This window comes from Nicotiana tomentosiformis, chromosome 8 (genome assembly GCF_000390325.3).
Source record: "Nicotiana tomentosiformis chromosome 8, ASM39032v3, whole genome shotgun sequence".
Lineage (NCBI taxonomy): Eukaryota > Viridiplantae > Streptophyta > Magnoliopsida > Solanales > Solanaceae > Nicotiana > Nicotiana tomentosiformis.
The window spans coordinates 7,667,327-7,731,917 of NC_090819.1; the positions used below are offsets into that span (position 1 = coordinate 7,667,327).

The following is a 64,591-nucleotide window of genomic DNA, read 5'->3' on the forward strand; positions in this document are numbered from 1 at the left end:
GAGGGCCTCGGGTGAGTTTCGGATGGTTAACGGATCAAAAGTTGGACTTAAAAAGCTGCTGCAATTTTTCCTCTTCTGTTGGGCATTCTAGATTGTCATCGAGCCCAGGCATCGAACCCAGGCATCAAGCCAGAGTTGACGAGGCTCAGGCTCGAGCTTAGGTATCGAAGCCATGATCGAAGGCCCATCTCGAGGGCCATGATCGAAGGCAAAGTTCGAGGGATAGGATCTAGACCCAAGATCGATGGTCGCAACCTTGGACTCAACTCGATGCCATGATCGATGCCATGACCGAGGTCCAAGCTCGAGCTGGTTGATCGAAGTCCAGTACGAGGGCCAGGATCGAAGGTCCAATTCGATTTCATGATCGAGAGCAAGGCTCGAGGGTCACTATCGAAGGACCATGCTCGAGCCTGAGATCGAAAACAACCCTCGATGCCCTGATCGAAGGCACAAGTTCGATGCTGCGATCGAGGCCCTGTTCGAGGCCCAGTTCCGAACTGCTGGGAAGTTATAAAAATAGAGGACTTTCGTCCTATTTGCCATTTTTGGCGAACTTGAGCTTGAGCAGAGGCGATTTTTGGCAAATCTTCAAGGGAAAAACATTAGGGTAAGTGATTCTAACTTGGATTTGGCTTATGAACATAAATATATCATTGTTTTCACAATCTAATTAGTGTTTTGAGATTTAAATTTGGAAAAATTTAGAAATCTCATTGAAACGAAATTTTTAGATTCGGTATCGATTCGGAGTCGGATTTGAGTGAAATTGGTATGGTTGGACTCGTAATTGAATGGGTTGTCGGATTTCATAACTTTCGCCAGATTTCGAGATTTGGGCCCCGCGGGCGAATTTTTAATTAATTTCGGGATTTTTATTCAAAATGTAGTATTTCCTTATAGAAGTTATTTCCTACAATTTTTAGTGATTGTACTGAATTATTTTGGCTAGATTCGAGCCAGACAGAGTTGGATAATCGTGGAAAAGGCAAAATCTTGGATTAAATTGGAGCAAGACGAGGTAAGTCTCTTGTCTAATCTTGTGAGGGGGAAATTACCTCATAGGTGATTAAGATTAAATAATTATTGCAAATTATGGGGGCTACGTACGCACGAGGTGACGAGAGTCCGTGCGTAGCTACTGTTAATGCTAAAGTTCGGGTAGTTTAGGACTCAAAGCATGTATTACTTGTGTAAATTGTATTCTTTGATTAATTGATATCTATATGAATATATATTGTGAACTGTTAGATAAAGATATTAAAGGATGAAAATCTCACAGGCTTGATTGTCTGTTTTAATCAATTAATTGTCAAAAGAAATTGTTCTCCTCTCAAATTTATCTTATAACAAATATACTGTCCTTCCGGAGGCACATAAGAAAATGTCCTCCTTTCTTGTGGAGCGAGCCGAATGCCTCGGCAGGATAGATGCATCTATGGATCGCGTCGCACGTCCCTCGGTAGTGTACACGACACTCTGGATCGGTTCGTACGTCCTCGGCAGAAATCGTGCTTAATAATAAAAAAAATAATTACACGATACTTTAATAATTTATTTCAGCTTGTAAAGCTAATTAGTAAATTGAAAAATCTTTGGAATCTAATGAATTATTATTCTTGCTTGTTAAGGAATTAATTGTTACTCCTGTAAATGAGATTTAATTGATAAATTGGAATTTATCTGAATTAAAGGAATATAATTAATATATTAAAAATTGATACATTTGAAGGAATTTGATTATTTCCGCTGATTAAATAAATTCTGTAAATCACATTGATTTAAATATCCTAGTTTTATTTCAATTGTTATTGACCTATAGTGAGTGTCAAAGTCGGTCATCTCGTCTCTACCACTTTGAGATTAGGCTTGATACTTACTGTGTACACGTTGTTTACGTACTCATACTACACTTGCTGCACTTTTTGTGCAGGATCTGAGACAGTTACTAGTGGAGGACCTATCATCACATACCCACGTCATCCAGAGGCATAGTGGTGAGCTGCCTTTCTGAGCCGTTCTGCAGCTACCAGTGTCTCTTCTGATATTTATATTCTGTCTATTTTATTTCAGATAGTATTTGGAGTTTTGCATAATCTACTAGATGCTCATTCACTTGTGACACCAGGTCTTGGCACACACATTGGTAGAGTTAGGGTTTATATTTTCATGGTTTCAAATTTTATCAATGTATGCTTAATTTATAAGTTGGCTTGCCTAGCTGTAGTGTTAGGCGCCATCACAACCAACAGGTGAAATTGGGTCGTGACAATATGGTATCAGAGCACTAGGTTCACGTAGGTCTCACAAGTTATGAGCAGACCTAATAGTCTTGCGGATCGGTACGGAGACGTCTGTACTTATCTTCGAGAGGCTATATGGTGTTAGGAAGCTACCTTTCTTCATATTCTATCGTGCAATTAATGTAGTACTAAATATCCTTCTCTTATTCTCTCACAGATGGTGAGAACACGCTCTAATGATATTCCAGACCAGGGAAGAGCTACTCCCCTAGTTGCTAGAGGCCGAGGGAGGGCTCCAGCCCGTGGTAGAGGGCGAGGACGTCCCAGGACTATTCCGGTTATGCCGCCAGTGGATCCAGTAGAGAATCCCATTATTGAGGAGCAGGGTGAGGTGCCTGTGGCAGAGCCAGCTCCGGTGGACTTCACATCTGCACCGGGATTTCAGGATGTTATGGGTCGTATACTGCGATTCATGGATAATATGACTCAGGCCGGTTCATTTCCAGCAGACCCAGCCACATCTCAGGCGAGCGGGGGAGCACAGACCCCTACTGCGCAGGCTCATGGACAGGCAGCTGCTGTATATCAGACCCAGGGTGCATTACCCGTGGGTGGAGTCCAGTCAGTGGCAGCAGCTACACCTGAGCCCAGGCCGGCTGTAGCCGCCGATCCTCAGAAACTATTGGATAGATGGACTAGACTACATCCTCCTGTCTTCGGAGGTGAGCGACATGAGGATCCACAGGATTTCATTGATCGTTGCAAGGATAGACTGTACAACATGAGGATATTGGAATCCCATGGGGTTGATTTCGCTACTTTTCAGCTAGAGGGTAGAGCCCGTAGATGGTGGCAGTCTTATGCTCTTGGCAGACCAGCAGATTCTCCTCCCATGACTTGGGACAGGTTCACCCGCATCTTCTTGGACAGGTATATTCCACCCTCCCAGAGGGAAGAGTTGCGGTTTCAGTTTGAGCAGCTCCAGCAGGGTCAGATGTCAGTGACCGATTATGAGGCGAGGTTTTCTGAATTATCTCGTCATGCACTAATGATACTCCCTACTGAGGCGGAGAGAGTGCGAAGGTTTGTAGCCGGTTTACATACTGGTATTCAGGCTACTATGGCTCGAGAGGTTGAGATGGGTACTTCCTTATGAGCGAGTTGTGGAGATAGCCCGGAGGATTGAGGGTGTACGTAAGCGGAGCCGAGAGCAGATTATGAGAGATAAGCGGTTCAGGTACTCTGGAGAGTTCAGAGGTGCTCCGTCCGGGGGCAGAGGTCAGTTCGTGAGATGACAGTCCAGTAGACCCCCATATCCAGCACCACCACCTCATCGAGGTGCTCCAGTGCGACCTTATCTAAGTGCTATCCCAGAGAGTTCTTACCGCCCACCAGCTATTCAGGGTCCTCCCAGTGGGTATTTAGGTCCCCAGGGCCAGACACTTAGTCAGCATCCCATCGCACCGAAGAGTTGTTACGAGTGCGGGGATCCCAGTCACATGCGAAGGTTTTTCCCCAGGCTTCGGGGTAGACCAGTACAGCAGGGTCAGCAACCTATGCTTACCGGACCAGTTGCTCCACCAGTAGTCCGACCACCCAGAGGTGGAGGACAGGTGGGTAGGGGCCGTCCTAGAGGTGGAGGTCAGCCAGGCGGAGGCCAGCCAGTTAGTGCTCCAGCTCGGTTCTATGCTTTTCCGGCTAGACCAGATGTAGAGGCCTCAGATGCCGTGATTACAGGTATTATTTCTGTTTGTGGCAAAGATGCCTCAGTATTATTTGATCCAGGATCTACGTATTCATATGTGTCATCTCTATTTGCTCCATTCCTGGGTGTTTCTCGTGAGTCCTTGAGTACTCTTGTTTATGTGTCCACTCCTGTGGGCGATTCTATTGTGGTGAACCGGATCTACCGGTCCTGTATTATTACATTATGTGGTTATGAAACTAGAGCAGATCTCTTATTTCTTGAGATGACCGATTTTGAAATTATTCTGGGTATGGACTGGTTATCCCCATATCATGTTATTCTAGATTGTCATGCCAAGACTGTTACCTTGGCTATTCCAGCATTGCCTAAGCTGGAGTGGAAGGGTTCGCCTGTTAGTTCATTTAATCGAGTTATTTCTTTTATAAAGGCTCAACACATGGTTGAGAAGGGTTTTTTGGCTTATCTAGTCTATGTTCGGGATACTCCTGCAGAGACTCCTGCTATTGATTCAGTGCCTATAGTTCGGGAGTTTCACGATGTATTTCCGTCAAATCTTCCAGGTATGCCACCTGATCGTGATATTGATTTCTGTATTGATTTGGCTTCATGTACCCAGCCTCTATCTATCCCACCGTATCGTATGGCTCTGAAAGAATTGAAAGAACAGCTTGAAGAGTTACTAGCCAAAGGGTTTGTCAGACCGAGTGTATCGCCTTGGAGTGCACCAGTATTGTTTGTGAAAAAGAAGGATGGAACAATGCGGATGTGTATTGATTATCGCCAATTGGACAGAGTCACTATTAAGAACAAGTACCCATTGCCGCATATTGATGATTTATTTGACCAGTTGCAGGGTGCTAGGGTATTCTCTAAGATCGACTTGAGGTCGGGGTACCATCAGTTGAAGATTCGGGATTCGGATGTTCCGAAGACTGCTTTCCGTACTAGATATGGTCATTATGAGTTTCTGGTAATGTCTTTTGGTTTAACTAATGCACCGGCAGCATTTATGGATCTGATGAACAGGGTATTCATGCCATATATTGACTCATTTGTCATTGTCTTCATTGATGACATTTTGATCTACTCACGTAGTAAGGAGGAGCATGAGCAGCATATGAGAGTAGTGCATCACACATTGCGGGAACAAAAGTTATATGCCAAGTTCTCTAAATGTGAGTTTTGGTTAGAGTCTGTAGCATTATTGGGACATATCGTATCGGGCGAAGGTATTAAAGTTGATCCCAAAAAGATTGAGGCAGTTCAGAATTGGCATCGTCCCACTTCGGTGACGGAGATCAAGAGTTTTCTGGGTTTGGCAGGTTATTATCGTCGGTTCGTGGAAGGTTTTTCATCTATTGCAGCACCTTTAACTAAATTAACCTAGAAGGGTGCTCCATTCCGATGGTTCGATGATTGTGAGGTGAGCTTTCAGAAGCTCAAGGTATCATTGACTACAACACCAGTGTTAGTGTTGCCTTCTAGTTCGGGAATGTATACAGTGTATTGTGACGCTTCGCGTGTTGGCTTGGGTTGTGTATTGATGCAGGAAGGGCAAGTTATTGCATATGCTTCACGTCAGCTGAAGCCCCATGAAAAGAATTATCCGGTACATGATTTGGAGTTAGCTGCGATTGTTCATGCTCTTAAGATTTAGAGGCATTATCTTTATGGGGTGTCTTGCGAAGTTTACACTGATCATCGCAGTTTGCAGCATTTGTTCAAGCAGAGGGATCTAAATTTGAGGCAGCGCAGATGGTTGGAGTTACTAAAAGATTATGATATTACTATCTTGTATCATCCGGGCAAAGCAAATGTGGTTGCAGATGCCTTGAGCAGAAAGGCGGAGAGTATGGGTAGTTTGGCTTTCATTTCAGCAGAGGAAAGACCATTAGCCTCAAATATTCAGTCTTTGGCTAACAGACTTGTGAGGCTGGATATTTCAGAGCCTAGCCGAGTTCTTGCATGTGTTCCCGGTCTTCACTATTTAAACAGATCAAGGCTCGCCAGAATGATGACCCATACCTGGTGGTTCTTCGTGAAACGGTACTACAAGGTGATACCAAGGAAGTTACTATTAGAGCGGATGGTGTTCTGCGACTCCTGGAGGAGGCACACAGTTCTCGATATTCTATTCATCCAGGTGCTACTAAGATGTATCGTGACTTGAGGCAACATTATTGGTGGCGACGAATGAAAAAGGACATAGTTGAGTATGTAGCTCGGTGTCTAAATTGTCAGCAAGTTAAATATGAGCACCAAAGGCCAGGTGGCCTACTCCAGCAGATGACCATACCAGAGTGGAAATGGGAACGAATTACTATGGATTTTGTAGTTGGGTTGCCGCGGACCTTGAGGAAGTTTGATGCAGTTTGGGTGATTGTTGACAGGTTGACCAAGTCGGCACATTTTATTCCTGTTGTGACTACGTATACTTCAGAGAGGTTGGCCCAGATTTATATTCAGGAGATAGTTCGGTTGCACGGTGTGCCAATTTCCATCATATCAGATAGAGGCCCTCAATTTACTTCACATTTCTGGAGAGCAGTACAGAGTGAGTTAGGGACCCGTGTAGAGCTCAGCACAGCCTTTCATCCGCAGACCGATGGACAGTCAGAGAGGACAATTCAGATTTTGGAAGATATGCTCAGAGCATGTGTGATTGACTTTGGAGGTCAGTGGGATCATTTCCTGCCTTTGGCCAAGTTTGCTTATAATAACAGTTACCAATCCAGCATCGAGATGGCTCCATTTAAGGCTTTATATGGTCGGCGATATCGTTCACCTATCGGATGGTTTGAGCCAGGTGAGTCTAAGTTATATGGTACTGATTTGGTAAGGGATGCCTTAGAAAAGGTAAAGTTGATTCAGGAGCGACTTCGTACAGCACAGTCCAGACAAAAGAGTTACGCGGATCAGAAAGCGCGTGATATATCATTTATGGTAGGTGAAAATGTTCTCTTGAAGGTTTCGCCGATGAAGGGAATTATGAGATTCGGGAAGAAGGGCAAGTTGAGCCCAAGGTTTATAGGCCCATTTGAGGTGTTGAAACGAGTTGGGGAGGTTGCTTATGAGCTTGCCTTGCCTCCCAGCCTATCGGGAGTTCATCCGGTTTTTCACGTATCTATGCTCCGAAAGTATCATGCCGACCTATCACATGTGTTAGACTTCAGCACAGTTCAGCTAGATAATAGCTTGGGTTATGAAGAGGAGCCAATGGCCATTGTTGATAAACAGGTTCGCCAGTTGAGATCCAAGAGGATTTCTGCAGTAAAAGTCCAGTGGAGGGGCCAACCAGTCGAAGAAGCGACTTGGGAGACCGAGGAAGACATGCGGAGCAGATATCCACACTTATTCAGCACTCCAGGTACAATTCTAAACCTGTTCGAGGACGAACGTTTGTTTAAGAGGTGGAGAATATAATGACCCAACCGGTCATTTTAACTTTTAGAACCCCGTTCCCTAAAATAAAACTTTCTGTAGGTGCTTGTAATGATTTATGACTTGGGGGGATGGTTGGTTCGGGATTTGGAAGTGTTTGAGGTGAAACCGGAACACTTGGTTCCTTAAGTTGGCCTTAAATGGCTAAGTTTGACTTCGGTCAACATTTTGAGAAAACGACCCCGGAATAGAATTTTGATGATTCCAACAGCTTCGTATGGTGATTTTGGACTTAGGAGCGTGATCGGAATTTTATTTGGAAGTCCGTAGTGAAATTAGGCTTGAAATGGCTAAAATAGGAATTTAAAGTTTGAAAGTTTGATCGGGAGTTGACTTTTTGATACCGGAGTCGGAATCCAGTTCCGAAAATTTTCATAGCTCCGTTATGTAATTTATGACTTGTGTGTAAAATTTGAGGTCAATCGGAGTTGATTTGATAGGTTCCGACATTGAATGTAGAAGTTGAAAACTCTTAGTTTCATTAAGCTTGAATTGGGGTATGATTCATGGTTTTAGCGTTGTTTGATGTGATTTAGAGGTTCGACTAAGTTCGTATGATGTTTTAGGACTTGTTGGTATATTTGGTTGAGGTCCCGAGGGCCTCGGGTGAGTTTCGGATGGTTAACGGATTAAAAGTTAGACTTAAAAAGCTGCTGCAATTTTTCCTCTTCTGTTGGGCATTCTGGATAGACCTCGAGCCCAGACCTCGAACCCAGGCATCGAACCCAGGGTTGACGAGGCTCAGGCTCGAGCTTAGGTATCGAAGCCATGATCGAAGGCCCATCTCGAGGGCCATGATCGAAGGCAAAGCTCGAGGGATAGGATCGAGACCCAAGATCGAGGGTCGCAAGCTCGAGCCTTGCTTCGAGGGTTGTCTTCGATCTCAAGCTCGAGCATGGTCCTTCGATAGTGACCCTCGAGCCTTGCTCTCGATCATGGAATCGAACTGGACCTTCGATCCTGGCCCTCGTACTGGACTTCGATCAACCAGCTTGAGTCTAAGGTTGCGACCCTCAATCTTGGGTCTCGATCCTATCCCTCGAGCTTTGCCTTCGATCATGGCCCTCGAGATGGGCCTTCGATCATGGCTTCGATACCTAAGCTCGAGCCTGAGCCTCGTCAACCCTGGGTTCGATGCCTGAGTTCGAGGTCTGGGCTCGAGGTCTGGGTTCGATGACAGTCCAGAATGCCCAACAGAAGAGGAAAAATTGCAGCAGCTTTTTAAGTCCAACTTTTGATCCGTTAACCATCCGAAACTCACCCGAGGCCCTCGGGACCTCAACCAAATATACCAACAAGTCCTAAAATATCATACGAACTTAGTCGAACCTCTGAATCACATCAAACAACGCTAAAACCATGAATCATACCCCAATTCAAGCTTAATGAAACTAAGAGTTTTCAACTTCTACATTCAATGTCGGAACCTATCAAATCAACTCCGATTGACCTCAAATTTTACACACAAGTCATAAATTACATAACGGAGCTATGAAAATTTTCGGAACTGAATTCCGGCTCTGGTATCAAAAAGTCAACTCTCCGGTCAAACTTTCAAACTTTAAATTCCTATTTTAGCCATTTCAAGCCTAATTTCACTACGGACTTCCAAATAAAATTCCGATCACGCTCCTAAGTTCAAAATCACCATACGGAGCTGTTGGAATCATCAAAATTCTATTCCGGGGTCGTTTTCTCAAAATATTGACCGAAGTCAAACTTAGCACTTTAAGGCCAACTTAAGGAACCAAGTGTTCCGGTTTCACCTCAAACACTTCCAAATCCCGAACCAACCATCCCCAGAAGTCATAAATCATTACAAGCATCTACGAAAAATTTTATTTTAGGGAACGGGGTTCTAAAAGTTAAAATGACCGGTTGGGTCATTACACTATTAGTATAATTACTTTCAGGTTGTCTAATTCATATAAAATTGAACAAGTAAATACCTTTAGTCATGTAATCCTATTACTTTTTGGATATACTTCTTAAAAATTTCTATTACTAATTTAATTTGAAAATGTATTATAATGTCATATTACTAATTTAATTTGAGAATGTATTATATTGTCCAAATTCATTTAGAAAAAGGAGAGCCTATATTATTATAAAGGAATAAATACAATATTAATATACCAAAATAACCCTAAATTATTAAACGGAAGAACTCATAGGATGATGACATAATTGCAATAACCTATTTTTTAGACTACAATACCTTCTATGCTAATTTTTAATATTTAAGATTTTAAAATTAATAAAATTTTATCTATTAAATTATTAATAAAAATATGTAGGGAGGTTTAATAAAATCAATTTCATAAAAATCATCCGTATTGGCAATACATTACCACTCCATAATGTCCAATACCAAGAAAAAAATAAAATTAATATTAAATGGACTGCATAAAGTGTTGATTATTGAGAAAAAAATACCCTCATGATAATATATTTTTATATTATATTTGAACTATTTTTCTGCTCAAATAATATTTTTTAATTAATTTTTTGTGTAATATTTAAAAATACCCATTTATTAAACAACAAAAAAAATATTTAAGAATATAAATGTGTGATAAAGAGAAAAAAATGGTTAGTAAGAGTCAATACCACTAATGATTCTACAAATATAAAGATCTAAAAGTGAAATGTCATATCAATCTTTTACTCTTTGAAAGTAAAATTTATGGTGGATAAAATTATAATTAAGATTAAATATTCAAAACAAGAGATGAACTAATATTAAGATTTGAATCGATATAGAATAAATTATTTTTATGTTAAAACCAAATAATTAAATATTTTAATTAATTATTTAGCAAGAGAATCCAATTCAATTATTTTTTAAATTCATCATATGAGTAAAATTCTTATTCGAGCTAAAAATAAAAATCTTAGGGTACACAAATTTATTCTATAAAAAGAGTGTTAGAAAATAAAGTAAAAAGTTAGTATATTCTTAAAAATCAAAATGATATACAAATGTGTGAGGAAGCACAGTCAAAGCTAAATCCCAAACAAGAATAAGCTTTCAAGACTATATTATAAAGAGTTGACTCTGCTATAACGGAATTATTTTTTGTAGATGCCTCCGGCGAAATCGAAATAATATTTTCATGTCATGCATTACTTGTAAAAATCATATCATGATACCAAAATTGGTATCTACTTGACAATTGACAGAGAATTAAACAGAGAAAGAAGAAGAATGAAGGGAAAAGAAGATAGAATCGAGAAGAAGGCAAAAAAGGCTAGAACAATGAGAGGGGATTTTAAATTTTCATTAACATTCAAAAGTACCTAATGGGAGATTACAACTTGCTATTTATACTTCTCAATAATCTACTGAAATTACAAAAATAAAGCAATGGAAACGAGCTAAAACAAGCTAACCGAATTTCCCGCCAAAAGCTAACATTCAAATTTTAACTAACAACTAACATAACTAGCTTTCAAATTAGTCTACTCATCAGCTGATGTGGCATCATGGACTTCATCTGTATTTTGTGTATTAATATCCCCCTGTTGAAAAACACCCTTGTCCTCAATGGTGAAGGAAGGAAATCTGGTCCTAAGGAGGGAAGCAAATTCCCAAGTAGCAACAGCACCATCCAAACCTTGCCATTTGACTAAACACTGTGCGACTGCCTTGTTACCCTTTTTGACCAATCTGCTATCAAGTATAGCTTCAGGAATAAGACATAGAAGACTAGAGAGATCCAAGACTGGTGGGTGGACAATTTCAGAAGGAAGGACTGGACAAAACTTGAGTTGGGATATATGAAAAGTAGGGTGGATTTGGACCTCAGGTGGTAGCAACAATTTATAAGCAACTGCTCCAACCCTTTCAACAATAGGATAATGACCAAAATAGCGAGAGGTAAGCTTATGATAGGGAGAGATAGACATAGTGGATTGCCTATGTGATTGAAGTTTCACAAAGACCCAATCACAAACTGAAAAATGCTTGTCAATGCAATGAGCATTAGCTTGATCTCGCATACGCTGTTGAGCTCGTGTCAGATGGTATTTAGCTAGTTGCAATTTAAACTCTCGTAGCAGCATGGTGTTCTCAATGTCATCAGAAGGAGAGTCACCAGGAAGATAAGAAAGGTAAAAAGGAGGATGGTAGCCATAAAAGAGTTCAAAGGGTAAAGTCTGAATGGCAGAATAGTGTGATGAGTTATACCACCATTCAGCCAAAGGCAAGAATGCACACCAATCAGCTGGTGAATCAGAACAGAAACAATATAGATAAGTCTCCAAACATTTGTTAAGAACCTCAGTTTGGCCATCAGTTTGAGGATGATAAGCCGTGGAAGTGTGCAAATGGACTCCTTGAGCAGAAAGAAACTCCTTCCAAAATGTGCTGATGAAAATAGGATCACGATCATTGGTGATGGTAGAAGGGAACCCATGTAATTTGAAAATGTGGTCAAGAAAGATAGCCACAAGGGATTGGGCAGTGTAGGGGTGAGCCAAAGCAATGAAATGGCCATACTTAATCAATATATAAACTATGACCCAAACAATTGTCTTTCCTTTTGATTTGGGCAAACCTTCAATAAAATCCATGTTGATATCTGTCTAAGGAACTGTAGGGAGAGGCAAAGGTTGCAATAAACCAGCTGAGGCAGAAGTATCATACTTGTTCCTTTGACACACAGAACAATTGCGCACATAGCTGAGGATATCAGTTCTGATGCCCTTTCAATAAAAGTAAGCCATCAATTGTCTAGTGGTTATATCAATGCCAGAGTGGCCACCAGATGGGGATGAATGCCACGGCTGCAAAGGCTTAGTCCTTAGGCCCAAATCATTTCCTACCATCAATTTACCCTTCCTCCTAAGCTGATTGTTTACCCAAGTGAAGTGTTTCTGTGGTTTGGTTTGTAAGGAGTTGATGAGGCTGTGTAACTCAAGGTCAATAAACCAATGATGTTTGGCATATTTCGATATGTGTTGATGTTACTTTGCCCATGCTTTAACCACTTTTTGATGTTATTTAATCTTTAAAACACCCAACATGGTGTAATTATTGGTTTGATGACTAATTAAGTTATGTGTGACGATTTAAGGTGTTCGGAGTGCAAAATATGAAGAAAAGGTGGTTTAGCTAGAGGAAGAAGGGTTGGATGCGTCGCATCCAACCTAGGAAAACATCATCCTGCATGCAACCTTAGCAGTGAAGTTGTGCCATCGCGTCCGCCATCGCGTGCGAAACTGGGAAGTAGAAGTGAAGCTGGATGCGTCGCGTCCACCATCGCATGCGAAGCTGAGAAATAGAGGACAAGGTGGATGCGTCGCATCCGCCTTCGCAGGCAAAAATTGAAATGGAGGACAAGGTGGATGCGTCGCATCCACCTTAGCATCAATCCCTGAAGCCGAATTGGACTAGGAATAGGAGAGCTTTGGCCCACGACTTTTGTACGCAATATATAAGCTAAAAACGCCTCTTTTAGGTTATCTAACATATTGGGAAGAGGAAAAAAACCAGGAAAAAGCCGTGAAGGCCGGAATTCATCAAGTTTCATCTTTCTCCCACCAAACTTAGTAATTTTTATATTTCTTTGTATGATTTGTTGTTTGGCTACCATGTCTATGTGGAGCTAAACTTCACGTTCTAGGGTTGTGGTTCTTTCATGACTATTGTTATTCGGATATTGATTTTGACTTCTTGATTTATCATATTAGTTTATTTATTCAATCTTGCACTTAATTATTTAATTGCTTGATCACCAATTGAATATTATCTACGAATCTAGAATTGAACTCGAAAGTGGGAATTCTATATTGCATATAGGATTGAGTAGGGCAAGTTCTTGAACTCGGGCATCGGGGAACGGATTCGTGGTTAGGATAGACATATACCTAATTACCTTGCTTGGTTGATTTACAGGAATTATAAATGCGTTCTTGTTGATTCTAACTCCATAGACATATGGGCGTTAGGTTAGCTTGAATAGGCGAGTAAGAACTCGATAGATTCTTATGAGCAATATTAACCCTGTCAACCAATAAGCTAGATAAATTAGTCGGTCAATTCAATTGAAGAATACAATAGGATTGTTAGATAGACCATAACCCTAGATCGTTTTCATTACATTGATATCATTAAAATCTGCTCTTCCTCTGTTCAAAGTTTATTATTTATATTTTTCTTATTTAATTAGTTAGAATAAAATATTTTTAGATTTAATTCTTATTTAGATAATTAAGATAGGCTAATTTAGTTAATAGCTAATCATAAGTCCTCGTGGGTTCGACATCCGACTTTGAGTCACTTTATTACTTGACGACCGCGTATACTTGCGTGAGTGTGTTTGGTCGCAACAAGTTTTTGGCGCCGTTGCCGGGGACTTAGAAATTAGCTATTTTTCTAGATTAGACATTTGTTTTTCTATTCTTTCTTTAGTTTAGTTAGTATTTTGTTTTATTTTTATTTTAGCATGGCACCTTGGAATGAGAATTATTCGAATGATGGTTATTCTTATTTTGATGATCCCTGTCCATATTGTGGAGGACCCCACTGGTGGAAAAATTGTCAGAATGTTCCCGGGAACGAGTTGTGCGCACAATCTCAATCCTTCAAGTGGAATATTTGTAATATGTGTGGTGGTCAAGATAGCCATTGGGATGGTTGTCCTAATTCTTTTCATCCTTCTCAGAGCCCTTATTATGATCTTTCTAACAATGTTTGTGAGTTTGATAGGGGCAATGAAGTGCAGGATATGGAACATGATGCATATATTAGGTATATTATGAGGCAAGTAGCAGAGCAACATGATGAACTCAAAAAAGATATGAAAAGAATGACGGCAACAATCACAAGAATGAAGGCTAATATGGAAGAATTGAATGAAGAGAGCGAGTTTCAAGAAAAGGAAAATTTTGAAAAAGTGGAGATTTTGAGCCAAACATGGCTAGTGGAACAAGCTGAAAAGTTAGAAATATATGAGGCTCAACGTGAGGAAATTACTGATAGGACGAGACACTTTATAGAAGGAAGAGCTGAACTGGGACAGGAGATTGAAAATTTTGGCACTGATATTCACGACTTGGGAGCTAAATTAATTGCAAAGGTTGATGCGTCTAACGCCCAACAAAATAGTTCTGAGTTGTGTGAAGCTGAAAAGGAGCTTATACGCCAAATTGAGGAGCTAAAAGAGAGAGTAAATCATTCGTCCATACTTGTATTGATGATGTCCATGTCGAGGAAAGCACTCTAGAGTCATGTGAGGAAGTAAATAATATTATATGTGAAGACTCTAGTGTTTGTACATATGAGGATGTAAAGAGTAATACAATTCTAAAGTTAGGGTGTATTGGTCCCCATTCCATACATTTTTCAAAATTGTGTTTGGATGATGACGTGGAAATCGAGTCATCTGAGCCTTTGGAGGAGCCAATGGATGAGGAACGGGGTGCTTACATTCTTGAATTTGTCGTGCCAGAGAGACAAAATTACATACCTCATCCGAAGGCCAAGAAGTGTAAAACGCGATATTGGTTGCTTGGCCCAATTAAATTTGTCTCACCGCCTTGGGAGCATAATAGAAAGCTTGAAGCCAATTAGGGGCTCAATTCATAAGTTCGAGGTGGAGGCAAAAAGTGGTTCACGTCGTGCCGCTACGTTAAATCAGGCGCTTGTTGGGAGGCAACCCAGCGTTACTGCTTTCTTTTATTTTTGTTTACTTTTTATTTTATTTTATTTTTATTATTTTGTAGTATTTATTTTTGTTTTGTAGGATTATGAGCATAGGAAGCAAAGCCATTAGAAGAGTGCAAAAGCGAGCTAGATGGTGAGGACTAAGTGTGGGGTGCCCACACAAAGGACGATGCCTGGGGGAAGTCTGAGTACCTCGTGAGCCGCTATTGCTTCGGCCTTTGGCCTACCAGGGAGTCTCGTTTACCCTCTTATTATTTATAATGTGCATTGAGGACATTGCAAAATTTTAAGTGTGGGGTGAGGAGATCGTTTGGATGAGTTTCTGTGCTATTTTAGCTTAGTTGTAGTACTCATTCTTAAGTGTAGTAGCTTTTGTGAAGAAAAAAAAAAAGAACGAAAAAGTAGAAAAATTGGACTTTTCCCGACGATTGATCTCCTAGACAGTTTTCTTGAGGGATTAAAGTCTAAACAAAAAAATTCAAAATATATCTTTTAGCTTTCTTTAGGTAGTAATAATCCCCTGTGGTTTTTCTTTGTGCCTCGGTTCTTTTCCATGGGATGTAGTTTGAACCGGGTAATTTTGTTTTCTTTTTAGAGTAGAGTAGGAATGTAGGGAATAAAAGGAGGAAGAATGATGAACCTAGGTGACCTTGACTTGGTTGATACTGGCATATTTAAGCGTTTACATATGTAATATCTTCCCTTCTCACTCTGAAATTATTGATGATGCCTTGTTAAAACGGATAGCATGTTTTGTTGCAGCCTATTTCTCATTTTCTTGACTTGTGTTCACTTTGCGCTTAATGCTTAATATCTCGTTGCTCCGTGAATACTTGCATTGTTTGAGAGTCGGAATGTAACCGTCCTTAATGAGTCATGTGCCATGGTGTGGTGAGGTTTTTGTGTAGTCCATGTAGTGTACTTGTGTCTAGAACTTGCCCGGTATGTGAATTGAAGCGAAATTTTAGGTGATGCTCGGTTTGAAAAATGATTTTAGGCTTTCTTTGATCTTTTTGAGCTTATTGCTTATCACAAATAAAATCTATCCCTAGTTAACCCTTTTGAGCCTGTAGACCTTTTATTTGGTACCCACATTACAAGCCTATACCCTTTTTATTCTTAATTGACATTGTTTTGATCCTTTTACCTCTTAAAGCACTTTAAGTGTTAGATGAGCGCTAAAAGAAGTAAGAAGGGACTAAGTGTGGGGTGACTTTTGAGTGGAACCAATGAAAGAAAGAAGGGTGCACTTATTTTGTAAAATAATACACCACTAGCGGAAATTGAAAGAAAGAAAAATATAAATGAATAAATTGTTGTCTTGTTCTTGCTAGTGGGTATGAATTAAAGTAGTGCTTAAAGAAAGAGGAAATATTGTTGGGGTGATATTATTTGTGAAATTGAAGTGGTGTTGAAGAATTTGCGCTTAAGTTATTTGATGATGTGTTAAAGTGCTTAGGAAGTTGAGTCACTATTCCTAAAATATATCCTACCCGTCCCTTAGCCCACATTACAACCATGAAAAAAGTCCTAATTGATTTTAGATCGAGCGAGCTTACATTAGTAGAGATTTACATTAAGGGCAAGCCTATGGTACCAACTGCATGCATGCGACTTCTTTTGTGAGAGTGAGCGATTTTCTTTGTGAGCATGAGATTCGAATGTGTGGATTGATTCTACTCTCTTTGCTTTTGTTGTGAGGGCACATGGTTTCACGAGGGATAGGTAACGTTATTAGACTTCTCTATGATGTTGGTTGTTCAAGCCATGAGTGCATTGTGACATTGAGTCGGTTTTTGAGGTTAGGATTGTTGTGAGCATGTTGTCTTTGTTCGAATATGTTTAAAGAAGGGCATAAGAAAAGGGAAGTGTGTTGATGCATAGTCTAGAGCCTAATTGTAGCAAATAACCACGGTCATAGGTGCAGTGTGCTTTGAACGATAAGAGTTTAATTTTGTTTCGTCTACTATATGATGGTTTGTTCGAGGACGAACAAAGGTTTAAGTGTGGGGTAGTGATGTTTGGCATATTTCGATATGTGTTGATGTTACTTTGCCCATGCTTTAACCACTTTTTGATGTTATTTAATCTTTAAAACACCCAACATGGTGTAATTATTGGTTTGATGACTAATTAAGTTATGTGTGACGATTTAAGGTGTTCGGAGTGCAAAATATGAAGAAAAGGTGGTTTAGCTAGAGGAAGAAGGGTTGGATGCGTCGCATCCAACCTAGGAAAACATCATCCTGCATGCAACCTTAGCAGTGAAGTTGTGCCATCGCGTCCGCCATCGCGTGCGAAACTGGGAAGTAGAAGTGAAGCTGGATGCGTCGCGTCCACCATCGCATGCGAAGCTGAGAAATAGAGGACAAGGTGGATGCGTCGCATCCGCCTTCGCAGGCAAAAATTGAAATGGAGGACAAGGTGGATGCGTCGCATCCACCTTAGCATCAATCCCTGAAGCCGAATTGGACTAGGAATAGGAGAGCTTTGGCCCACGACTTTTGTACGCAATATATAAGCTAAAAACGCCTCTTTTAGGTTATCTAACATATTGGGAAGAGAAAAAAAACCAGGAAAAAGCCGTGAAGGCCGGAATTCATCAAGTTTCATCTTTCTCCCACCAAACTTAGTAATTTTTATGTTTCTTTGTATGATTTGTTGTTTGGCTACCATGTCTATGTGGAGCTAAACTTCACGTTCTAGGGTTGTGGTTCTTTCATGACTATTGTTATTCGGATATTGATTTTGACTTCTTGATTTATCATATTAGTTTATTTATTCAATCTTGCGCTTAATTATTTAATTGCTTGATCACCAATTGAATATTATCTACGAATCTAGAATTGAACTCGAAAGTGGGAATTCTATATTGCATATAGGATTGAGTAGGGCAAGTTCTTGAACTCGGGCATCGGGGAACGGATTCGTGGTTAGGATAGACATATACCTAATTACCTTGCTTGGTTGATTTACAGGAATTATAAATGCGTTCTTGTTGATTCTAACTCCATAGACATATAGGCGTTAGGTTAGCTTGAATAGGCGAGTAAGAACTCGATAGATTCTTATGAGCAATATTAACCCTGTCAACCAATAAGCTAGATAAATTAGTCGGTCAATTCAATTGAAGAATACAATAGGATTGTTAGATAGACCATAACCCTAGATCGTTTTCATTACATTGATATCATTAAAATCTGCTCTTCCTCTGTTCAAAGTTTATTATTTATATTTTTCTTATTTAATTAGTTAGAATAAAATATTTTTAGATTTAATTCTTATTTAGATAATTAAGATAGGCTAATTTAGTTAATAGCTAATCATAAGTCCTCGTGGGTTCGACATCCGACTTTGAGTCACTTTATTACTTGACGACCGCGTATACTTGCGTGAGTGTGTTTGGTCGCAACAAGTTTTTGGCGCCGTTGCCGGGGACTTAGAAATTAGCTACGTGACTAAGTTAAGCTTCTGACATTTTTGACAAAGAATCAGCATCCACATTCTTCTTGCCCTTCTTATACTAGATTCAAAGTCAAAGGGTAACAATTTAGCCAACCATCTAATCTGCAAGTCAGTATGTAACTTCTGCTCCAAGAGGTACTTAAGGGCTTTTTGATCGGTCTTCATAATAAAATGTTGGCCTAAAAGATAGTGAGACCATTTGGTAATTGCAAACACCAAAGCCAACACCTCCTTTTCATACACAGACAAAGCCATATGTCTAGGAGCTAACCCTTTGCTAATGAAAGCTATAGGGTGGTCATCTTGCATAAGAACAACACCAATGCCTGTTCCACTAGCATATGTTTCAACTACAAATGAAAGTGTATAGTTAGGTAATGCTAACACTGGAGTAGAAGTAAGAGCTAACTTCAATGCTGCAAATACATCTGCAGCCTTAGCATTCCATTAAAAACCATCCTTCTTGAGTAAGTCAGTGAGTGGTCTACTAATAAGGCCATATCCCCTAATGAACTTCCCGTAAATACTTTAATACTAAATGGCCTTCCACCATACATGTTTGTTGTCAAGTTTATTATTTTTTACGTATGTTAGTGTCACTGTTTATATAGTAGACCAAGTTAAAATTGATATTCCATTGTATATAACTTGATTTTGAAGAAAAATATGCCTGTCATGCTACTGAAAAACTTAGATACGCCGAATACCTTATGTAATAGCACATAGATAGTATATAGAAGTTTTGACAATAATGTCATACATGCAAAAATTATGATACTGATCAATGTACTTCTAAGTATATTCTTATCCCTAAATTCAACTTTCGTCTTCCGAAACTAAGGAATATCCTTTTAAATTTGTGTGAAAATAATTTTTAGTATGTTTATGTTTTGCAAATATAATAAATAAAGTACAAGAACAAACATCCTAAATATTGGACTATTTTATATTTTGCAATTATAATAAATAAAGCACGAGGACAAACATCCTAAATATTAGACTATATTTATCGCAATATGTTTTCTTGCACAAACAACTATATGTTGCATTTTCAAGAGGAATATCAATATCGACAACAAGTATGAAACCTAAGGCAGAGCAACCAAGCATTAGGAGGAAACATACACAAAAAAATATTGTCCACAAAGAAGTGTTCGTTAAGATACCATCACATTAAATATTTTTAAACTATAATACAAAATTATCCAACTAACATGACAAAATTGATCATAAAATTGATCATTGGTGTAAGTTTTGATGATGTCCTTTTATTTTAAATTCATGTATTATGCTAATATAATAATATTTTTGGCATTTAGACGATTGTTGTATTATTATACATAAAATTTCTCTCATTAATTAAATTTTATTATTGCTTCATTTAAATAAGTATTTAAATCACCACGTGCCATCATTAACGTGCAACGCACGTTCATAGATACTAGTTATAATATAAGTGTGTAAACATTATGTCAATATTAGTATAAATATATATATTTTAGAATTGGTATAAATATTAGAAGCTGATTGATTTTTACTGTCTATCCCTCTATCCAAATGGTTGAACTAAGTTAAATGAACATATTTTAAAATATGTTAAGTTAATAGATGTATCATGATTAGGGGTTTACAAAGAAAATCGATAAACCGCACCAACTCGATAATTTGAGTCAAACCGAGGAAAAAAAAATGATTGTGGTTTGGTTTGATTTGGTTTAGTGTTGGAAAAAAAAAACTCGACCATAATTGGTTTGGTTTGGTTTTAACTAAAAGAAGTCAAACCGAAATCAAACCAACCCGACATTACATTTATACAATTTTAAAAAATATTTTATGCATATAAATATTTATTGTAATATAATTTATAAATATTTCTTAAACTTGTTCACAATTCTATCTTTAAAAGATTGTTTAAAGTTTGGACTTAATATTTTTGAATGGTCCAATAAATTTTATAGCCCATAAAGGTAGTAAGTCAAATAAAGTTCAAATCAATACTAATACTAATAAAGAAAATTCAATTAAACACTATGAATAGCAATAGTGTTGGATATCTATTTTTTAGTTTTGCATTGATTTATAATGAAAATGTATAACCTAGTTTATCTTTTTTCGGAAAAGGGCCTAAAATGCCCCTTTACTATATGAAATGGGACAGCCTAGCCCTCCGTTAAAAGTTGGTCTCTATTCTGCCCTTACTGTCAACAAATGGGCTCATATATGCCCTCCATCACTAACGGGAGACTCATAAAGCCACGTGGAATATATGTGAGGGCAAGTTAGACCTAGTTTGAATTGTACAGGGACATATATGAGTCGGTTATAATAGTCATTTCTCAAACACTTCACAACTCCATATTAGTTTACTTATACACTTAATTGACAACACCAAACTAATTATCACAACAAATAAACTATGTCATAGACACAAACATTCAAATGAACAGCAATGACTTCATTAAATCCTAGTAGCTCAAAGGGGTGGAATCATAACAAAAGACCCGGAATGTTCTAGTAGCTCAAAGGGGTCGAATCATAACAAAAGACCCGGAATGTTGTAGTAGCTCAAAGGGGTCGAATAAGAGGTGTCGTTGTGGACTTGCTGTCAATTATTTCATGGCATGGACTCATTTAAATGCTGGAAGAAGGTTTTTCAAATGCCCGAAGCATGAGGTAAGTAATTTTTTTGATGGGTTCTTTTAATTATTCTGATTTGCTTGTAAATTTATTTTATTTATTTTTGATTTTTTGGATGAAAAATATTTGGAAATGGCAAGATGAAGAGCTTCCTCCTAGAGTTTCAAATCTCATATGCAGTTTAAAGAAGGAAAAAGAAGCTCTAATCCGTGAAATAAATGCTCTCCAAAGGAAAGTTTGATCTTGAGAATGTTATGATGCTCGTCGATCATGGAGAAATAAAAGCCTTGGAATTGGAAAGAAATGTTCTAATGAAGAAAGTGACCGATTTAGAGTACTCAGTTGTGTTTGATGCTAAATTTCGGAAGAAGATATAAATTTTCATGTGTGTGATATTAGGATGTTTTGTTATGTTCTCTGGATCCGTGGAAAATGATATGTAATGTTAGTGTTATTGTGGCTTAATTATTGTCTTTTATTATGAAATGAAGCATTATGTTTTTGTACAAGGATTTAATGAAGTCATTGCCGTTCATTTGTTGTGTCTATCACTGAGTTTATTTGCTATGATAATTAGTTTGGTGTTGTCAAATATGTGTCTAAGTAAACTGATGTGGAGTTGTGAAGTGTTTGAGAAATGACTATTATAACTAACTCATATATGCCCCTGTATAATTCGAACTAGGTCTAACTTGCCCTCGCATATATTCCACGAGGCTTTATGAGTCTCCCGTTAGTTATGGAGGGCATATACGAGCCCATTTGTTGACGGCAAGGGCAGAATAGAGACCAACTTTTAACAGAGGGCTAGCCTTTCCTATTTCATATAGTAAAGGGGCATTTTAGGCCCTTTTCCGATCTTTTTTTATGCTTAGTTGTGTAATTAATATTTATTAGTTGTACTTATTTTAGCACGACATATATAGTATTTTTAGATTATGTTAATTTTTATTATGGTGTATTAATTAGTAATATTTTCTTTGTGCGATTTTATTATCTATGTTATTGAATATTTTAGTACAATGTTATGACTCATCTCATATTATTATTTTATTTTCTTGGAAAATACATTATATAGTTGTATCCTACTAGGACTAAAATAAATATTTGGAGCATAAGTTACATATTTTGTGCTATTAAGACTTTACCCGAAAATAACCCTAAAAAACGAAATACCCGAGAAACCCGAGATTGAAAAACCCGACTTTATTGGTTTGGTTTAGTTTATAAATTTAAAACCCGACACCATTAGTTTGGTTTGGTAATTGAAAAATTCGAACCAACCTGATCCATGTAAACCCCTAAACATGATCTAGTTCAAGTAAAATTTTGGGTTTAATTGGAGCTAAACATACTCAAAACCATTTCTTTCATTTGTTTGTTCCTTGTCTTACAATTTTGTTTGACTACAAGACCAAAAACCAAATCAGAAAAAAAAATCCAATAAAGAAAAAGTGTGCCAAATTTGTGCAGAAAATAATATACATAAATATCAAACAAAGAAAATAGAGTTCTTGGGAGATTTTTCTTGTAATTCAATTTGCTAAAGCTATTGATGGATAAATTTGGATATTGTCCAAGATGACTCGTCATTTATTTTTGGTACATTAGAAATTTGGCTAAATAAAATTCTTAAATTTTTTCATAAGCCGAATTTATCATGAATCATAGTCCTTCTCTTTGATTAACTTAGACAATACGCGACCCTCTTAATGTGCGATTATATACTATTTTTGGTTAATTTGACACCATAGAGCAGGCCAACAAAAGATGAAAAAAATTCGATACACGTATCTGTCTAAATATATAGTAAGATTTTGGAAAAAAGAGCAGAATAATATCTTCAAGAAACTATGTTTTTACGAAAATAAACCAAAATATAATGTTCCTCATCTAAAACGGCATACATCATTCACAAAACAAACACATAAACAATTACAAAGACAAGGTTAATAGACATTTTCCCCTAAGATAGCTTTTATAAAGAGAGAAAATCCTCCTAGTCCTACTTAAAATTTCTTCCCATGCAAATTTACCTTCCCTTTTTCCACTTCATGAAAAAGAGTTGAGAAAACAAGAGCTCCAAATTCCCAAACTTAGATTAACTTGTCAAAATAAGTGCACACCTTGAGCACAGAACCTCAGATTAGGTGTTAGAATGTCAAATCGCCAATGAGGGTATCATCCCTTACTGTCACTTCCTCAGCAAACGACTAAGGTTTGTCACCGACTGCGGCTTAGCTTAGCTTCTATCCCGACCCCGAGGACTCATTTCTACGCGCCCCACCAAATATTGGCCTCATGTAAGTGTCATCGAACCTCCTCCAATAGGAATGTATTGTATATACAGGTCTCTCAAACAGCATCGACAAGCTATCTTTCGCACGTAAAAGGTTAGTTGTGGCAGATTCTTCAAATGAAAGCAAAGGAAGCCTATCTTTTGAGATAGTTGGTTCTCTGTCTATACTCCTCCTTGTATGGTCATGATGTGGAAGTAGATAGTTAATAAGTGGTTTTGTTAAGAAGCCAAAAACCTGCAATGGAAGCAATGAGTTCTTTTATATACTCAAAGCAAATAAAGGAAGTACTAGATTTCAATTTCCACAAGTACCACGAGAGGTGGCAAATTGCAAGTTAAAACGGTCAAATTAATAGAGAAAATTTTATTAGCCTATGTTTTCCCACATGCATCCGGAATAGCCTTTAGGCCCAATTTATTGATAAATTGTAACCACTTTTCTCATTGCATAGATTTTTCTCCTCTTGAACCCCCCTCCCCCGCCTGATTTTTCTCTACCCAAGGTATAGTTCCCTTCCCGATGTACTTTCTCTTTCTACGTCTTCCCCATAACTTTTCCTTTTCCCCCACACACTTTACTTTTCTCTCTTCCATTTGCATATATATATATATATATATATATATATATATATATATATATATATATATTGTTACTTAGTAGTTAACAAGTGACTTTTACAAAGATGCTTGTATAAATCTGGACATGAATTTTTCCACTAGCTCAATTCATTTAGCATCATCCCCCTTCCTTATATTCATTTCTTTTCTTATTGATTCATTTTCTAATTTTGAGTTTCTACTTAAAAAAAAATGGAGAAACGCAATAATTTTGCTTCTTCTTCTTAATATGTACAAATGCTTGCTTGTTCTTCTTATTTTTGTTTATGTGATTACTTCTTCTTCATCATCTTCTTTATCGGGTGATATTTTATAAATACAGATCCTTTGATTGGTGGTGAGTTAAAATTTTAATGGTGTTTGGAAGATACAATGTAATTTCATATAAAATTTTTATATACACAGTGTATAAAAGTTGTATATGCACTGTTATATGTATATAATTACATTATATATAATAATGTTATTATGAAAATTGTATACAGACTGTTTTACAATGTATAAAAATTCTATATACACTATTACATTGTATAAATTTTGTATATAAAGTGTATCCTGTATTTTTCAGTGTATATTATAAAAATTATATATAAACTGTTATAAAATGTATAAAATTTGTATATATATTATTACGTTGTATAAATTTTGTATATAAAGTGTATCCTCTATATTTTAGTGTATCCCTAATGTATCGTTAGTGTATATTCATGGCCCCGACTTCTTTGCAGCAACATCCCAAATGTATATATGTTATATAATAGGTGTATATGTACGGTTATACAATTTATATACATTATTTATACAATGTAAATGTTGTTGGCCGTTTAATGGTATTTTGGTAGCCATTTTGGAGGTTGGAACTCAGTGATTCTAGGTTGGAACTCCATGATTCTTTTGGGATGAATTTATGTGTTGTGAAGAAGTGAAGGGTGAAGTGCATTTGTGCAGGTGGTTATTGTTGCTATCTTCTATGGATTCTAAAGGTCTTTGTATATGATATGTATAATTAGTTTATCTCATGTACAATAAATTCATATTTAGTATTTCTTTTGTATAATTTATGTATCTATATACACTTTGAGTTTTTATAAAGTATACACTAACTATACAATATATATACATTGATTATACAATTTTAACCATGAGAATGTTTTATTCTTTGGGTCATTTTCAGTGAGCAAAAAAAAGAGAGAGAGATTTGTAGGTGTTGATAGTGATCAACATTCGCCCATGAGGAAGATTTCTAGGTCCTTTGATTTTTCTATGTTAGGTATTGATAGTGAAATGCTTTCCTTTGTTTGGAGATTTAAAAGAAAGAATATTTTCGGAACAAAAACATTTCAAAAGACGAATTAATCCCAATTTAAAACATAAAATTTATTTCATTTCCAGATTTAAAAAATATTTCCTTACCATCATTGTTCGTAACACCCAAGTTCAAGCACAACCAACAGACCAAACACAAACTTTCTTTTATTCAAAACCCACATGGCCAAGATAAGAAACCACCATATCATGAGCCAAACCCAAAGAATTAAGTACAAAATACGTAGATATGTCATTAATCCAGTAAAAAAAACGACAGGGACCCATGAAAAACAAAGAAAGACTACTTATTCAACTAGCGAAATTGAAAAAATACCTCAATAAAAAGAGGAGAAGAAAAAACCAACAACGAACTGAACAGAGAAAAGAGTTTCTCACAAACGTTGAAAGGAGCAAACTTTTACCCCTTCAGAGAAAAACCTATTTGGATTTTTAGTTCGCCAACTGCTTGCGAGTCTTAACATTTAGATTCCACATTTTAGGAGGCAGAGATTAGTTTTTGTTGAGTTTTACATGAAGGACTGGAGAGTGAAGAAGGGACAAAGGGCCGCTCAAAAACTAATTGTTGGTTAGCATATGTTATTTATTTTTGGTTACAAGATATAATGTAAAACAATGGGCTAGCGAGTGATTCATGACCCGACCAACCCAAAGTTTGCTTGAGGCAATATGAGTTGGCCCAAGATGGGTCAAATAACTGGTCATAACTTAACTCACCCAACATAACCGACCTCATTTCCCTTTTTCTTTTTCTTTTTGGAAAATGTGAAAACTAATGTATATTTCTTAAATGATTAGCTAAAGTACTTCCAAATTTACATATTTCGGGATCTCCAAATTCGATTTTGTATATTTGGGTTTGTGTTGCATTTTGACGTGCTTTTACCCAATAGTTCGATGAAGGGCTGTTTCGGGTTCAACCCGTCAGGTCACGTCAATAAACGAGTATTAACCCAAACCCATTTAAGCTTGGATGGGTTGCGTGGGATGTTGCGAGATGAGTTAATTTTGCCACCTCTAAGAACCACAAATATCAACAACAAAAAATAATAGATTTTTCCATATCTGAAGTCAATGTTCTTTATCTTATCCGATTGGCATAAACTTACTAGTGTACTGAAGAGCACAACGATTATTGTAGTGGTAACCATTACGGCATGTACTGGGTCAACTGCAACACCAGAGTAAGTGAACTGCATTAAAAGTTTATAGGTTCAAAATTAATCAGACATATTCGAAGATACTCGATCCACTTCATTAACAAAACTAAGATCCGTATGTACGCTAAAGTACCTGCTTGAATGCCAAGGCAATAGAGACAGCGCCTCTCATAAGGCCAGCCCACCAAATTACTATCTGATAATAAATAGCACACAACATAAGCGCGCATGTTAACAACATTATTATTTCGAGTAATAACTTGAATGAGACCTGATGCTCGAACGATATTGAGGGTGCTCTTGTAGCATTTCGGTTCATGAAATTGGAAAGAGCAGAGAGAGGGAACACAAAAGCAGCACGCCCGACAGCTATCAACATGAGCACGGTGCCATATATTCCCATTGAAGTCCAAACACTGCCAGCATGAATAAGTAGTAGTTAAACATTCAGAAGCGAACCCAAGTATACAACTGAAATGAACGTAGGCAAACGGAATGGTATCCAACATCTTTATTCAAGTCACCAATTTGATAATCCACTCACTTTCTAGAAACATTTTATGTCTTTATCAGCTATCCCAATAAATTGAAGGTCACAAGAAGTTATGCATTAGTGAAATAGCTATTGGATGCAAGCATCGTAAACGAGTTGAGAAACCTTCACAGTTTCAAAGATGCCGCAACCCAAGTTCAAAGATGAATTGATAACCCCTAATATAAACGCATAATAGCTGAATGACTTAAAAATTGAGGGGATATCTCACCTTTGTTTGCTCATTTTCCACTTCTCAATGTCCAGTGCGTCCATCCCCACGTATAAAAATATGAACGTTTCAGCAATGAAAGACATAGCTTCAAATGCATGCCTGCGCTCCAAAATTATGCAGCATCTCAGTACATAATCATACTTTTTTACAAGTGCATTACACGATAACCTCGACATGGTAGAAAATATATAAATGACACCTTCATTGCATACCTCGTAGTGATTCTTGAACTATCAGTCACATTATGCCATGCATAGTGAGACATCAAAATTCCGGAAAAGAAGACGGTCAAAATCCCACTGAGGCTGAAAAGCTTTAAACAACATAATCACGCTGTAAATACCATGAGAAAACTTATAAAATATGAATTTTACACGGGAACTGAAAATATGAAAATAAACATGCAAAGGAACAGATCAGCAACTCTTAGACGCTTGCTTTGCCCACAAAGATTGAATAACATACCATGACTTAGATCACACCTTACGTAGAAAACGTGCTAATTAAAATTGATTTATCACTAGATGATCGCAAAAAGAGGGGACTGAAAAAAAAATTGGGGGGGGGGGGTTGTGACGAAGTTGACAGACTACAGCAAAATTGAAAATTGAGTGCAAGAAATTGCTATACCTCAGCCAACATGTAGGACAGATATGCCATCAAAAGCATGAGAGATATTTCACGAACGGAAGAATGCCTGCAAAGATATAAACAGCTAACTCTTGATTTTGCATATCATTTACATTTAGAATTTATAGGATGACGTAGAATCCAAGCTTTTATATATGCCGACAGAAACACCAAACAAATATTTTACCTTCCAAAGTATAAGCCCTTCAGAATGTACGATGTTAGAAGTCCAGCCTGCAAAAAGAATTGGACATACTCAGTAAGGCTATTTGCTCGTGGCACGTGTTCCAACTTCCAAGGAGCGAAACACATTTTAGATAAAGAACTATGCATTTGGGTGGATAAACTTACTAAAGGATTCACTAATCAAGAGTAAAAATATCATGTGAAAGACATCAATCATCAACCAAAATAATATAGTATTTGATTTTCATTATCCTCAGAGAAACACAAAAAGTTTGTTAAACTTGAAACTGAGCTCAATCTTATGCTGGATGAAATAGGCATCTTAATAGTGAATTTGTAGTATATTTGCTTAGACGACAATAATTCATCAATTACACCATCCTATATTTTAAACGCAACTTAAACAGTATTTTCATTTTTTTCCAAGTTTTTGCCATGGAAAGGTATGGCTTTCCTCTCCTCAATAGATAGAAAGGACAAGAGTAAGTTTCGCATACTGAATCCTTAATTCAATAGGAAATAGTTAAACCCTATTTCTACCACTTAGTACGGGATCAAAAGAGTTTAAAACTGACAGCAACTCCAAGAGCAGTGCTTGTGGAGAAGAGGTACAGAAAATCTAGAAAGATATGGACAGCCGACCAGCCGTTGAATCTATCAACATCAAGCTTTTGCACTGCATTGAAGAGAACAACTGATGTAGCATCATTCACTACTCCTTCCCCAAAGACAAGGCTGTATAGTAACGGAGTCTCGTCTTGATGAAGAACCTACACATGAATTTTGCAGCAGCACAGATATAATTAGCTGACTTCAATGAAACAGGACAAATGGCCTCAAATGCCATTATTACTAACCTGCAACGTACAAACAGTATCCGTCGACGAAAATATTGCTCCAATACCTTTACCATAGCAGTTACACATATTAATATCTCAGTGAAATAGCTGCTATCAATAATGAAAAAGCAAGCGTGGAAATTCAACTAGAAAAAGGACCAAACCAAGGTAGTCGCGAACACTCAATCCATCGAAATTTAACTTGGGAAACAGCCACCAGCTACCTATACCGATAGAAGATGAATGTAAATTAAAGAACTAGATAAAAGACAAACAAGAAATTGTGTTATTATTTTTTAGCACCTAAGGGTATAGCCTAGTGGTCAATGAATTGATGGAGAACCATGCCGTCTCAGATTCAAATCCCAATGAACAAAAACACAGGAAACAAAAACACTAGATTATTTCTTAGTTACCCAGTACCTGTGCTGGTGAGAAGTTACAGGCACCGGTGGAAGTTGAGGTGCGGACAAGCTAAAAAGCGGAGTCAGAATTTGAATTTTATGGATACAAAAATGTATTCCGTTTAAGTTATTGGATAATAAATTAATAATTTGTACATTTATAATGGATTTTTTAGGACAACTACAAGGGTTGGATCAAAGCTATTGAATATGGCCGAACCCATATCTCGCATGCTAGCTCCGCCCCAGAACAAGGACAGGCTAGCCTAGCCTGGACACCACCTTTTTAAGAAAAAATTAGGGGACAAAATCAGAAGCCCAGGAATGACAGATTACCAGCTGTGATAATACTTGATGATATGAAAACTCCAATAACTCCAAACGACATAATCGTTAAGAAGTTGTGGAAGAACTGCTTCTTCTTCACCTGGAATCTGGATAAGATATGAACAGACAACATGTCATTTTAAAATGTAAAATGCTTGAGATTTATGGAAATATAATTTAACAAAAAGCTTCTTACCCTGCATTAAATATTATTGGTGGAAGTAAATAAATGAAGAACACCTCTTCATTAAATCTAAGTATGTGAGAACTTTTTCCTTTGCTTATGAAAAGTATTATTGTCCCTGATATGCAACCCTATGAACCAGAGGAGAAGATTGTTACACTCGAGAGCCAGTCAACAACTAAGCAAATAATTCCGTAAACTAATATTAAAAAAATCAGAGATAAAATAATTCTGAGAAACTATCAAAAGGAGCAATGCAGTTTTTTACTATGTTTGATTCTGTTTACCTCAAAATGATATGTGTAAATGAACCACCATTTGCTATTGACTCCTAGTTGAATATGACTAAGGAGTATTCCCTCCGTGCCAATAACACTAATTCACTAACATTATTATTAATTTTTAATATTCGTTTTAAAGATGGTGTCCAAGTTAGCTTCCGCGTAGCTCAAATATTCCACTGGCTACATACTATACTATCTCCCACCAGCACAGGAATCGCGTAATATTGTCAATTAGGCAAAGGGAAGAAATCACCTAAGACTCACTCCCCATTATCTCCATGGAGTATCATTCACTCCATTGAACTACTAGACTAAAGAAAGAAAGAAGACTTTTAAAACTTGCGATCTTAAACAACAACAACAACAACAACAACCCAGTGAGTTTCCAGACCCAGTGGATCCGGGGAGGGTAGAGTGTACTCAGACCATCCCTAACCTGGAGAGTATGGAGAGTACGAAGGTTATTTCTGAAAAACCCTCGGCTCAAGAAGACGAAAAGAGAGTAATATATTAGTACCATCAATATAAAAATTTGTGATCTTAAAACATGACCATAATATAAAGCTTGTCAATAAAAATGAAAACTTTAAGTTACATTGTATCCAAATTTAGAAACTTTTGGAACTGACTAAAAAGTAAAGAAATCACATCAATTGGAACGAAAAGAGTAATAGGACAGGGCAGCCCGATGCTTTGTGCATCGGGCATTCAGGCAGAGTTCGGAAAGGACCGCATCCCAGGTAGGTGTGATGTAGACAACTTATTGTGTTAGTGGCTATTTCCACGGCTCGAACTCGTGACTTATAGGTCACGAGAATACAACACCGCACCCAAGAGGCGTGACATACTTAGTAGCTAATTCCACGGCTCTCGAATCGTGACCTATAAATCATAAGGAGACAATTTCACCATTGCTCCACGACTCCCTTCACGACTCCCTTCAGCCAAAGTTATTTGACTATTCAACTCTTAAATGTAAAGTTTCATACCACCACTCGAATATAAATCAAATTAACGTCTTAAAGTATATCCAATTTTGTGTCCATACATAATATAGAATGAAAGAAGAGGAAGAAGAATGTACAATGATAATGGCGGTGATGGACTCGTTAACCCAACGATTTTCTTCAAGTAAATGACCAATCACTAAACATAGGCACAAAATTGCCACGAAAACTGTCATTGGAACAACTTGCTCACGACTGCTATTCCCAAAATCCATCACAAAATCGAACAGTGCCATTTTTCCCATCTCCTATTTGAGTTTTCCTCTGTCCCTTTAATTACACAGTATTTATTGCATGTTAAAAGAAGATATATATAATTGCTGCTGCTGAAGAAACTAAGAGGTAGAACAAATTTGCGGTGCTCGCCGGAACAGTTGACACGTTGCAATAGGACGAAATATCATGCACAACTACACAAGTGTCAAACTTTTTATTTTCCGTTGTTGTACCTTTGTTGTCTTTTACTCTAAATGCAAAATTACATTTGCTCTTTTCTCTTTTGCTAGTAAGATTATACATACCTTTAAAATTTGGTAGATAAATGGTCTGACCTTTTACCAAGATATGTATTCACACGTACATTTTTAGTACTAGATCTTAGTTAATTAATAGAGTATATACTTTACTTTGATAACCATAGTAAATCCATATCATTTTGTATTAAAATCGCTTTTTACTCGAAACGACTCTCTTCTAATTTAGGCTCTTCAATATATATAGCGGTAACTAAGGACCCGTTTGGCTTTTAAGTTAAGTGCTTAAAAGTATTTTATAAGTGCTGAAACTTGTTTTATAAATAAGCAGTTACGTGTTTTGATAAAAGTGCTGAAACTTAAAACAAGCTGATGAAGTGTTTGGTAAACAAGTGCTGGTAAACACTTTTTCTTGTTAAAATGACTGAAATATCCTTAAAGTTGTTAACATTATAAAGAAGATGATGACCATAATATTATATTTTCCGTTCATAACTTCAAATTCAGGGGTAACGCGTAAATTCATTGAATGATTTGATTTTAGAATATAGTTGCACCAATTAAAAAAAAGGAAGGATTCAACGACCAAAAAACTATTGTTTGCTTCACGTTAAGAACTTCAAGAAATTGACAAATATTGGAGAATGGGAATAAAATAGTATGTTGTAGAGTTTTTACTTAGGGGTAATTTCGGGATTAAGAAGAATTATAAGGGATAAGAATGTAATATCATTGGTCAAAGCAATATGGCTTTTAAGCCAATTTAGAAAAAGTTGGGTTTTCCAACTTATTGGTTTTGACTTTTTTTAAGCAGATTTTAACTTTTTTTAAGTCCATTTTTTTGTTGCCAAACACTTCCACAAGTTAAAAACTAACCAGCTTTTAAGCCCATCCAAACAGACTCTAAATCTTGCTTTAGTAGAATTCGAACTTATGACGCGCAATTACCAATCAATATGTATGCTGAATCAAAGTCTTGATCACATTGCTAATCTTTTGTATATTTAATAATCTAAATCAAAAATACTACTCTTATGTTTTTTCCCTTTTCCTCCAATTACGTAAGCAATAATAAAAGTGCTTATATATATGATTGGGACATAGATGAGCTCCAGGCTTTCGACTGAAGTCACAATACATTGTTTGGGTGATGGATTTCTGCATATATAGGCGACTTTATGTCCTGTCATGCACATTCTGATACTAAGTTCTTGGTCATCTTATCATCCAACTTTACTTAAAACTGCTATAAAAAACAATTACAAGATTTATTTAACAAAAAAGAAAAAAAAAAACAAGTGAACCATGCCACTCATTTTAATTGTCATATATTATAATTTACCGAATTTGCATTTCTCAAATTGGTGGTGTTATAATATGTTATGATGCAACAGCACTTCAACAATTCAAGCTCCATAGCACTTTGGATTGCCAAACTCATGAATGCATGTGCGCTGCACGGGGATTTAACTTTACCCACCTTATGAAGAGTGTAAAAACCTAATTTCTGAAGTCTCTCTGTCGCAAGCAACCATAATATGCAAAATTTCAAGCAATATAAAACCTGAAAGCTGAATGATAAGACTACCTTGACGACATCCTTAGACGAAAACAGTAAGATGAATTCTGTCCTCAAAATTATGTGACATCACATTGCAAAGAGATGGGCTGATCTAACTCTAGCAGCTAAATTGGTTCTTAATATCCATTCTATCAATAGTAAATAACACAGGCAATATAATTCGAAGCTTTGGATGATATAACAGAAATCAGTTATAACTCTTAAGCAGCGCCACTTGCACCCTTCCCTTTCTTTTTCTGTAGCTTCTTCATGTAAAACTCCAGTTCCTTACCCTCCAAGATGTAACTGTCAAAGTTAAATGAGAAATGTAAGAGAATGACAAATAGTTAAATACAGATCAAACAGGAAAAGAGCATCAATTCAGATCATACTCTGAATCAAGTTTAGCCATATGAAAAGCAAAAAAGATGCAACTTTCACTCTCATAACCAAAGAAAACTAAAGCAAAAACTAGAACTCAAATTCAAAGAGTTTGAACTGCTACAAGTTTTCATAGTTAACAAAAAAAGTCAACACATTCCAGAGAACTTAGCCACAATCTTGGACTGCTATGTCATTTAAATGTGAACAATCAAAAAAGAACTTCTGTCATTTAAATGTGCCTGTAACAACATTAAGTAAAAAAACCTTGCTTAGCAGTTTGGTAAAGTGAAATGAAGAGATTACAAAGTTGAGCTAGACAGTTTTCAACAAAAGATCAAAGCTAATAGAGAAGAAAACTCATACCCATCAGCACGGCCACATTGGCCAGGTCGTGACGAGATTGCAGCCAATAGACGGCCACTAGCAAATTGCTCTTCAACATGTGGGTCAATCTTACGATCCTGTTGACGCTTTTGCAGCTTCCTTTGGACATGGTTACTTTTCTTCTCCTCTGCAGCTGGAGCAGCCTCAGCCTCCTGTGAACCAATGAATAGAAACCATCATATGATGCACTCGTTTAGTGCAATTTTTAGGTGGCAACCAAATTAATAGACCACCTAAACACATATTAAGACAAAATCCACCAGAAAAGACATTTGGAAAAGACATTCTTTTCTTCGCAAAAGAAGGGGAAGAAGTTTAAGGAATTTTCTTTACCACAAACAATTATCTGTTTCCATTTGCATAAGAGGCACCACATACAGCACATACAACAGTTAAAAGATAACAGAGGCTCAAGCAGAACCTATTATGATTAAGTGTGTCAATATTGAACTTGAAGTTAGAAAATACTCCGTAGCATCATAAAATTGATTATCAAATCAGCAGAAGTGGTTCATCATGAATTAAAAGAGCCCATGTAAAACAAGAAAAGCTTAAGCAAATACCTCCCCTTCCTTCTTGGTAGCACTCTTCTTCTTGCGACCAATATCAACTCCATAGTGCTGGAGATACCACTGCTTAAATGGAGCTGCATCAACTTGAACAATTGCACTCTTCACTAGAGTCTGTGTCCTAACCAACTCATTATTTGAGGCGTTATACACCACATCCAATAAACGGGTCTTCCTAGTAACAGCCTCACTGCCCCAAGAGAAGTTTCCAGTGTCCAACCTCAAAGCACGCCACTTCACATTGCCTCCTCGGACCCTTATCCTCCTAACAGTCTTAGCATTAGTCACCAGCTTTGTATTTGCAGGCTGTCTTCCGAGCTCATACCTTCACAGAGACAGAAAATCAAAAGTCAATCTCATAATGTGACCAATAAACACCAAACTGAAATCATATCTATGGACAGCCCAAAATTACAAAAAGCTACCTCACAGAATAATTTAAATAAGAGTTTGAGAAGATCTAGCCAAAAGAAAGACTCTAGGACTAACTGATTGCAATTATGCAACAAAAGCAAGCAATGGACATTCCGGGATTGTAATCCCGGGATTACTAACGCACATCCTATATGGGATAGCTAATACCAAAATTTTGGTCTAAAGTTTATCCCTTCTCCAATTTTATACAGGGATTAGTATCCTTATCCTAGTACTCAAACAACCCCTAAGGAATCTACATTTCTTCCTTCATAAAAGGTCCAACTTCACATCTGCATACCCCCCCCCCCCCCCCAAAAAAAAAAAAATCAAGTCAACCACAACCTCAGACTGAATGGAGTCGGCTATATGTATTACCAATATCCATTCCATCAAATTCTTTAAACTTACAGGTTCTCAGGAAAGAGAAAAAAACACTATCCTGTGACATCCACAGGATTTCTAGTTTTGTCTAACTTCATTAGCGCAAAATCCATACAATACAACAACAACAACAACCCAGTATAATCCCACTAGTGGGGTCTGGGGAGGGTAGTATGTACGCAGACCTTATCCCTACTCTGGGGTAGAGAGGCTGTTTCCATTAGACCCTCGGCTCCCTCCCTCCAAGAACACCCCACCTTGCTCTTGGGGTGACTCGAACTCACAACCTCTTGGTTGGAAGTGGAGGGTGCTCACCACTAGAGCAACCCACTCTTGTCCATACAATAGATGTAAGTAAAATAATTTTTCCAAAACAACCACACATAAACCAGCTTCAAAGCCCCAACCCGAACCCCTCATTTCTCTCTATCTATCAATCAATCAACTCTACCTCAGTGTCAAACTAAATAAGTCAGTTGTAAGAATCATCCATACCCATTCCGTCAAGGCGTCAACATATGTTGTTACTATGCAAATTAGCAATTCTTTAAAACTAGCGCTTCTCGAATAAAGAGAAACACACTTCTAGTGAAAACCATGGGTCTGTAAGTGTTTCTTAACTTCATTTGCCTATAATAATCAAGGATGATATATAACAAGATTTTGAAGGTGGAACAAAAACCTTATTATCTACAAGTCAGGACACAAGCAGTATGGCATGCAATAAATCAACTATACTCAATCACAATTAATTTGGGTCGACTATTTGAATCATCATATAGCAACCATTTCCTATATAGTCGGGTCCAAAATCGTAGATCACACAACAAATCAACTACACTCAATCCCAGATTAGTTTTGGTCGACTATACAAATTTTATGTACCCATTCCACTATATTCAGGTCAACATAGTTGAACACTTAATAAATCAACATTGCTCAATACCGAGTTAGTTTTACCAGATACCTACTACCTCCCACCAACATGGGTAACTCTTCCCACCAAGGGGTAGACAGATGGGAAGAAACACCTATTTAGTAAACCATATCAATCCTTTGAATCCATTCTATTCTAGGTCCAAAATAGTGTGACATTCAATAAATTAATTATGCACAGTCCAAATTTAGTTCGGATCGACTATGTGAATCCTCTGTATCCATTCAGGTCCAATGTAGTGAACATCAGATTGAGAAAAAAGGTAATTTAACTTACTTTCTCTTCTTCCTCCACGCCTTCTTCTTGCCTCCAGTGGCACGTCTCTTGTGCATCGAATCCCGAGAGATACCTATCACATACCATAAGCACATTCATTCCTCTGTCTAAGCTTATTTTCGCAATTTCATTAGAACATAAAACATACGAGATTAAGGACGATAATACGAAAGCTAAAAAGTTTAATAGTTTCGTTACCCATTGTTGCCGGCGACGAAGGATCCTAGGGTTCCGACGGTTATGCTCTAAGACAAAGGGCTTCAACAAAAATGAGATCGGCGGGCCTTTTAAACCACTTTAAAACCCTAGCTGTAATTAAATTACCAGTTTTGTCCTCCCTTTACGTATTAGTCCTTGTGTTTTGCCTCTAACTCAATCCGGTCCCCCAAATTTTATTTGTTCCAATTTGGTACAAGTATATGTACCTGAAGTTCACGCAAAAAGAATTGTCTTAATTTCAGCCGTGTGGCCATAGGTGTCTGAAGTTCACTCATGTATGTAACTTCAAATCCGTATATCTTAAGCTGTTCCAAAGTGACTAAATTTGTAATATTTATACATTGCTAGAGTATGGCTTAAATGGAGCCAGAGTTTTTATTAAGGGAGATCAAAATGAACTCACCAAGAAATACTTAGTATATATACATATTTTTTTTAAAACTATCTAACTACACAGTATAATTTTTCGACTAAGGGATATCGGTTGACACCCCTTGAGTGCATGTGGCTCCGCCACTGCTTAAATTAGGGGCGGGCATCGGTCGGTTCGGTTCGGTTTTGTAGAATTCGGTTAATTCGGTTTTCGGTTTGTGATTTTAATAATCAAAATCGAACCATAATAACTTCGGTTTGGTTCAGTTTATTCATGTTCGGTTCGGTTTTCGGTTTCAAGCCATGACAAAAATAGTACGAAATAACGAAAATAAATTACTTTTTGAAGCCGATGCAAGTGCTTCTACTGTCAATAGCGAAAAACATAGCTAGAAAAATTGGGTAAAATAGCAAACTGCCCATTCACTCTTTTTCAAATAGAGAAAGAAAAATATGTAGTATATATATTAAAGTGAAAGTGATTATTTCCATCAGTAATTTGCCCATTATTCTTAAGTCAATTCAACATTAGTATTTAAAAGTTAAGGGCTTCTATAGCATAAAAGCACATCATGTAACATGTGAACTGGATTATTCATCTACAACATAAAAATAATCCTCAAAACAATAGATGCAAAAATAATGAACAAAAGCAACTTGCACGTGATTTTGTTACATATAATTGAGAACTAGGCATTTTTTCATTTGTTTCATTATTACTACAAAATAATGAACCAATCATTTCTTCATTATAATGTTAGTTTTATCTTCGTATAATGCAGTCCCCTGAGGAATTAACGTAAAATGGCTCTGGTTTTTTTACAACTTGCATTTTTCTTTTGGATTTCTCACCGTCAGCTACTTATTGCAGAGGTCCGAAATTCGATTTTTCGGTTTAATTAAAAATCGAACCATTAAAACCGACCACCGAACCGAATACCGAATTTTTTAAAATTATAAACCGCAAACCGACCGAATAGGCCGATTTTTTCGATTCGGTCGGTATTATGCCCACCCCTAGCTTAAATGGTGATAGCAAAATCGGCTATCTATGCACTTCGCCCTCTTGTCACGACCGAAATTTCCACCTTCGGGACCGTGATGGCGCCTAATATTTTACTTGCTAGGCAAGCCAACGTTAGAATATAACTAGTCATTTTAACAAAATTTTAAATTAATTAATAATAAGGAAACAAATGCGGAAATAAAGTCTGAAATATAGTGAATAATCCATAATAATCGCGATATCTAAATACCATCCCATAACTGGAGTCACAAGTCCACGAGCTTCTAGAATAATACAAATAAAGGTCTGAATAAAATTTAAGTTGTTTGAAATATAATACACAACTGAGATAAGATAGAAGGGGACTTCAGAACTGCGAACGCTATACAATTATACCTCAAGTCTTAACCGGTAACTGTATTCGGGCAAATCTATAGTACGACATTGGGACCAACTCCGAAATCTGCACAAGAAGTGCAGAGTGCAGTATCAGTACAACCGACTCCATGTACTGGTAAGTGCCGAGCCTAACCTAGACGAAGTAGTGACGAGGCTATAACAAGACACATACATAAACAACATGTACAAGCATATACAAATACGAAGTAACAATAATACAATAAATAACAATTTATAAATTGTGAGGGAACATGCGAAGGGGAAGGATATACTAATTTCAGCAGGAGATGTATCACTTAGCAGTCAATTAATTCATCAACAATAAAATGGGCAAATGTTAATATGAAAATGGCACGGCACCACCCTTCGTGCTTTTACTCTCATTTGACACGGCATCACCCTTCGTGCTTTTACACTCACAAATGGCACGGCAATACCCTTCGTGCTTTTATACTCACAAATGGCACGACAATACCTTTCGTGCTTTTACACTCATAAATGACACGGCAACACCCTTCGTGCTTTTACACTCTTCCTTACCATAAAAATAATAATATAAATTCGGAAGAGTATTTAAATGCGGGGATATACACTTATCAATCAATTCAATACCAAAATACCGACTTTACCTTCCAAAATATTCAACAATAATTAAATAAATAAAAATTTCACGAATAATTATCAAATAATCAATAATAAACTTAAACATAAATATCTTTAATTAAATAGATAATTATTCACAATAAACAAATTCCTCCCCCCGCATGCTTTGACTCAACCACAACGCATAAGTACTCGTCACTTCTTATATACGGTGTACCCGTACATTAAATCATATAGCAAATAGACAAATAAGTCATACTCCCTGAAGTCAAGGCTAACCACGACACTTACCTCGCTTTGCAACCAAATTCAGGAATCCAATAAACCTTTGCCTCGCGAATTTTTGTCAGAAATCCTCAAATCTAGTCATAAATAATTCAATATACTCAATACAAATCGTAGGTATTAATTTCATATAAATTTACTAATTTTTCGGATTAAAATCCGAAATTCATCTAAAAAATCGACAATGGGGCCTACATCTCGAATCCCAAAAAAATTACGAAATCCGAACACCGGTTCCGATACGAGTTCAACCATACAAAAATTATCAAATTTCGATGTCAATTGGACCTTCAAATCTTAATTTTTCTTTTTTTAAATTTTTTTACAAAATTACCAATTTCTTCCATCTAAATCCGAGTTAAATGATAAATATAGACATGGATTCATGAAATAAAATAACTTTTGGTTATAAAACACTTACCCACTTCAAAGTCGTGAAAATCTCCTTTGAAATCGCCCAACTCCAAAAAATGAGTAAAAATGGCGACTTCCGAATTTATGGGTTCGCCCAGTGATTCCTTAATCGCGATCACGTGAATAGCCTCGCGATCGCGAAGCTCTACTTTGCTACCTCGGAAATTTACTCTATGTGAACGCGTAAAACTCCTCGCGAACGCGAACGACCTCACGCGTTCGCGATGAGTAAAGCGCGTGGCTCAGCTTTAGCCTCCTTAACTCTACGCGAACACGACCTTGGTCACGCGTTCGCAAAACACCACTTCACACCCCTATGCGATCGCGTACTCAAATTCGCGAATGCGAAGATCAAATTTAGCTGGCCTCTCAGATTGCCTTACGCGATCGCGAGATCTCCCCCGCGAACGCGATGAAGAAAAATTCTGCAACAAAACACTAGAAAATCTGCTATCTTCCTTATGTCCAAAATGACCCGTTGAGCATACCAAATTCACCCGAGCCCTTGGGGCTCCAAATCAAACATGCACACAAATCCAAAAACCTCATACGAACTCTCTCGCTCGATCAAAACACCAATTTAACACCTAGAATTACGAATCGGACACCAAATCAAATAAAAAAATTTAAAAACTTTAAAATTTCTATTTTTACAACCGAACGTCCGAATCACGTCAAATCAACTTCGTTTCTCACCGAATTCGACAGACAAGTCATAAATGACATAACAGACCTATAAAAAATTTCAGAACTCGAATCCGGCCCTGATATCAATCAAAGTCAATTTGTGGTCAAACTTTAAAATCTTTAAGCCTTTAGGCTTCTAGTTTCCGTTAAATTGCCATAACTTGAGCTAGAGACCTCCAAATTAGTTTCCCGGCATACGCCCAAGTCCTAAATCACGATACGGACCTACCAGAACTATCAAAACACTAATCCAGATTTGTTTTCTCAAAATGTTGACCAAAGTCAACTCAATTGAGTTTTAAGGCTCTATTTCACATTTTAATCAAATATTTCATACAAAAACTTTTCGCAAACTTATACGAACTGCGCACGCAAGTCGAGGAATAAAGAATAGTGCTTTTTAAGGTCTTAAAATATAGAATTAATTATTAAATTTAAAGATGACCTTTTGGGTCATCACATTCTCCATCTCTAAAACAAACGTTCGTACTCAAATGGAATTAGAAAAGTACCTGAGCTGGTGAAAAGGTGTGGATATTTACTCCGCATGTCCGACTTGGACTCCTAGGTAGATTCTTCTACCGGCTGACCTCTCCATTGCACCCGAACTGAAGGATAACTCTTACACCTCAACTGTCGGACCTGCCAGGCTAGAATAGCTATCGGTTCCTCTTCATAAGTCAAATCTTTGTCCATTTGGACTGAGCTGAAATCTAACACATGGTACAGATCATCATGATATTTTCGGAGCATAGACACATGGAACACCGGATGAACCGCTGATAAACTAGGTGGTAATGCAAGCATGTAGGCTACTTTACCCACCATTTCAAGAATTTCAAAGTGTCTGATATACCTAGGGCTCAACTTGCCTTTCTTTCCGAACCTCATTACACCTTTCATAGGTGAAACCCGGAGCAATATTCTTTCTCCAACCATGAATGCAATATCACGAACTTTACGGTCGGCATAACTCTTTTGCCTAGATTGAGGTGTGCGAAGTCGATCCTGAATAACCTTGACCTTATCCAAGGAATCCTGTACCAAATCGGTACCCAACAACCGAGCCTCTCCCGGTTCAAACCATCCAACTGGTGAACGGCATCGCCTTCAGTATAATGCCTCATATGGAGCCATCTGAATGCTCGACTAGTAGGTTTTATTATAAGCAAACTCCGCAAGTGGAAAGAACTGATCCCAAGAACCTCCAAAGTCTATAACACATGCACGAAGCATATTTTTCAATATCTGAATAGTGCGCTCTGACTGTCCGTCTGTCTGTGAATGAAATAATGTACTCAACTCAACCCGCGTGCCTAACTCACGCTGTACACCCCTCCAAAAGTGTAAGGTAAACTACGTACCTCGATCTGAAATAATAGACACGGGCACACCGTGAAGGCGGACAATCTCACGAATGTAAATTTCAGCTAACCGCTCTGAAGAATAGGTAACTGCCACTGGAATGAAATGTGCTGACTTGGTCAACCTGTCCACAATGACCCAAACTGCGTCGCATTTTCATTGAGTCTGTGGGAGCCCAACAACAAAATCCATAGTGATACTCTCCCACTTCCACTCAGGAATTTCTAACTTCTGAAGTAAACCACCAGGTCTCCGATGCTCGTACTTGACTTGTTGACAATTTAGACACCGAGCTACATATGCAACTATATCCTTTTTCATTCTCCTCCACCAATAATGTTGCCATAAATCTTGATACATTTTGGCGGCACCTGGATGGATAGAATACCTGGAACTGTGTGCCTCTTCAAGAATTAATTCACGAAGCCCATCCACATTAGGCACACAAATATAATCCTGCATTCGTAGAACTCCATCTTCCCCTACAGCAACCTGTTTGGCATCACAGTGCGCACTGTGTCCTTAAGGACAAGTAAATGATAATCATCATACTGCCGCTCTCTGCTGCGCTCATATAAAGAAGACCGAGCGACTGTGCAAGCTAGAACCCGACTGGGTTCCGAAACATCTAATCTCACGAACTGATTAGCCAAAGTCTGAACATCTGCAGCTAACGGTCTCTCACCAACCAGAATATACGCAAGACTGCACATACTCACATCCTTTCTACTCAAAGTATCAGCCACCACATTGGCCTTTCCGGGGTGATACAAAATAGTGATATCATAATCTTTCAACAACTCCAACCATATTCTCTGCCTCAAATTGAGATCTTTTTGTTTGAACAGATATTGCAAGCTACGATGATCAGTAAATACCTCACACGAGAAATCGTACAGGTAATGCCTCAAAATCTTCAGCGCATGAACAATGACTGCCAATTCTAAGTCATGAACAGGGTAATTCTTCTCGTGAACTTTCAACTGCCGCGACGCATATGCAATCACCCTGCCATCTTGCATCAATACTGCACCAAGACCTATCGCGCCCCATTTTTCTCTCGCGAGATCGGGCTTCGACATATGACCACTCTTTTAAAGGAGGTATTAAAAGAGGAGAGTCGCCACCTAACAGTTTTTAAGGGTGTTAGGGCACCTATTATGTAGATAACTCTGTTTGACTAGTCTACATCACCAAAGATTGGGTAAGGGATCAAGTTACCTCAAAGAGAAAGTGTTAGGCACTCCTCGAGGTCCATAATTATGAGTCCCGGCTGAATTTAAGATTATGTGGATTATGATTAAGCTAGGCGATCAAATAAACCAAGGAATTCAGAAGCCACAGAACTTTATTACAACAAAATTGACACATATCTTAGTGCGAATATATGGATACGACTATTTAGATCTAATAACGACATACAAAGAAGAGGGGGGGCCTAAGTTTTTTAGCCTAAAAGATCACCTCATGCAACATAAATAATACTTCGTAACTCCCTCAAGATGGGGTGTTACTCATATTATTCAGCGGGCATAAATTATCATCTCTTGCTACCCGATTACTATGTTAAAGTTGTTACCTAAAAGCATTCTAATTCACTTATAGGTCGTACCCTATGCGTGCATTACCCGTCCCATACCTATGGTCAAAGAGGTTTTGGACCTCTATTTAGATGGTTCTAGAATTTACGTAGGTTGCTTAAAAAATAATAAATCTAAGCGATATTCAAAACATGTAGGACTACACATAAAGACAATAAATGGCTCAAGTTGTCCTCCACATGTAAGCAACAAATGCACGCAAACAAGTTCATGTTATAGGCAGTAGACAAATTTCAGAATTAAGAACCTTAAGCCTTATAAACATAGTTTCTATGTGACTAGGCATTAAAACATACAAGAGGTTTCAAAGGCTAGGCGTTGCTTATCTCCAAATAATTATACGATTGTTGTATGCTGATTAGAGATTGCAGATTTCCTATAGATATTGTTTCTAGGTGATTTACACACTAAGTGACAATGAAATTTGTTGGAGAAGAGCCCAGAATTATTCATGCTTTTCTGACAGTAGCATAAACGAACAACAAACAACGTTTGGAAAATTAATCTTTTTAGGCGAGTAGTAATACCCTATATGCAGGATCTCTAACAATTGACGATTGAGATTAATTATATTGTTATATTTTAGCCCTATAAACATGCTTTCTAGGTGAACAATGCGATACAGTAGCAAATGGAATGATCAAAATCCTACAGGCATGATTTCTAGTGGATATGTTGTAGTTATGCGAATTGGAAGAAAGTTTAGTGGTATTTGTTTCCTATAGGCAAGTTTTCTAGTAATACATAGCAATAGAAATAACTGAAGCATTTGTACTCGTGTTTGCAAATAGCCGAATAGTGTAAGTGTGTGCCTCTCCTAATGACATGATTTTCACAGTGCACATAGAAATTAAATGGCATATATAGCAAGTAAATCATTGAATCCTGTAGGCATGTTTTCTACCTTATATGCAAGCATCAGAATCTACTCATTCCCCATTTTACTAATACCCCAATTATTTATTACAAAGTTATTACAGGCCCAGTAATGAATATGATTGCAAATATATTATACAAATAATGACAGTAGGCTCAGAGCAGGCCCAAAAAGGAAACATCCAGCATTGCGTAGGCCTTCAACAACTCTCACGTAGCATACCCAGGAACGATATTCATCAGCACAACCCATAATCCATAGAAGAACTCGAGCCAAATCATACAACCATAGGTTGGCCACATTACCCACACATTTAACCACTTGGACCAAGCAGTTCACATATTTAGTAGACAATAGAAAGAAAGAATTGAGTGTCAGAGATAGCTCAATAGTAAAGGGAGTGGCTAAAAGACCCCAAATCCCAGTGTGTCAGAGTTCACAATGGTTTCGAATGGACCCCGAGCAGTGCTCAGACTAGGAGGTTAGTAGTAAGAGCCTTGGTGGCCTTGGCTTTCAGCCGGCCAAGAATGATAGGTTCGAAATAACATGTGTAACAAATGAGAGAGAGGACAATAGTTTGAGGGGCAGAAGTTGAGGGAATAAATTTATAGCTTGAAGTAGACATAGCAAAGCTGAGAACACGGAGCAATTAATCAAACAGGTCACAAGACTTAGAAGCATGTTCAGCAAGACTTAAAAGCAAGTTCAACACTTAGAAAAATAACACATAGGCAGTCACATATTGAAAGAGTTAAGGGAGAAACAAGTTTGCAAGATTAACAAAGATTATCATACACAGGTGCATAATACTAAACAAGTTTAAGTAGAACATTAACTTAAAGTATTAGAACCTAGGGGACCAAATCATGTTAAGTATCCATCACAATATCAAAAGGCAGACATGTTAACTTATGAAGCAAAACAGTATCAAACATGGTAAGGAAACACAAGTTGAGATAGCTACTCTAAAGGTTCAAATAATCACTAAAGGATATGAGATTCAACAAACAAGGGCATGACAAAGTGTCAAAACTAGCATGGGAGCGGATCACAGTTAACAGTGAACTTATTACAGATACGAGTTAGTCATTACATGAATGCAGAACAGAGTAGGAAAAACAAACTCGTGTCAAACCGCAAGTATAGACATTCAGGTATCAACACATTAAGCTTAAAAGGGTCTAAATTATTCAGGTGAAGCATGTTCAAATAACATATTTCAGAACTGGCAGCTTTATTTAAAATCAAATGCTAAAGAGGTTCAAACAAGTGCAAAAACTAACAAGGGTGCACACAGAAGTAGCCCAGAACACATTAGGTCGTGAATTTAAGAGGTAAGAATATGCAAATTGTGAACACAGAAGAACAAAGTTGTAAAAGCCAAAAGACTTACCAGTTATCAGTTGACAAAAATAGATAACAAGAAAGAACCAACTCCACAATACTTTGAATATCAATCAAAGAGCGAGGACCCATAATCTTAGTGCATCAGAGTTCCCAAGGGCTTCGAATAAACCCCGGGCAGTGCTCGCACCAAGAAAAGTTGAAAAATTGAAAACAGGTAGCCTTGGCTTTCAGTCAGCCAACAATAAGAGTATAGAACAAGAGAATAAGAGAACAATAGAGTAATTGCTTCTATTTTTTTAGTGAATCCGGGTGATTAAAAGCCTGTCTTAAAGGGAAATATGGTTGGGTTTATATAGTAGTAGGATTTGAACGAACAAGCATGGAAAATAGTCAATCAAGCGCAAATAAGGAAAGAAACTATCACATGCAATCACTAATAGAACCATTGAAGGGAAAATCGAATTTCAAACACCAATCGGAATCGTACTCAGGGTAAATTTTTCACAGACTCTAATCACTACGGAATCAACGGGGATATGCCACAAACAAGAAGAAATTTATTCTTTCTGAGTGTATAAAATCATAATCGCATCCAGAACCATAGAATCGGAGCCAAATCTCTGAGAATCGAACTTGCCATAAGTATGAAGGTAAAAAAAGTTACCATAAGTGAATGATAATAGCAGAAAAGGTAAGTAGGATCCGCGTCTAACGCGTATGAAAAAGGGGAAAATGGGATCTTTTGGGCTGGTTAGGGTTTGGTCTCTGAAGGAGAAGAGAGAAGGTGAGGGAGGTTGTGCATATATGAGTGAGGTCTTAGGGTTTTGGTGAGTATAATAAAAAAAATGGGGGAAAGGGTTGTGGGTAGTTGATCATTTAAGATCAACGGCCAGGATTAGAGGAGAAGCGAGGCGGGTCAAATAAACGGGTACCGACCGGGTTAAGGTTAAAGGGTCGTTTGGATTGGGCTTCTGAAGATGAGAGTGAGTGGGCTGAGTGTTTGGGCCAAAATTGGTCCAAAAATTAGCCTAAAATTGGGTCAGCTTTTAAATAAGAGATTAAAGGGAAATAATTTAATAAAATAGCTAAGAAGAATATGAAAAAGCTACTTATGAAACTTAATAATTTAAAACAATAGTATAAGATTTTAAAAATGTAAAAAATTATTTTGACCTTGAATAAAATGACAAATGCAATAAATTACAAAATATAGGCTATTATTGCAAGATTGTGTAAATAGCCTAAATATACTAATATAATTATATGAAATGAAGTAAAATATTTAAAACATATGCAAATAATAATCTGGATGATTAATTCATCACAAGAAATAATTTTAAAAAAAAAATGGTGAATATTCAGGTAAATTAAATGCAAGAAAATTATTTTTAAAACTCTGAAAATTCGGAAAAATTATAAAAATGCTCATATAGATTTTGTAAATTAAATAGTGACGCAGAATGATATTTTGAAAGTATACATGCTATTTGAAAAATATGAGGGCAAAATTGGGTATCAACAACTGCCCCTCTTTATCCGAGAATGATGAAAGAGTTGCCGGGTAAAGAAAATAATGACAGATTTTGACCGAATGAGGTGATTTAAAAGATGAAGGTCAAACCCTGATTCCTGAGTTGCCTACATATCCCTGGTATTACGGGAATCAGGCCGTATGTAGTTCTGGATCCAAAGGTGAACTGAACCGATAGAATTGTTATAAGAATGATTGTGTGTTTCGGAAAGGGTTCCTTTGGGTAGGATAGTATTGGATGAATTTATGCGAAGTTATGAATGCGAATTTGAAACGTTATGGATGCAAATATCTGAACGGTCATAGAGTAAAAGGCGGGTAATTGATGGTGGTCGGTTATGTTTGAAACAATTGCAGGATGCGAACATTGTGAACAGAAACCGGAGCGAAGATTGCTCCCGTTAGGAGAACGGTTACTTTCTGGATTACCTGCAAAACTTAAAACATGATGCATGCAAGTATATATGGATTATTGCAAGAATTTAAATATGATGCAAATTCCCTTTGGGCCATGAAAGTTGTCTTTGGACGGTGAGGAAGATGTCCTTAGACCATGACGTCCTAGGCCATGAATCATGTGATAAGGATTCGCAGGCCATGAAATGATGTCCTCGGGCTATGAGAATGGTAACTCTGAACCATGACGCCTTTGAATAATGATGTGCACTTTTGAGAGATCCTCAGGCCGTGGAATGGTGTCTTCTGGCTATGAGGATGATGCCTTCGGACTATGACGCCTTTGGACAAAATGGCGGTGTTTCAGCCCATGGAATGCAAAGACATGATGTTTGGTCATATGCGAAGATACGACAAGACAAAGTTTAGTCTTGGGTAAGGTGAGGGCAATGCTTAGCCCTGTGTGAGTAGATGATAGTGTCAAGTTTTAGATGGCATAATGGAGATAACATTTAATCACGAGGAAAGGCAGTGCTTAGCCTTGTGGAATTAGGGAGGCAATGTTTAGCCTCATGCAGGAAGAGGAGACAATGCTTAGTCTCATGCAAGTAAGGGAAGCAGTGCTTAGCTTTAGGCAAGAAAGGCAATGCTTAGCCTTATGCAATTAAGGAGGCAGGGCTTAGCCTCGTACAAATAGGGAGACAATGTTTAGTATCATGCAAGGAAAGGCAGTGCTTATCCTTGTGCAGTCAGGGAGGCAGGTCTTAGCCTCATGCAAAATAGAAGACAATGCTTAGTCTCATGCAAATAGGAGACAATGCTTAGTCTCGATGCAAAAAAAGGAGACAATGCTTAGTCTCATGCAAGGAAAGGGCAATGCTTAGCATTATGCAGTCAGGGAGGCATGGCTTATCCTCATGCAAAATAGGAGACAATGCTTAGCCTCATGCAAAGAAAGGCAGTGTTTAGCCTTATGCAATTAAGGAGGCAGGGCTTAGCCTCATGCAAAATAGGAGACAATGCTTAGTCTCATGCAAATAAGAGACAATGCTTAGTCTCATGCAAAGAAAGGAGACAATGCTTAGTCTTATGTAAGGAAAGGGCAGTGCTTAGCCTTGTGCAGTCAGGGAGGCAGGGCTTAGCCTCATGCAAAATAGGAGACAATGCTTAGCCACATGCAAAGAAAGACAGTGTTTAGCCTTATGTAGTTAAAGAGACAGGGCTTAGCCTCATGCAAATAGGAGACAATGCTTAGTCTCATGCAAATAGGAGAAAATGCTTAGTCTCGATGCAAAGAAATGAGACAATGCTTAGTCTCATGCAAGGAAAGGCAGTGCTTAGCCTTATGCAATTATGGAGGCAGAGCTTAGCCTCATGCAAAATAGGATACAATGCTTAGTCTCGATGTAAGAAAAACGATGAGTGATAGTAGAGTGTTTCTTAGCTGGAGATGCTTGGGATAGATAATCTGCTATCTTGAAGGTAGGGACCTGATGTGTCTGCAAATATTATTGTCTTACTGTGCCTGCATCCAAAGAAAAATTATGAGTTTTGTAGGGGAAGGTTGATTCGCGCTTGTCTTCTGCTTTGCCTGTGTTTTTGTCTTGAGATCCTGTTTGGGTCACCCTGGGTAACATCTGGCTGTTTATAGAAATAAAGTTTTTCAAAAGAAATGCATGCATTTGATGAACGTGGTTATTTAAAATATAGTAGTATGCAATATCGACTAAGTTAGATGAACCAATGACTGTGACATATTTTAGAGACATTGCGGCTTCCTTGCTCTAGAAATTTGAGGGTCCTCCTCAAAATTCTGCCCCAGTTTAAAAGCAATTCTTTGATTGTTCTGCGTATGACAAAATTGGCTAAACTTACTCCTCAAAATTCTGCCCCAGTTTCTGACCATGGCAAAAATGAAGATTTTATTGAGACATGACCGAACCCACAGGGCTGCCTACGTATCCCCTCTTAAATGGGAATCAGGTCAAGCATAGTTCAGTTACATGAATAAATGTAAACAATCTAAACATAGTATCTCTTGACTGCGTCTGAGTTGATAGGTTTTGGCCAAACTTTTCCATCCATCTCCGCGAGTATGAGCGCTCCTCATGTTAGTACTCTGTGAACCATGTAGGGACCTTTCCAATTGGGTAAAAAATTTCCTTCGGCTTCATCTTGAAACGGGAAGATCCGCTTCAGCACCAGCTGCCCCGGTGTGAATTGTATAGGCCTAACCCTTTTGTTGAAAGCTCTGGACATTTTGTTCTGGTAAAGTTGACCGTGACATATTGCATTCATTCTTTTTCCGTGAATGAGAGCCAGTTGTTCATAACGACTTCGTATCCATTATGCATCACTGAGTTCAGCCTATTATATGATTCTCAAAGAAGGAATTTCTACTTTGGCGGGAATGACGACTTCAGTGCCATAGACCAGCAAATAAGGAGTTGTCCCAGTTGATGTGCGGACCGTGGTACAATATCCAAGTAGGGCAAATGGTAACTTCTCGTGCCATTGTTTGTGATTATCTACCATCTTCCTTAATATCTTCTTGATGTTCTTATTGGCGGCTTCTACAGCTCCATTCATTTATGGCCTGTATGTTGTGGAATTCTTATGCTTAATCCTGGAGGTTTCACATATGGATTTCATCAAATCACTGTTAAGGTTGGCGGCGTTGTCGGTGATGATTGATTCTGGTGCCCCGAATCGACAGACAATACGATCCCTAACGAAATTTGCGACGACCTTTTTAGTTACAACCTTGTAAGATGCAGCTTCAACCCATTTTTTGAAATAATCTATGGCCACTAGAATGAACCTGTGCCCATTTAAAGCGGCGGGTTCAATTGGACCGATGAAATCCATCCCCCAAGCGGAAAAAGGCCAAGGTGCACTTGTTGCATTGAGTTCATTGAGTGGCACTCGTATCATATCCGCATGTACTTGGCATTGATGACACTTTTGGACATACCTGATGCAGTCTGTTTCTATAGTCATCCAGAAATATCCTGCTCTTAATATCATCTTAGCTAAAATAAAGCCATTAATGTGTGGTCTACAAGTTCCGGCATGTATCTGTTCGAGCAATTTGGATACTTCCTTGGCGTCGACACATTGTAATAATCCTAGATCTGGAGTCCTTCTGTACAGAATTCCTCCACTTTGGAAGAAATGGTTGGACAATATTTAAAGTGTGCATTTCTGAGTATGATTTGCGTGCTCCGGATACTCTCCTTTTGCTAAGTATTCTTTGATGTCATGAAACCACGGATTCCCATCGGTTTCTTCTTCAACATGAGCCTAATAAGCTTGCTGATTATGGATCCCTACTGGAATAGGATCGATGAAATTCTTGTCTGGGTGTTGTATCATGGAAGATAGAGTGGCCAACGCATCTGCGAACTCATTTTGGATTCTCGGAACATGTTTGAACTCTATTTTTGTGAATCTCTTCATCAACTATTATACGTAGTACAAATATGGCATATTTTGGTATTCTTTGTAGCCCATTCTCCTAGAACCTGATGTACCAAAAGGTCTAAATCTCCAATTACCAGCAATTCCTGGACGTTCATGTTAATGGCCAACTTGAGTCCCAAGATGCAGGCCTCATATTCAGCCATTTTACCAACTTTTCCATAGGCATGGGTTTCTGGAAGATGTATTTTAACGGATCCATTCTTAATATGAGATATGTAGTGTAGGCACAGAAGTAGTGCCTCAACTTTTGAGCTATCCACGTCAAAGCGCAACAGTTGCACTCTAGCAAAGAATACCGTGCTTCGTAAGGTGTAAACTTCTACTTAGATAGTATTCCTTTCTTCCCGTATCGACGTGTTGTCCCAAGATACAGCCGAAAGCCCCATCCAGTACAGATAAATAGAGTAGCAGAGGTCTCCCGGGTTCTGATGGGACCAGAATAGGTGGTTTGGATAAATATTCCTTGATATTGTCAAAGGCTTTCTAGCATTCTTCAGTCCAACTTATTGCAACGTCTTTCTTTAACATTTTGAAAATTGGTTCACAAATCACAGTTGATTGTGCTATGAAACGGTTGATGTAATTGAGACGCCCCAAGAAACTCATCACATCTTTCTTGTTCTTCTGAGGTGGCAAATCTTGGATAGGCTTGAACTTTGACGGGTCTAGCTCAATTTCTCGGTGGCTGGCGATGAACCCTAATAACTTTCCAGCAGGGACTTCGTAAGCACATTTTGCGGGATTTAATTTCAGGTTGTATCTTCGAAGTCGATCGAAGAATTTCCTCAAATCTACTATATGATCTGTGCTTCTCTTGGATTTGATGATGACGTCATCCACGTACACCTCTATCTCCTTGTGTATCATGTCATGAAAAATGGTTGTCATGGCCCTCATATAGGTGGATCCCGCATTCTTTAGGCGAAATGACATTATTTTGTAACAATATACTCCTCATGGTATAATAAAGGCTGTCTTTTCGGCATCCTCTTCATCTATCCAGAACTGATGATATCCCGCGAAGCAATCCACAAAGGATTGGAGTTCATGCTTGGCACAATTGTCAATTAATATGTATATATTGGGCAAAAGGAAATCATCTTTGGGACTTGCTCTATTTAAATTCCGATAATCGACACACACTTTGACCTTCCCATCTTTCTTTGGAACCGGCACAATGTTAGCCAACCAGGTCGAATATTCAACCATTTTGAGAACCTTAGCTTTGATATGCTTGGTGACTTCCTCTTTTATTTTCAGGCTCATATCTGGCTTGAAATTTCTAAGCTTTTGTTTTACAAGCGGACACATAGGGTTGGTAGGTAGTTTATGAGCCACTATGGACGTGCTCAAACCGGTCATATCATCACTAGACCATTCAAAAATATCCTCATACTCCTTCAAGAACCGGATGTACTCTTCCTTCTCTGACGGTGATAGGTGAATGCTTACACGCGTTTCCTTGACTGTTTCAGAGTCTCCCAAATTAACTGTTTCGGTCTCATCCAAATTGGACTTAGGTTTATTTTCAAAGTTTTCCACTTCTTTGATAATTTTCTCGGGTATTATATCCTCTTCCAGATCCTCTGAATCATTATCCTTATGTTGCGTTATCTCATTACATGTCATAGTCGTAGGTTCATCGGGATAGGTAATAATAATATTGTAGAGAAAAAATATAAAGAAAAATAATAAATACTAAAATAATAATGCATTAGATAAATCTTGAAAACGTCAAACAAGTACGTCTTGATGACTCGAGCAACTATTTCAAAACAAAATATGCTTAAAACAAAATACTGAAAATGTCTTAGATGCTGATAAAAATGCTTTCAAAATAAATGGTGCTAATTGCCAGGCTACCCAGGAACTTGGCGGACCCTTGATGGTGCAGCAGTCCAGTTCCTGAGAATAGCTCCCTTTTCCAAGGTCTGAATAATAAGGCCTTCCTCCTCCTCCCCAAGTATCGCACTGCAATCCATGTCTTCATCATCCAGAAACAGATTCCTTATACTAGCTTGAACTTCATCTTCTTCGGACTCTCATATCATGTCAGTTTGATGAAATGACTGGCTCAAATGTGGTACTGGTTGCTCTAGAGGGTAATAAGGACCACGCCATGGTGGCGACCAATTCTGATACTCGTGCCATGTGTATTCATACCCAAGCCCAAAAGTTGTGCCGTGACGCTTTAGCTATATCGGTTTGGTGACCCCCTAGAGATTCTTACCGAGACACTTGCCAGGTTCATACCCTGCCCATGCCAATATGCCTTCTACCCTATTGCTCCACCATTTGTCCTTTTCAATTTTGTTGACGCGCTCGATGCGATGGTATGTTTCTCCACCCAACTTCCTTCTACCCTCAATGACCGGAACAATTTGATTGGTGTAAATGGGATTACTTCAGTCCCCATGGATGATCACTTCCTGATGGTTCCACTCAAACTTCACGACCTGATATAGAGTAGAATCTACGGCACCAGCGGCATGTATCCAAGGTCGTCCCAATAATAGGTTGTAGGTAGAAGATATGTCCAACACTTGAAAGAAACTCAACATCAAACCGGGTTGGGCCCATCTGTAGGCTGAGGTTGGTCTCCCCAATTGTGGCCCTTTGAGACCCATCAAATGCTTTAACATTCATACTTCCTGCTCGTATCTCGTGCAAACCTTTACCCAACCTTTTCAAAGTAGTTAGTGGACAGATATTGAGACTCGTACCCCCATCTATCAGGACTCTGGCAATAAACTTGTCCTCAAACTACATTGTGATATGCAGTACTTTGTTGTGACTTAGTCCTTCTGGTGGCAACTCGTCTTCATGAAAAGTGATCTTGTGGCTTTCCAACACCTACCCTACCATGTTGGCCATTTCTCCAGTGGTGATGTTGTTGGGTGCGTAAGCTTCATTCAATACCTTCATTAGGGCATTCCTATGTGTCTCGGAGTTTTGCAGTACTGATAAAATGGATATTTGAGCATGGGTTTTGTTGAGATGATCAACCACAGAATATTCCCTTGCTTGCATATTTCTCCAAAGGTCGTCTGGGCCAGTCTCAATGACAGGTGATTTAGATGCAACTTCTTTGCTCGTTCCTCCCAGATGCTCGGGTGTATAAACCCTACCAGTTCTGGTCATGCCCTGCGCTGCACATGTTTCTTCTATTTTTGCCCTTCCTTTACTTCTTGCTTTCGTAACATAATCCCATGGTATAACATTAGACTTATAAGACGATGTAGGTGCTACCATCACGGTGAATGGTGTTATTACTTCAACCTCAAATGGAGTTGGTGTAGCTACCTCAACTTTAATTGGTGCCTGGGTTTGTACCACAGTTGGTGTGAGAGTGACTGGATATGTTTTAGGATTATCCCTTTCTTGGATGAGTCCAATCGACCCTTCCGAGTCCCATTCTTCATTGGTCTCTATCACGTTTACTCCTCCACCCTTGTGATCCGGGAGAGGATTGTTACGGACTTTGGGTGCAACCTCCTTTGCCTGTATGACTTTGGTATTAATTAATGTCTGAATCTTATCCTTCAAAGTACGACACTCATCAACAGTATGACCCTTCATGCTTGAGTGATAGGCACATGTCTTATTTTGATTAATCCACTGGGAGGAGTTTTCCATATCAACAACGGGAATGGAAGTGATATAACTAGCAACCTTCAGTCTCTCGTACAGTTGGTCTATAGGTTCAGCAATTGGGGTGTATTGTTTGGGTGGTCCGCGATCGAAATTTGATCTAGGTTTTTGGTAGTTTTGGCGGGTTGGTGGTGAGTGGTAGTATGTGGGTTGGGTATTATAGGTACGGTAAGTGGTAGCAGGTTGTTGGTATCTGGGAGGTGAAGGCTGATATGTGGGTGGAGGTGTTTGGTATGTGAGAGGAGACTTCGGACCTTGGGCTACCATTACTGCACCTACTTCTTTCTTCTTGGAGATACCTCTTGACTGCAGGGCTTTATTTGTGGCCTGGAGTGCTTCAAAATTTATCACCATTCCGCTTTTGATCCCTTCTTCTATTCTCTCTCCCAGCTTGATGATATCAGAAAATTTATGTTTTCAATAACCATCAATCTTTCGTAGTATTGCGGATCCTGAGCTCTAACGAAGAACTTATTCATCTGTTCTTCTTCCAGCGCTGGCCTTACTTTTGCAGCTTCAGACCTCCACCGAGTAGCATACTCGCGGAAAATTTTCGTTGGCTTCTTCTTGAGATTCTGAATGTAGAAAATATCTGGTGTATTTTCTGTGTTAAACCTGAACCGATCCATGAAATCTGATGCCATGCACACCCAATTAACCCATTTTTTTGGGTTCTTACTGATGTACCAAGACAGGGCGTCTCCAGTGAGGCTTCTCATGAACAACTTCATGCAGATTCTTTCATCCCTGTCAACTCTTACAAGCTTGTCACAATATGTTCTCAAATGCACCTTCGGATCACCAGTTCCGTTGAACATTTCAAACTTAGGAGGTTTGTAACCCTCTGGCAGTTCTACATCTGGCTGAGTACACAAATCTTCATAATTCAAACCCTCAGCGCATTTTCCCACTTCGACACTTTGAACTCTGCCAGTAAGTTTCTTGACTTCCTCTGCCATGTTCTTGATGAGCAGGCCCTTCTCGGCAAATTCGGGTATGTATAGGGTATGTTATGGGGTGTGGGGGTAAGGTTTACACATATTTGGGATTGCTTTGGTGGACTCTGGGAATCTGGGCATAATGGTGGTCATTGGTTGAGTTTTGCGGGTCAGGAGTAGGCTGTGGTACATTCTGAGGGGTGTGCTATGTGGTTGTTTGCGGGTATTGAGTTGGGTGGTGATGGTGTTATTGAGGAGTAGGTATCGGTGGAGGGTTGTGGTTCTGAGGAGGTGTGGCGTATTGATGTGGTGCGGGGGGATTTTGCGAATTTTGTGTGTTTTGGGGAGGTACGGGGTTTTGGGCGTTTGTGTTTTGTTGGTTAAGGTGAGAGACGTTTAGGGTGAGGGAAAGGTTTGCCAAGTTCCGGACCTACTCAAGTTCCCCTTGTAGGTCTAATATTTTCTGTTCCAGACGTAGGACCAATTTATTCTGTGCTGGAGTATTCCGACCGTCCGAGGTTTCAACGTTCTCTGCATTGTCTTTTCTGACACCTCTTAAATCGTCCATTTTTTCTTTCCCTTTGCTTCTGCCTTTAGGATCACTTGGTGGAGGACCTCTGGATCTAGTGTGATATGCGGATGATGCCAGTATGCACGAACCAACCTTTGGGGAATGGGAATAAACAAAAGAAAAGAAAAACAAAAAAGGTAACCAAGTCAGTAAGGGATATTGAAAGGATGTTTGCGATATTGAACATGTGTTGCAAAATCAGTAAATAAATTCGCATCTTAATTTGGGGGACCTCGTTGTGCCCGAGGTAGGCCTAAGCGACACATAGACTTAGGAGAAAATTGATGCCAATAATTGTATCATTTCATTAATGCGAAAATGAATCAAATCCTTACTAAAACGACAATAATAAGAAAGTCACTAATAACATTTGCCTTATTACAATCGAAATCTAAAACTAGGCTAAAAGTAGTAAAGAACATCATTTCTTAATCTATTTGGCCCCGAAGGGACCTTTTCCATGCTTGGCCTTCTTGGATCCATCAATCAAGTTCCCCAAGTCGCGCATGTCCAATAGTAGGTAAGCCCTTGCTAGGTGCCCTCCCTCATTGCCTTCCGTATTCTGACAATCTGAAAGCCTTTTCCTCATCTTCCCCTTGAGTTCCATTAACCCTTGCTCCAAATATTCCAATCTTTCTGTTGATTTAGTAGCAATTTCTTTCCAGTCGCCGATAGCTTCCATATCCACTTTGTGTTATTCCAAATGTCTAGCTTCAGACTCAAAAACCCTCTTGCGCAACATCCTATACTTGACTTGTGCTTCAACAGCATCATCGATAACCCTATTTTCCAGATTAATCCCTGGCTTGACATCTCCCGCTATATCATTTACCAACCACGATGGGTAGAAGTATACATGGCCGATATGGTACCTGTCTGGCTTGATAGTATCTTTCTCTACAATGACCTTTTGATTCCACATATGTTGCGCCTTGAACTTGAATGAAATAATGTTCCCTTTAAAGTCTGCTTTATACTGGACCATATTGGAAACCCGAGGTATAATCTGCTTTCTTCCCGCTTGCCTCATTACTCTTATAGGAGCATAAGGATAGATTTCTCCTAACCCGATCAGCACTAAATAAGTTATTTTTCTTGACCTGATGATGAACTCGCTGCTAGGGAACCATTCGAACATCCAATGTACCCTTTCGTTAGTCAAATTGCTGAAAAAACGCACCCAGCTCACAACATTTTCGGGTTGCGCGAACCTATCTGGGATAAATGTCATTCTTTTTGGATGGTGGTAGGCTATGTAGTCATTCAATGATCGTCGCAGAAGTTCCTGACGATATTCACCTCTCTAAAAATGTTCTAATAACCAAACCTGTTGCAACAGATTACAACCCTCAAAATGCCAATACTCCTGCTTGCATCGATCTAGAGCTCGATACATTTTGGCCAAGATCATGGGGATGATAGTGTAAGTTTGTCCTTTAATTCCATCCATTAGAGTCCTAGCGACCATGGCTAAACGAGTGTAGGCCTTTCATCGAAAATATCAGCAACCCCAAGAAACAGTCAATGAACACAAAAACTCGGCGATGTGTCCAACCTAGAGAAGTAATGGCAAGTTCATCACGGTGAAGGCGATATGACTTTCTATGCCTATAACGTTCATAAAGGAATTCAAATGGTATGTATGACTCCTTCAGACAGAGTAATTCATCATTCTTCTTGAAACCCATCATTTTTTAAAAACCGCGGGGAGTGCGATTTTCTGGTACTAATAAACCTGGACTATCCCATGGCATCCTAGCGAAGCCTCCTATTTCCTCTAAGAAAGGGGTCATCTCTACATTACCAAAGCAAAAGACAGCTCTTTTCTCATCCCAAAACATAGTGGCAGCCTCAATCAATGCGTTATTTGGTCAAAAGTCCAATAAGGAAGGTAAATTTACGAGGATCCTTTTCACATGATTCTAGTCACTAGGTGAGAGGTTCTTCCACCAATCAAGCAGCAAAGGTGGGATGTTTTGAACCATGCTGAACCTGGGAACTTAGTGCCTCATTTTCTGCAAAACAAATAGAGTTAGCCCTTTTCCCCTCCGGGTCTGACTATTTACATATTAATGATCAACATATGGACATGTTTTCTCCAAGTAATGCACATAACGTGATGGTGTCCATTGAGATTATGAAAATCCCGTCTGACTTTGGATAAGGCTTATCTTAGTAGATTATCACGTGGACAACGTTCTAATCCATACTAGGTTTGACATGATGCATGCACAGTTGATATTGGAGTGAGGTTTCTAGAAGGGTCTAGACCGGTACCTTCAAGTGGACAACTTGAGAGGGAAAGGCACGGAACCATCGACTGCACCGCTGATCGACTAGTTTTACCGCAAATAAGCCTTTCCAAATTATAAAGGTAATTTTGGAAGAGCATGGACACTCATCAAGTGCTGCTATGGTATTAGCTGGGCACGAGTGGAATATGATGTGGAGCACACTTTGTGCAAAGATAATAACACATTGCCAATTATTTGCATGATAAATATGTAAAAAATGGTAAATACCGTATTAAGGTAAAGCATAAAAGAGAGATAAAGGAAGAAGTTAGTCTGTGGAATATATGCGAGAATGTAATAAAGCAAACAATTTAGTAGTTTTTAAACAAATGAAGAGCAGTTAGAGAAAATAAGGGCGAATAGGGAAATAGATGTGCATGTCGTAACAAATTTAAGAAAATAAAGGTGGAGAAGGGAAAAGACGCGCATGTTATAACAGGTTTAAACAAGTAAAGGCGAACGGAAAAGGGATGTGCATGTTATAGCAAATCTAACAAATAAAGATGGAAAAGGAATGTGCATTTATAACAAAGAAAACTAATCCACATAATCCAAGTTCATAATGGTAAGCGCCTAAGTGTAAATCCCCAGCAGAGTCGCCATGCTGTCGCATCCCATTTTTCTCTCGCGAGATCGGGCTTCGATATGTGACCACTCTTTTAAATGAGGTATTAAAATAGGAGAGTCACCACCTAATGATTTTAAGGTACGTTAGGGCTCCTATTATGCAGATAACTCTGTTTGACTAGTCTACGTCACCCAAGATCGGGTAAGAGCTCAAGTTACCTCAAAGAGAAGGTGTTAGGCACTCCTCGATGTCCACAATTGTGGGTCTCGGTTGAACTTAAGATTATGATTAAGCTAGCTAGGTGATCAAATAAACCAAGGAATTCAGAAGTCACAGAACTTTATTACAATATAATTGACACAGATCTTAGTGCGAATATAGGGATACGACTATTTAGATCTAATAATGACATACAAAGAAGGGGGGGGGGGTCCTAAGTTTTTTAGCCTAAAGGATCACCCCGTGTAACATAAATAAATCTTCGTAACTCCCTCAAGATGGGGTGTTACTCATATTATTCAACGGGCACAGATTATCATCTCCTGCTACCCGATTACTATGTTAAAGTTGTTACCTAAAAGCGTTCTAATTCACTTATAGGTCGTACCCTATGCGTGCACTACCCGTCCCATACCTATGGTCCAGGAGGTTTTGGACCTCTATTTAGATGGCTCTAGACTTTACTTAGGTTTCTCAAAAAATGATAAATCTAAGCGATATTCAAAATATGTAGGACTGCACATAAAGACAATAAATGGCTTAAGTTGGCCTCCACATGTAAGCAACAAAGTCACGCGAGCAAGTTTATGTTATAGGCAGTAGACAAATTTCAGAATTAAGAACCTTAAGCCCTATAGACATGGTTTCTATGTGACTATGCATTAAAACATACAAGAGGTTTCAAAGGCTAGGCGTTGTATATCCAAATAATTATACGATTGTTGTATGCTGATTAGAGATTGCAGATTTCCTATAGATGCTGTTTCTAGGTGATTTACACACTAAGTGACAATGAAATCTGTTAGAAAAGAGCCCAGAATTATTCATGCTTTTCTGACAGTAGCATAAACGAACAGCAAACAACATTTGGAAAATTAACTTTTTTAGGCGAGTAGTAATACTATATAGGCAGGATCTCTAACAATTAACGATTGGGATTAATTCTATTGTTATATTTTAGCCCTATAGGCATGCTTTCTAGGTGAACATTGTGATCCAGTAGCAAATGGAATGATCAAAATCCTATAGGCATGATTTCTAGTGGATATGTTGCCGTTATGCGAATTGGAAGAAAGTTTAGTGGTATTTGTTTCCTATAGGCAAGTTTTCTAGTAATAAATAGCAATAGAAATAGTTGATGCATTTGTACTCTTGTTTGCAAATAGCCGAATAGTGTAAGTGTGTGCCTCTCCTAATGACATGATTTCTATAGTGCACATAGAAATTGAATGGCATATATAGCAAGTAAATCATTGAATCCTATAGGCATGTTTTCTACCTTATATGCAAGCATCAAAATCTACACATTCCCCATTTTACTAGCACCCCAATTATTCATTACAAAGTTATTACAGGCCCAGTAATGAATATGATTACAAATATTATACAAATAATGACAGTAGGCTTATAGCAGGCCCAAAAAGGAAACATCCAGCATTGCCTGGGCCTTCAACAACTCTCACGTAGCATACCCAGGAACCATATTCATCAGCACAACCCAGAATTCATAGAAGAACTCGAGCTAATCATACAACCATAGGTTGACCACATTACCCAGACATTAAACCACTTGAACCAAGCAACTCACATATTTAGTAGACAGTAAGAAGAAAGAATTGAGTGTCAGAGATAACTCAATAGAAGAAGGAGTGGCTAAAAGACCCCAAATCCCAGTGTGTCAGAGTTCCCAAGGGTCTCGAATGGACCCCGAGCAGTGCTCACACTAGGAGGTCAGTAGTAAGAGCCTTGGTGGCCTTGGATTTCAGCCGGCCAAGAATGATAGGTTCAGAATAGCATGTGTAACAAATGAGAGAGAGGACAATAGGTTGAGGGGCCAAAGTTGAGCGAATCCATTTATAGCTTGAAGTAGACATAGCAAAGTTGAGAACACATAACAACTAATCAAACATGTCACAAAACTTAGAAGCAGGTTCAACAAGACTTAAAAGCAGGTTCAACACTTAGAAAAATAACACATAGGCAGTCACATATTGAAAGAGTTAAAGGAGAAACAAGTTTGCAGGATTAACAAAGATTATCATACACAGGTGCATAATACTAAACAAGTTTAAGTAGAACATTAACTTAAAGTATTAGAACCTAGGGGACCAAATCATATTAAGTATCCATCACAATATCAAAAGGCAGACATGTTAACTTACATCATGAAGCAAAACAGTATCAAACATGGTAAGGAAACACAAGTTGAGATAGCTACTCTAAAGGTTCAAATAATCACTAAAAGATATGAGATTCAACAAACAAGGACATGACAAAGTGTCAAAACTAGCATGGGAGCGGATCATAGTTAACAGTGAACATATTACACATGCGAGTTAGTCATTACATGAATGCAGAACAGAGTAGGAAAAACAAACTCGTGTCAAACCGCAAGTATAGGCATTCAGGTATCAACACATTAAGCTTAAAAGGGTCTAAATTATTCAGGTGAAGCATGTTCAAATAACATATTTCAGAACTGACAGCTTTATTTAAAATCAAATGCTAAAGAGGTTCAAACAAGTGCAAAAACTAACAAGGGTGCACACAGAAGTAGCCCATAACACATTAGGTCACGAATTTAAGAGGTAAGAATATACAAATTGTGAACACAGAAGAACAAAATTGTAAAAGCCAAAAGACTTACCAGTTATTAGTTGACAAAAATAGACAACAAGAAAGAACCAACTTCATAATACTCTGAATATCAATCAAAGAGCGAGGACCCAGAATCTTAGTGCATCAGAGTTCCCAAGGGCTTCGAATAAACCCCGGAAAGTGCTCGCACCAAGAAAAGTTAAAAAATCGAAATCCGGTAGCCTTGGCTTTCAGCCGGCCAACAATTAGAGTATAGCACAAGAGAATAAGAGAACAATAGAGTAATAGCTTCAATTTTTTAGTGAATCCGGGTGATTAAAAGTCTATTTTAAAGGGGAATGTGGAAGGATTTATATAGTAGTAGGATTTGAATGAACAAACATGGAAAATAGTCAATCAAGCACAAATAAGGAAAGAAACTATCACATGCAATCACTAATAGAACCAACAACAACAACAACAACCCAGTAAACATCACTAATAGAACCATTGAAGGGAAAATCGGATTTCAAACCCCAATCGGAATCGTACTCAGGGTAAATTGTTCACAGACTCTAATCACGACGGAATCAACAGGGAGATGCCACAAACAAGAAGAAATTTACTCTTTCTGAGTGTATAGAACCACAATCGCATCCAGAACCATAGAATCGGAGTCAAATATGTGAGAATCGAACTTTCCATAAGTATAAAGGTAATAAAAGTTACCATAAGTGAATGATAATAGCAGAAAAGGTAAGTAGGATCCGCGCCTAACGCGTATGAAAAAAAGGAAAAATGGGGTCTTTTGGGCTGGTTAGGGTTTGGTCTCTGAAGGAGAAGAGAGCAGGTAAGGGATACTGTGGAAAGATGAGTGAGGTCTTAGGGTTTGGGTGAGTATAATAAAAAAATGGGGGAAGGGTTGTGGGTCGTTGATCATTTAAGATCAACGGCCAGGATTAGAGGAGAAGCGGGGCTAGTCAAATAAACGGGTACCGACTGGGTTACGGTTAAGGGGTCATTTGGATTGGGTCGCTGAAGAGGAGAGTGAGTGGGCTGAGTGTTTGGGCCAAAATTGGTCCAAAAATTAGCCTAAAATTGGGCCAACTTTTAAATAAGAGATTAAAGGGAAATAATTTAATAAAATAGTTAAAAAGAAATATAAAAAAAGCTACTTATGCAACTTAATAATTTAAAACAATATTATAAGATTATAAAAATATAAAAAATTATTTTGACCTTGAATAAAATGACAAATGCAATAAATTATAAAATATAGGCTATTATTGCAAGATTATGTAAATAGCCTAAAAATACTAATATAATTATATGAAATGAAGTAAAATATTTAAAACATATGAAAATAACAATATGGATGATTAAGTCATCACATAAAATAATTTAAAGAAATAATTGGTGACTATTCGGGTAAATTAAATGCAAGAAAATTAATTTTAAAACTCTGAAAATTATGAAAAATTAAAAAAATGCTCATATAGATCTTGTAAATTAAATACTGATGCAGAATGATATTTTGAAAGTATACATGCTATTTAAAAAATATAAGGGCAAAATTGGGTATCAACAAGCCCAACGTGAGATGCATCACAATACACCGTATAAGATCCTCAACCTGTGGGTAATACCAATACTGGTGTCGTAGTCAAAGCGGTCTTGAGCTTCTGAAAACTCAACTCACACTTATCTGACCAACCGAATGGAACACCTTTCTGGGTCAGTCTGGTCAATGGGCTTGCTATAGATGAAAACCCCTCCACGAATCGACGATATTAACCTACCAAACCCAGGAAACTCCGGATCTCTGTAACTGAAATAGGTCTAGGCCAATTCTGAATAGCCTCAATCTTCTTAGGATCCACTTTTATGCCTTATGCCGATACAGCATGCCCCAAAAAGGCAATTGAGTTTAACCAAAACTCGCATTTTGAAAAATTAGCATATAATTGATTATCTTTCAAAGTCTGGAGCACACTCCGAAGATATTGCCCATGCTCCTCTCGACTGCTGAAGTAAATCAAGATATCATCAATGAACACAACCACAAAGGAATCCTAGTAAGGCTTGAACACCCGATTCATCAAATTCATAAATGTTGCTGGAGCATTTGTCAGCCCAACTAACATCACTAAAATTCGTAATGCCCATACCGAGTCCAAAAAGTTGTCTTAGGGACATCAGATGCCCTGATCTTCACCTGATGGTAACCATACCTCAAGTGGATATTTGAAAACACCTTGGCACCCTGAAGCTGATCGAATAAGTCATCAATTCTTGGCAGTGGATACTTGTTCTTGATAGTAGCCTTGTTCAACTACCGAAAATTTATACACATTCGCATTGAACCATCTTTTTTCTTTATAAATAATACCGGTACACCCCAGGGCGAGACACTGGGTCTAGTGAACCCTTGATCAAGCAATTCTTGTAACTGTTCCTTCAATTCTTTCAACTATGGCGGGGCCATATGGTATGATGGGATAGAAATAGGCTGAGTGCCTGGAGCTAAATCAATACAGAAGTCAATATCTCTGTCGGTGGCATTCCCGGCAAATCTGCAGGAAATACTTCTGGAAATTCACGAACAACTAGTA

The 64,591-nt window shown here is 38.1% G+C and overlaps 3 protein-coding genes across 3 annotated transcripts; all 3 read right to left on the reverse strand.

The window, feature by feature from the left end:
* Nucleotides 1-23,033: 23,033 nt before the first annotated feature.
* On the reverse strand, nucleotides 23,034-31,493 carry LOC104091037 (sodium/hydrogen exchanger 4). The gene is made up of 14 exons (XM_009596283.4): nucleotides 31,272-31,493; nucleotides 29,916-30,034; nucleotides 29,729-29,826; nucleotides 29,153-29,212; nucleotides 29,007-29,053; nucleotides 28,725-28,919; nucleotides 28,151-28,197; nucleotides 27,964-28,030; nucleotides 27,546-27,646; nucleotides 27,331-27,432; nucleotides 26,838-26,982; nucleotides 26,700-26,762; nucleotides 26,516-26,599; nucleotides 23,034-23,697 (listed from the first exon to the last, which is right to left on the reverse strand). Exons 1-14 carry the CDS (start codon nucleotides 31,437-31,439, stop codon nucleotides 23,413-23,415), a joined length of 1,581 nt encoding a protein of 526 aa, XP_009594578.1. The 5' UTR covers nucleotides 31,440-31,493; the 3' UTR covers nucleotides 23,034-23,412.
* A 1,746-nt stretch (nucleotides 31,494-33,239) lies between these two features.
* Nucleotides 33,240-36,959, reverse strand: LOC104091038 (small ribosomal subunit protein eS8y-like). The gene is made up of 5 exons (XM_009596286.4): nucleotides 36,775-36,959; nucleotides 36,577-36,649; nucleotides 34,560-34,890; nucleotides 33,976-34,148; nucleotides 33,240-33,534 (listed from the first exon to the last, which is right to left on the reverse strand). The coding sequence occupies exons 1-5, from the start codon at nucleotides 36,776-36,778 to the stop codon at nucleotides 33,450-33,452; spliced, it is 666 nt and encodes a 221-aa protein (XP_009594581.1). The 5' UTR covers nucleotides 36,779-36,959; the 3' UTR covers nucleotides 33,240-33,449.
* Nucleotides 36,960-53,020: 16,061 nt separating this feature from the next.
* LOC138897036 (uncharacterized) lies at nucleotides 53,021-55,771 on the reverse strand. Its single transcript, XM_070182989.1, has 3 exons — nucleotides 55,463-55,771; nucleotides 54,019-55,202; nucleotides 53,021-53,132 (listed from the first exon to the last, which is right to left on the reverse strand). The coding sequence occupies exons 1-3, from the start codon at nucleotides 55,769-55,771 to the stop codon at nucleotides 53,021-53,023; spliced, it is 1,605 nt and encodes a 534-aa protein (XP_070039090.1).
* Between the last annotated feature and the right edge of the window lie 8,820 nt (nucleotides 55,772-64,591).

Coding starts and splice junctions, on each gene's coding strand:
- LOC104091037 (XM_009596283.4), bottom strand. CDS start 31,439: ATGGGAAAAATGGCACTGTTCGATTTTGTGATGGATTTTGGGAATAGC. Junction 27,433..27,545: donor AGTTCAAGAATCACTACGAG/GTATGCAATGAA, acceptor TTTGGAGCGCAG/GCATGCATTTGAAGCTATGT. Junction 26,600..26,699: donor TTGCCTTGGCATTCAAGCAG/GTACTTTAGCGT, acceptor CTTTTAATGCAG/TTCACTTACTCTGGTGTTGC.
- LOC104091038 (XM_009596286.4), bottom strand. Junction 34,891..36,576: donor GCGTGGAGGAAGAAGAGAAA/GTAAGTTAAATT, acceptor GTCTCTGTGAAG/GTATGAGCTCGGAAGACAGC. Junction 34,149..34,559: donor CTACCAAGAAGGAAGGGGAG/GTATTTGCTTAA, acceptor ATTGGTTCACAG/GAGGCTGAGGCTGCTCCAGC.
- LOC138897036 (XM_070182989.1), bottom strand. CDS start 55,771: ATGGCAGAGGAAGTCAAGAAACTTACTGGCAGAGTTCAAAGTGTCGAA. Junction 55,203..55,462: donor CAAAAAAATGGGTTAATTGG/GTGTGCATGGCA, acceptor GATATCATCAAG/CTGGGAGAGAGAATAGAAGA. Junction 53,133..54,018: donor GAAATGGCCAACATGGTAGG/GTAGGTGTTGGA, acceptor CATGGATTGCAG/TGCGATACTTGGGGAGGAGG.